Source organism: Hyla sarda, chromosome 4 (genome assembly GCF_029499605.1).
Source record: "Hyla sarda isolate aHylSar1 chromosome 4, aHylSar1.hap1, whole genome shotgun sequence".
Taxonomy (NCBI): Eukaryota; Metazoa; Chordata; class Amphibia; order Anura; family Hylidae; genus Hyla; species Hyla sarda.
In genome coordinates this window covers 64680169-64752257 of record NC_079192.1, presented here as the reverse complement: position 1 = coordinate 64752257, position 72089 = coordinate 64680169, and the positions used below count along the sequence as shown (strand labels likewise).

The 72089-nt window shown below is 46.3% G+C and overlaps 2 protein-coding genes across 3 annotated transcripts in view; both read left to right on the top strand.

Moving 5' to 3' along the window:
* Positions 1-10397, top strand: part of TMED4 (transmembrane p24 trafficking protein 4) — an 11890-nt gene extending 1493 nt beyond the window's left edge. For both annotated transcript variants that reach the window (XM_056571233.1, XM_056571234.1), the window contains exons 2-5: positions 1201-1301; positions 4882-5007; positions 6282-6428; positions 9992-10397. In XM_056571233.1, the coding sequence (XP_056427208.1) occupies positions 1201-1301; positions 4882-5007; positions 6282-6428; positions 9992-10141 (524 nt within the window). In that variant the 3' untranslated portion in view covers positions 10142-10397. The remainder of the gene's footprint in view (positions 1-1200; positions 1302-4881; positions 5008-6281; positions 6429-9991) is intronic.
* Positions 10398-32473: 22076 nt separating this feature from the next.
* DDX56 (DEAD-box helicase 56) lies at positions 32474-70311 on the top strand. The gene is made up of 14 exons (XM_056571232.1): positions 32474-32632; positions 36398-36559; positions 36942-37096; positions 37179-37349; positions 38050-38140; positions 42054-42295; positions 43087-43227; positions 49729-49842; positions 49963-50057; positions 59215-59291; positions 60171-60260; positions 64300-64405; positions 67512-67606; positions 69369-70311. Exons 1-14 carry the CDS (start codon positions 32582-32584, stop codon positions 69450-69452), a joined length of 1674 nt encoding a protein of 557 aa, XP_056427207.1. The 5' UTR covers positions 32474-32581; the 3' UTR covers positions 69453-70311.
* The last annotated feature ends 1778 nt before the right edge of the window (positions 70312-72089 follow it).

The window sequence follows — 72089 nt, the reverse complement described above, 5'->3', positions numbered from 1 at the left end:
GACAGGGCGAACAGTGGAGCTTCCTCAGTGCGGGAGCGGATGGAAGGTCTCCTCTCAAGCAAAAATCGCTGATAACAAAGAGCAATAGAGGGTACATACAGACATGTAGGAAAGTTTGCTATAGAAATGGTAGACAGTGTACAGCCATATGTGACAGGGTAGAAAACTGTTAAATGTTTATTGTATACTGGTAATATTGGTCTAAGTATACAGGATTTGGTCAGTAACAGTATGATGGTAATATGTATGGTGATAATATTTCCTCCTTGTATACTGGTATTATTGGTAATATTAGTCTGTTAAGGGGGTAGTCCAGTGGTGAAAAACTTATCCCCTATCCTAAGGATAGGGGATAAGTTTGAGATCGCGGGGGGGGGGGGGGTCCGACCGCTGGGGCCCCCTGCGATCTCTCTGTACGGGGCCCCGGCTCTCCGCCGAGATAGCGGGTGTCGACCCCCGCACGAGGCGGCGGCCGACACGCCCCCTCAATACATCTCTATGGCAGAGCCGGAGATTGCCGAAGGCAGCGCTTCGGCTCTGCCATAGAGTTGTATTGAGGGGGCGTGTCAGCCGCCGCCTCGTGCGGAGGTCGACACGCCCCCTTCCCGCGGGCTGTCGGGGCTCCGTACAGGAGATCGCAGGGGGCCCCAGCGGTCGGACCCCCCGCGATCTGCAACTTATCCCCTATCCTTAGGATAGGGGATAAGTTGCTCACCACTGAATCACCACTGGACTACTCCTTTAACAGGATCTGGTCAGTATGATAGTAATATGTATGATGATAATATTTCTTAATCTATATTGGTAATATTCATCTCAGTATACAGGATTTGGTCAGTAACAGTATGATGATTATAAACAGCCGTCTTTGGCCAGTTTTTGCAAAGTGTTTGCTTTATCAAAAAGCAGAAAAAATTCATTTGCAGTATTTCAGACCCTAAAAACATCTCCATTTGTTCTTTGGGACCCCCAAGATCTTCAGAACGAGGCCCCAACTCTCCCCTCTGCATGGAAGAGTGGGTTGGCACATGCTTCGTGCATTGAATATGGGAGAGTGCGCCCCGCTCTGGACATAGCACTGGGGCACCCAGCAGTCAGACCAAAAAGCTTTCAAAAAATAAATAACCCATCCAAACTGTGTGAACACTGTCATAGAAGACCAGTTTTATAATTTGTGGATTTTTTTTATAATCATTTCAGGAAACTACAAGACTCAGCTGTGGGACAAACAGGCAGAGACATTTCTGCCATCTACTCCAGGTCTGGGCATGCATGTTGAGGTGAAGGACCCAGATGGCAAGGTAAAGAAAGGGGCTTTTATGCATCATCCGACACGTTCGCGCAATTGGACGTCTGCATACGTCATAACGATCGCCAGCACTGCCGCGGGCAGCGCAGGAGATCGACGACGGGACCCGGCTGTCAATCACAGCCGGAGTCCCGCAGGAGCCGCGATCGCGCCGGTCCTGATCACGGCATCTATGGTGTTGACAGGGGGAGCACTCTCCCCCTGTTCTCCAATGGCGGCGCCGCGATACAATCGCGGGTCGCTGTTGGTTGCTATGGCAGCAGGAGGTCAGATCATGACCTCCTGTATGCCTGCTACGGAAGCCTGTGAGATCCAGCCAGCGGCTGGATTGCACAGGCTGTAGTGTCTGCAGCTCATCAGGTCATACTGTGCTGCAGTACAAATGTATTGCAGCATAGTATAACCTGTAAAAAATAAAAAGTTCTTTAATAAAAGTATGAAGTGTAAAAAAAAAAAAAAAAAAAAATGCCCCTTTCCCAAAAAAAAGCCCTGTATTATCACCAAAAAAGATCAAAAACACAAATCATATACATAATAGGTATTGCTACGTCCGTAATGACGTGAACTATAAAACTAATGTAAATTATCCCGCACGGTGAATGCTGTAAAAAAATAAAATAAAAATAAAACATAAAAAAAAGCACAACATTCGCCAATTTTGGGACAAATAGTGGAATAAAAAAGATCAAAAGGTAGCACGTAGCACAAAAATGATACCAATAAAAAGTACAGCTCATCCCGCAAAAAATAAGCCCTTACTCAATGGCGTCGGACAAAAAATAAAAAGTTACGGCTGTTGGAGAATGAATGGCAGAAAAAGAATTTTGCTCAGAAAAGGAAAAAGAACATAGAAAGCCATATAAAATGGGTATCGCCATAATCGTACTGACCCACAGATTAAATATAACATCACTTTTACCGCACAGAGTACACCATAAAAAAATGCTTCATGTGTCAACAAAAATGCACCAGCTATATAAAGTACAATATGTCACGATAAAACAATCTCAGAATCGCTCTGCTCAGAAAAAGCGTTCTACTAATAAGTTATTACCATTTAAAGAGATACATGTCAAATAAAAAAAAAAAAAAAGAGCCTGGTCATAGAGGTAAAAAATGGGTCGGTCCTTAATGGGTTAAATAAATTCTCACATTTTCTGTGAAATAATAATTTCGGAGCCAGGCATTCTGGGTATTGGAGTTTTGCAACGCCCTGGTTGGGAAACACAATGAATCTGGTCATTGTCATAAAGATCCAGATCTTCCAGACTGATGCTGAGAAAGGGTTTATATGTGAAAAGATATTCACCACTATATAAGTAATGTTACCCTTGGCCCGGCTTTAGTATTTTCGGGAGTATGATCGACTTGAATCATCTATGACTAATGCGTGGTGCCTGCCATTTTGTGTGATGTCTGAACCATATCTCTGTCAGTGTGTCTGTTCTGTTCTTTTTTATTTTTTATTTTTTTTTATTTTTTTTTATATTCAAAGAAAGTTTATTATAGGAAAGAACAGGGTAAAACAAACTTCAATAAGAAAAAAAAAAAAATAATAATAATTCAGTACAGCATAACGTACATGAGAGAGCGCAAGAGCTATAGAACCGGCAACCCTCGCATAACAAACATACATCATCATGTGGGACCTGTGAGGCCAAAGAGCAAGGCAACATTTCTCGATCATGCCGCACTGGAGAACAATCAAGCTGAAACGGGGGTAGGGCGGGGTGAGGGGGGAGGTAGAAAAAGTGTGAGTGGTAAAAAACGAGGAGGAGGGGGTACGGGAGGGAGAGATTGGGAAGAGAAAGGAAAAGGACGGGGGGGGGGGGGGTTCGAAGAAGAGAAGAACATGAAGGGAAACAAAGAAGATCAACACCCGAATCGCCAGACGCCTGTCTCCAGTACCAGAACCGCGGTTGAACATCGTCTCCCTGTTGAACTGTTCAGCGGGTCCAGAGAAGAGGTCAACCATGTAAAGCGGGGTTCAGGGGATCACCCCTCCCTGTAGAGTGAGGTTTCAAGGAAAGCAAGCCAAGGACCCCAGGTCGCCACATAGCCTCATTGTGACCTGAGGAGTCAGCCATAAGCTCCTCCATATGGTAAATGAAGAGGATCTCATTGTACCATTCAGAGACTGTGGGAGGAAGGGAATCTCTCCAATGTCTCGGGATCACAGAACTCGCGGCCATTAGCAAGAATTGGGCTAAGATTTTCGGCGGGGATTTCCTAGCTGCTGGCATAATGGACAATAGGAGGACCTTTGGGAAAGTGTGTATGTTCTTTAATTCATGAGCAGAACAGAGCAACAACAAGTTCTGTCGCTAGGTTCACTTGACGGAAAATTTGCCGAATGTCCGCCTAGAAAACTGGACCTCCTGGGATTGCGTAGACTCCTTAGACAGCAATATATTTTCGAGTGGATTGTGCCAGAAAAATGAATGTGTACATTGCTTTGGTGGACATCCCCCTTGTGCATGGTGCAGCAGAATCTCATTGAAAAACAGAATTTCTGAGCTGAATTTTTCCGCTAAATTGAGCTCGGAAATTTCATTATGTGAACATGGCCTAACAATAGAAAATCTAGACTGACTTCCTCCTGTTCATCGTAGCGGTGGCGATGGGCGGGGCATTATCGGCACGGTAATTGCCGATACCGATAATGTCCAAAATCGCGATTATCGGCCAAACCGATAATGGGTCGATCCCTAGTGCACAGTGCAGCAGAATACCATGGAAATCAATGGGACTCCATTTCTAAGTAGAATATTGGACGTTCCGTTGTGTGAACATAGCCTAAAGATATCGGATCCCAATTATAGCACGGTACAAGATTTATAGAGGGTTTTACCTATCCTATACATCGGGCTTCTTTGAGACACGAAAGACATTAGGGGTTTCCCTGGAATTGGAAACATATTCAGGGGTTCCCCTCTGGTAATAAGGTATGCTAGTGGTCTACACATTTTGGTTTTCTGATTGCTTTTTGCTATACATGATTAAAGGAGAACTACGGAATGTAAAAATTGTCCCCCATACTGCCGGCAGTAAAAAAATAAAGATGTACATACCTTCCTGCGGTCTCCGCCGTGATCCTCTTCCTGGTTGCCGGTGGTCAGAGTGTCTTACTGCGCTCAGCCAATCACCAGCCGCAGTGAAGTCCCGACTTGGCCGGTGATAGGCTGAGCGGCAGTGTGACGTTTTCGGCCCCAGCAGCAGGTGCCGGTGTAGTGAAGAATTTTGTGTCCTGAAGTGTTTTCACACTGCCGCTCAGCCTATCGCTGGCCGAGTCGGACTTCGCTGCGGCTGGTGATTGGCTGAGCGCAGTGTGACTCTCCAACCACCGGCAACCAGGAAGAGGATCGCTGCGGAGAGAGGAGCCGGTTACCGGAGGCCCCGGGGGAGCGAAGCAAGGTATGTACATCTTTATTTTTTACTGCCGGCAGTATGGGCGACAATTTTTATATTCCGGAGTTCTCCTCCTTTTAATGTTTTATAGAATATTTAGATGCATTTATAACATTAACTAACTACAATTTTATAAAAACACGCTGAATTTTCTTTCTCTGCAGGTCATCATGTCCAGGCAGTACGGCTCAGAAGGCAGATTTACCTTTACATCTCACACCCCTGGAGAGCACCAGATATGTCTGCACTCTAACTCTACAAGAATGTCTCTATTTGCTGGAGGAAAGCTGGTTAGACCATATATTTTATATGATTGCGACTTCCAGTTTTGTATAGGTAGGGGGGAGTCTTCAGTAGGAAACCCCCACTAGTAGCTGAACACATAGCTGAACAATATACGATTTATTGGATGATTTTTGTTTAAAGGGGGGAGGAGGAGCAATGACCAGCTGGAATATTTTACACAATAGTACACTGAGATGAATGGTCATCATTTTACAAGGTCGGTACTGACTCTTAGAGACATATTAAAGGGATACTCCACTGTAAAAAAAAAATTCTTAAATCAACCGGGGCCAGAAAGTTACAGATTTTTAAATTACTTCTGTTAAAAAAAAATCTTTATCCTTCCAGTACGTATCAGCTGCCGTATGATCCACAGGAAGTTGTTTTCTTTTTGAATTTCCTTTCTGCCTGACCACAGTGCTCTCTGCTGACACCTCTGTACATTTTAGGAGCGAATCCCCATAGAAAAGCTCTCCTGCTCTGGACAGTTCCTAAAATGGACAAAGGTGTCAGCAGAGAGCACTGTAGTCAGGCAGGAAGTAAATTCAAAAAGAACTTCCTGTGGATCATAATAGCAGCTGATAAATACGGGAAGGATTAAGATTTTTTTAATAAAAGTATTTAACAAATCTGTTTAACTTTCTGGCACCAGTTGATTTATAAAAAAGTTTTTTTTTCCAGTGGAGTACCCCTTTAAAGCATAGCTCTAGTTTTGCGCGGCATGGAGTAGTGTTTCCCAACCTGGGTGCCTCCAGCTGTTGCAAAACTACAACTCCCAGCATGCCCGGACAGCCTCTGGCTGTCTGGGCATGCTTGGAGTTGTAGTTTTACAACAGGTGGAGATGCCCAGGTTGGGAAACACTGACTTGGAGAGATGCAGGGTGGTATGGTTGCCAAAGCAATTATACCACGCCCATGAGTCCTATTCATTAAGTGTATACACACTACCACTTTATTCTTATTCTACTAAAGATAGCCAAGTACAGCACTCTTCACTATCTTCAGTGGTCCTATAATTTATGCAGTTACCTTTATCAGCATCTTCTGTAATATTGGGTATTTTCTGAGAGAGTAGTGGATGCATGGAATAGTCTTCCTGCAGGAGGGTTAGCCGCAAATACAGTGAAGGAGTTTAAGATAAGGCTATCCTTCATATAAAATAGGGCCAAGGACTATTGCTAGGATTCAGATTATTGGGGAAGACTAGATGGGGCAAATGGTTCTTATCTGCCGACACATTCTATGTTTCAATGATATGACGCCTCTCTTTCCCTTTCAGAGAGTTCATTTAGACATACAGATCGGAGAACACACAAACAATTACCCAGAAATCGCAGCAAATGACAAACTTACAGAATTACAGCTCCGGGTCAGACAGCTCTTGGATCAGGTGGAACAAATCCAAAAGGAGCAGAACTACCAGAGGGTAAGATGGGGAGCTCTGGTTGGGGAGCTTGTACAGTATTTTACACACAGTAGTACTTTTTCTTGACTGTCAAAGGCTAAATTTGCCACATTCTCACAGCTTTTAAAGGGAATCTTTAAGCTGCAGATAATGCTCAAAGGTCAAGTCAGAGAGGACGTGTGAGCCCATAGATACATGCCCCTTCCCTGCCTCGGGGGCTAAAAGACAAGTCCTGTACATCAGTCAGTCAAGGCATGAAGGGGTGGGGGAGAGAGAAGGCTTGCATGCTTCTGCACACACAGCCTCTTTGATGCTTGAGCATTAATCATAATCTAGAGCCGATAAATTCCCTTTAACCCCTTAAGGACCAAGCCCATTTTTACCTTAAATGGGCACTGTCAGATACAAAAACTTTTGATATGTTGTAAAGCATGCAAAACCAATATGTTTTGCAATTGCTTTCATTAGAAATTTTTCAGTATTTCATACTGAAAAAGACAGTCAAATAACTGGCCCTTTGCCTGCCTGGACACATACTAGTCCTGCTGTGTCCATGCGTCATCACCTATGTCATGGACACACTTCCTTGATTGACAGCTGTGAGCGCAGGGCTCACAGCTGGAGGAAATATCCTCCCACTGTCAGCTTGTGTCCCGCTACTGTCAGTGAGGACAAGCTGGGAGTTGTAGTTTTGCTAATGCTAGGGGAGATGTGAGCAGACAGCATACTGAGGGAGGGGGCGGAGACCTGCACAGTGAGGCCACGCCCCCTCCCTTTGAGAGGAATTCAGACTAGTGAGCTAAATTAAAAGTGTAATAAAAAAATAAATAAAGGTGCTAGACACATAAAAATGTAGATGTCCATGGTCAGGATTAGGTACGCTTTAAGGACCAGGCCAATTTTATTTTTGCATTTTTGTTTTTTCCTCCACGTCTTCTAAAAATCGTAAATTTTATATTTTCATCCACAGACCAGTATGAGGGCTTGTTTTTTGCGCGACCAGTTGTCCTGCATAATGACATCACTCATTTTACCATAATTGTATGGCACAACCAAAAAAATACTATTTGTGTGGGGAAATTAAAAAGAAAACTGCAATTTTGCTAATTTTGGAAGGGCATAGCACTGATCAGTATTAACTGTCATCTTCTGCTCTGGTCTGCTCGATCTCAGACCAGAGCAGAAGACCCATGGAAGGCAGTGGAGGCAGGTGAGGGGACCTCCGTGTGCCATTCTGGATGATCAGATCACAGCGCTGCGGGCGATCCGATCATCCATATTTCTGATTGCACTCCTGCAGATGCCGTTATCTGTATTGATCACATCATCTGAGGGGTTAATGGCAGACATCCGCATGATTGCGGATGTCGGCCATTACCGGCGGGTCCCTGGCTGCAATTAGCAGCCGGGTCCAGCTGCGCATGATCCAAGCATCGCTCCTGTGCTCGCGGTCATGTACAGGGTGTAAATATACCTCCTGTGCGCTAAATACCGCAGCACCAGGACGACCATTTACTTCCTTGGTCGTTAAAGGGTTATCTCTTATGCATTTTAGACAAATTAGTATAGTGCAGCTCTGTACACAAAAGTAATTTGTCTGAATGGGTTGCATTTAATATTGGACACCTAAATGCTTGAACTGTGCTGTTCTCTCTGCTCCTGCCACACATTGCTCTTCAATTTGAGATGGGACATTTTGCTTAAGCACAAGACCTATTACCATATAATTACATTATGCTGGGTCTGAAGCTGGAGACAACTGCTATGGGGACTGAGCGAGATACTGTCTCATAATGCAGAAGGATATGTGGCAAGAACAGAGAAAATGACATAGTGAGTAGTCAGCTGACTCGATTTCATCAGGACTAGCTGACTTTCTATGATGTCGGGGGGAGAGAAGTGTTGGGAATGTTGGATTTCACCTGCCCGACCCTATTGTTTTGTGGAAGGGGAGGATTGATACCACATTTGCCTTCTGCTGGGCCATCGACTCTATACCATTCACTAGTTCTCATACTAGCCCAGCGGTCTCAAACTGTGGCCCTCCAGATGTTGCAAAACCACAACTCCCAGCATGCCCGGATAGCCAACGGCTGTCCGGGCATGCTGGGAGTTGTAGTTTTGCAACATCTGGAGAGCCACAGTTTGAGACCACTGTACTAGCCATTTCTGATGGATACTGTTTGTTTCTAATATAGTGATCCCTCAACATACGATGGTAATTCGTTCCAAATGAACCATCGTTACTTGAATTGATCGTATCTTGAGGGTTCCGTGCAGTAATAATATACAAAGTTATACTTGCGTGTCCCCGCCGCTCCGGTCCGTCAGTCTGCGCTGCCGGATAGCTGTTTATGCGATGGTCCCGACATACAAAAGCATCGTATGTTAATGCTGCCTCTGAGAGGCCATCGTATGTTTAAATGATCGTATGTTGGGGCCATCGTAGGTCGGGGGATCACTGTACCGTATCACAGTAAAGCAGCTTACAATATTTGCTATACAGTGATCCCTCAACTTACAATGGCCTCAACATACAATAGTTTCAACATACAATGGTCTTTTCTGGACCATCGTAAGTTGAAACCAGACTCAACATACAATGTACAGACAGTCCAGATCTGTGAAACGTGCCAATGGCTGGAAGAACCGACCAATCAAAATGGACATTCACTGGTAAAACCCCTGTATTACTGAACCGTATGCACTGACTGGTGTCTGACACTGCCCCCTACAGTACAGGGAGGTATTACATGTTCTGTCCTTAGGACAGCAAGTGAGGACGACTCCATTATTTTTTTTAGGACACTGTGTACTGTACAGGACCCTGAAGAAGCTCCTGTCCTCTACATAGACAGTGTTTCCCAAGCAGGGTGCCCCCAGATGTTGCAAAACTACAACTCCCAGCATGCCCGGACAGCCTTTGGCTGTCCGGGCATGCTGGGAGTTGTAGTTTTGCAACAGCTGGAGGCTCCCTGCTTGGGAAACACTGACATAGACAGTGATTACAGCTCCCAGGAGATCTTTCTTACTTTTATATGTAAAAACTTTCTTTATCTATATTAGTTATCTACTTTTTTTTAATTTTATTTTTATTCTCACTTTGTCCTATTTTTGGATGACATTTTGGGCCTTTAGAACCAATTACCAGGTTTCCATAGAGTTCTGGTCTCAACATACAATGGTTTCAACATACAATGGTCGTCCTGGAACCAATTAATATTGTAACTTGAGGGACCACTGTACTTTCTTTTGTAGCATATACTGTTAGTTACATTTGGAATGGAAATGTGTTGACACTGCTTATCTGTATCTGACCCCACAACAGCCACTGGGTTCTGTGTTATTCCGGTTACCACCCTGTGACATACATTTTATAGTAGTAAATTAACTGGAAAAGCTCCATGACTAAACATGTAAAATGTTAGCACCTGAGTGGCCAAAAGTAAAGTGTTAGTGTATTCCCTTCCAAAAAAAGAATGGTTAATATTAGAGAACAATAGTTTGTATACACCCTAAATGTACTTGTATAATAGGAAAATAAACATTTTATGCATCTACTGATTCTTTCATTTATGTTGCAGTACCGCGAGGAGCGATTCCGACTAACCAGCGAGAGCACAAATCAACGTGTCCTGTGGTGGTCTATTGCCCAGACTCTTATCCTCATCCTCACTGGCATCTGGCAAATGAGACACCTGAAGAGCTTCTTCGAGGCCAAGAAACTAGTGTGAAACGTCTACCTCCACCACCCAACTTTGCATCCTGTATACCCCACAGATAAGGACACAAACAAATGGTTGTCATGTTTCCCTTATCCCCACCTGCACAACAGCTGTAGCCATCGCCTTTTAGATATCTATACAGAAGTCCTAAACCGAAGGAAGACCAGCGGGGTCATACAATCTCTCAGGTCTTCCCTTCTGTCCTATATGGGTGGTCTTTACCTGCAGGATGCCAATACAAATTGGGAGGATAGGGATTTTTTTTTTTAATAAAACATTATAAAATATATTCTCGCAGTAACAAGTGAATGGAGCTGAAAAATTGTGAGGTTCCGAAATCTGAATTAATTTGTTTCCATGGAGGTGCTTACTTATTTACTCTTCTAGTTCTCTTAAGCCTAAAAAAAAAAAAAATGAAGAAACAATCATTATACCCCTTTACGGGTAAGTATAAGTCCTTAGGGCATCCTCTTATCTCAAGATGTCAAAACACTTAATAGTTATATTTGTTCCTAAGAAAGCAACACCGCTATCCCAGGCGCCTGAACGGCAGATCTGTTTTAGTTTTTTTTTTTTTGTCAGGGAGTGTTTACCCAGGCTAGCTTGATATGAGGAGTCTGGGAAAGCTGGATGAATACCCTTGTGTACTTGAAAACATGGGTGTTTGTTTTTTTTTTTTTTTCTTGCCATAAAAGAATAAAACATGTTCTTGATTTTCTGTGTTGGGCTTGGTTCACACCACCTTTTAGGCAATACGGGACCGCATACAGCTGGGGGGAGCTAAAACCGGGCACTCCCGTATGTAATGTATTTCAATGAGCCAACCGGTGGGAAAACCGCATATGGGGCAAAAATGAGCCGACCGGAGTCAGTGTTTCACTCCGGTCGGCTCATTGAAATACGTTGCATACGGGCCTCATACGGCAGGGATACGGGAGCATCTGGTTTTAGCTCCCTCCAGCTGTAAGCGGTCCTGTATTGCCTAAAATTCATCATAAAAGAGAATGAACGTAGTGGCACTCACCAGATTTGTTGCTTTATAAGTTACTTTTATTCCATAAGAAAGTGCAATGACATGGACGGCATCTGATCCAGCCATACCGGGACGCCAGTGCATTCGCTTGCTGGGTTACAATTGTTTCACGCTTGCGCGCTTCAACAGACCTACATGGGGTCTGTTGAAGCGCACAAGTGTGAAATAATTGTAACCCAGCAAGCGAACGCACTGACGTCCCGGTCCGGCTGGAGCAGATGCCGTCCATGTAATTGCACTTTCTTATGGAATAAAAGTAACTTATAAAGCAACGAATCTGGTGAGTGCCACTACGTTCATTCTCTTTTATGATGAATTTTGGACAGTCTGCTTTTCTAAGTAGTTGAGCACCTCCATATACAGTTCCCCCTACGAAGTGCTTTCCACCCTGACAGAGAGGGATAGAGCAGTGCCGATCAGCTGTTTCTACCTACCAGGACCTCTATTGCCTAAAACGTGGTGTGAACCCAGCCTAAGTGCTCTTTGTGGGTTGAGATTTATCCATACCGAGCACCTTAAAGGGCAACCTGTCATCGCTTTCATGCTGCCCGAACCAAGTCTATAGGGGTGGCTTTTCTCTGCCCAATGAATGTTGATTGATAGATCCCTACCTATACCTGAACAGGGTGAGAGCTATTAATCCAGACCATCGGAGCAGGCAGAAGCCACCAGGGACCACCCCAGTGAATCCCCTTTTTCTTTGCATTTGTTTTGACACCTCACCCTCTCATTGTCGCCACCCAGAAAAGTAGGGATCTACAGCGGGCAGCGTTTCCAGTGCTCACACTAAATACGCACACGGTGTAGTGACATACAGAAGGACATGCAGACTACTAAAACCTAGTTGCGTTTATCTGAATTGTGTTGGTGGCGAGCCCATGGATTCCTGCAGTCCCCATTCTCATAAAGGGGATAGTCACAGAATCGTCTGCAACAACACTGCTGTGTATGACCAGACCCTAAACTTGTAGACAATAGGTGGCTTCTTCTGGAACTGTACATATATTTGTTTTAGCACATCATACTGGTACATGTAGTTAAGCTGCAGTGTTGGTGAATTGTCTGCCCCTCCCCATTTTATCTTCCTCAGTTATATATTATCTAATAGTAATATAGGTCTGCATTTAAAGGGGATTTACATTTTTTTTAACTTGTTACTGGGTGTATTTTTACTAGACCAGTGTTACAACAGCTGAAGGCACGTTGGTTGGGGAAAAACTACAACTCTCAGCATGCCTGGACAGCCGAAGGCTGTCCAGGCATGCTGAGAGTTGTAGTTTTTCACACTGTTTGGGAAACATTGAACTAGACTGTAGCTATAGGGCATGTATTGTTACATGACACCTTAATGTAACTATCGCTTTAAAAAAACTTCACGTCTTGTAGAGAATTGTCAAAAGTTTTCAGACCCTGACAAATTGTTAGAACGAGCAGGGAGAGAAGCCAGGCTGACCAAGACAATCCCATAGACTTTCATTGTAAGTTGTCTCGCTTAGCGTACTCTTCTAGCAATCAGAAGACTCAGACCCTGACCGTGTCTCTACAACATGTCAAAAGTTTCTTTTTAAAGTGACCGTGCCCATTTAAAGGGAACCTGTCATCACTTTCATGCTGTCTGAATCACAAATCATCAGGGGGAGTTTTTCATTCCCCACCAGCCTCGATTGGCAGGACCCCCTGTTGGGTATAGGGAGAGATCTGTCAATCAATGTTTTAGCCAAAACCCACCAGGAACCGCCATGATGACTTGTGGCTCGGGCAGCATGAAAGGTTCCTTTTTAGGCACCTCATGACAAAGTCGACGACTATTGTATAGACTCTCTTACATGTAAGTGGGTGTAATGTCTATGGGGATCCTGGTTGCCCTATGAATGTGATATCAGGAAAAACTATAGTTCTAATATGGTGTTTCTCAACCAGGGTGCCTCCAGCTGTTGGGAAAACTAGAACTCCCAGCATGCTGGAAGTTGTAGTTTTGCAAAAGCTGGAGATTAATGACTGTTAAAAGTGCAATACATTAGCGTTTTTCAAACAGGGTGTCTCCAGCCTTTGTCTGTCCAGGCATGCTGGGCGTTGTAGTCTTGCAACAGCTGGAGGCACCCTGGTTGGAAAACACGGCAGTACATTTTTGTGGCCCTAGAAAGGGTTAATTCGTGGTAGTGGCTGCACCTCATGCAAAGCCCTGCAAACATTGGTCAAGAAATAAGTCAATGTCCCTTGATACTACAAAGAGTTTCCCTGGATATTATTTTATTTTTAACATTACACTGTTGTAAGGATGCTGCCCCCTAGAGGAGGGGTTTTCCAGAATTAAGATTGTTACTACTGTATTGGATAGGAAGGGTGCTTAATTATGTGATAATGCTATTGTGGCTTTCTGAAGGCTGCAAAACTACATCTCCCATCATAACGGCTGTTAGGGCATGCTGGGAGTTGTAGTTTTGCAGTAGGTTGGAGAACATGGCTGTACGGCATGTGCATACTTGCATTTCAAGCTATCTGGGAGAACTGTGGGGTTAACCACTACGTGTATGTATGTTACACGGTGCAGATTTGTCGCGGAAATTGACATAACTATTCCGTGCACCTGAATGTGGCCCCATTTAGGGTTACATAGTGTATTTTTTTTTATCTAGGCTACAAATCTGCCACATGTGAACACAGCCCAATAGCGGAACAGTATCTGAGCCAGTGTTTCCCAACCAGGGTGCCTCCAGCTGTTGCAAAACTTCAACTCCCAGCATGCCCGGACAGCCGAAGGCTGTCCGGGCATGCTGGGAGTTGTAGTTTTGCAACAGCTGGAGGCACCCTGGTTGGGAAACACTGCTCTGAGCACTGATTCACCATAAGCTGACACTAACACTTTGTCCCCACGCTTGTCCTTTGTCTCAGACTCCAAAATAATGTGTCTAATATTTTATTTTATAACTTAGGGATTACAGAAAAAAAAAGGAATGTTTCAGTTTCTTTCTGTGACTATTTTGAATTGTAATAAAAAGATATTTCCATGTCTACGGGGTGTTCATCAATGGTGTGCGGAGGCAACATTTCATTATATAAGTAACATATGAGGCCCATGAAATGTAGAACGGAGATATTCGGTAAGTGTGTGTGATCTTTTGCCTGTGTTCTTGGTTTTTTGCCTTTTGGTCATATAGCGGTTACATGTTCCATAGCGCTGTAAACATCACTATTGTCATCATGTTTAAAAAAGCAACTTTTCCTCTGCACAGGTTTTGATAAATCTCCCCCAATGTCTTATCAAAACCAGTGTAGAGGAAAAGTTGCCCATAGCAACCAATCAGATCGCTTCTTTCATTTTGCAGAGGCCTTGTCGAAAATGGAAGAAGCGATCTGATTGGTTGCTATGGGCAACTGGGAAACTTTTCCTCTACACAGGTTTTGATCAATCTCCCCCTTGTACAAGTACACTCACCAATATTTATATTTTATTTATTGTAATGTGACTGCAGTGGGGGCTTTTTGAAGCTTTAGGGGAAAGTCAAACACAAGGACCTCATTAGGACACTCATAATTAAGATAAGCCCCCAGTAGTTAGGTAGGGAATCATCCTCCCCTATGAGGTAGATAGCCCCAGTAGGTAGATGGGGAATCCCCCGCCATTAGATAGTAGTCCCCAGTGGGAAGGTAGGGAACTCTCCATTAGGTTAAATGGGCACTCTCATTAAAACTAATTTTTGCTATTGTACTCCTTACGGTAAATACATCTTTCTAATGTACTTTGTTTAAAAAAATGTTTTCTATGTTTTATTTGTGTTTTATAAAATCTGCCACTAGGTGTCTCCCTACTTGTCCAGTGCACATTTTCCCCTCATCTTTTGCACAGACTTTGGACTCCTGCTGGCCTGGCAGAAGTCCAAACACAGGAAATGCTGAGGGGAATGTGTGCAGCCTTATCCCAATCATAGCTCATCTCACACTAAACTGCTCTGGGCTGTGTGTAGCAGAGTGAGGGAGAAAGTTCTCCCCTATATGGCTTTAGATGATGTCATGCCTGCTGGGGAACGCCTCTTCCCAGTCTGTGAATCTGACTTAGCAGATAATACAGAACAATATCAAGGTAGAAAACTAAAAATTAATAAAAAAAAAAATTAAAGTCAGGGGGTGGTTTATCATGATGGGGGCAGTGAACTGGGAGGATTATAACATTTAACAAGATCATGAGAGGTACTCTTTAAAGCCCTGACAGATAGGTAGGGAATCCATTTCTTTCATGTGGAAGCCCCAAGAAGATATGAAAGTTGGGAAGGGCCCCCTGTAGGTATGTAGGGAATCCCTCCCATTAAGTAAAAGACCACAGCAGGTAAGCAATGAATCCTCCCCTTTTGGGAAGAAGCCTTCAGGAGATAGGCAAGTAGGGAATCCCCATATTAGGTTGAAGCCCTCATTAGGTAAGGAACCCCTTTTAGGTAAAAGCCCCTGGTAGTCAGGTAGGCAAACACTGTTAAAACACAAGTGGTGGTAGGGACTAGAGATGAGCAAACTTACAGTAAATTCGATTCATCACGAACTTCTCAACTCGGCAGTTGATGACTTATCCTGCATAAATTAGTTCAGCTTTCAGGTGCTCCCGTGGGATGGAAAAGGTGGATACAGTCCTAGGAGACTCTTTCCTAGGACTGTATCCACCTTTTCCAGCCCACCGGAGCACCGGAAAGCTGAACTAATTTATGCAGGATAAGTCATCAACTGCCGAGCCGAGAAGTTCGTGACAAATCGAATTTACTGTAAGTTCGCTCATCTCTAGTAGGGACCTTCAATTCAATATAAAAAAAAAAATCATTTATTAAATCCCATAAAAAAATCTATTTACTTACACTATTATACAGACGGCAACCAGTTTACTATTAGACATAAAAATTCCAAAGTCTGTCATTAAAGTTGAGCGAACTTACAGTACATTGGCTCGTAGCGAACCTCACAGCTCGGCTGTTGATTACTTTAGTCTGTATAAATTAGTTCAGCTTTCCAAGGGCTCCAGTTGCCTGGAAAAGGTACAGACCTAGGAGACCCAAGACTGTCATCCCGGACTTTTCCAGACAACCAGAACCCTTGGAAAGCTGAACTAATTTATACAGACTAAAGTAATCAACAGCCGAGCTGCGAGGTTTGCAACGATCCAATTTACTGTAAGTTTGCGCAACTCTGTCATAATAAAGTCCATTTAGGCTATGCTCACATGCACGGAAAACGTCTGTGTGGATATTCTACAGACAGCGGAGTGCTGGCAGAACATGGCGCTAGGACAGCTCAAAAATGCACCGTCTCATAGAAAGCAATGCATTTCTGAGCGGAATCCGCAAAAATATTGAACAGTGTCAATGTTTTTGCAGACACCGGAATCAGGATGTCTGCTGCAGATGTTGGTGCCGTGAAAATTCTGCTGTGTGAACTATGAAAATCAATGGGACTCTGCTGCTGCAGAATGTCTATGCAGAATTCCGCACAGACATTCTGCTGTGCGAACATAGCCTTAGTGTACCCATTGACTTCCATAGGTAGGAAAATACGCAGCAAAATATGGCATGTGTGACCCCACCCTTTAAGGGCATGTTCAGATGACGGAATTTCTGTGCAGAAGGATTTGTATTGCCCATAGACGTTAATGGGATTACCCTGTCCCATTCATACAGCGGCAATTCTGCAAAATTTAAAGGCCAGTCTTAAATTTAGCAGAATTCTACTGAAGTCAATGGGGCAGCTTCGAATTTGACTGGAATTATGTGTTTTGAGAACACAGAATTCCGCTGAAATTTCGCTAAAATTCTGTACGGCAACCTTTTGTGGACCGAAAATTGTCTGGAATTGGCGTAAGTTCCACCGTCTGAACATGGCCTTATAGTGCAAACACCATGCAAAAAACACAATAGTTACTAACAGGAGGAACAGTCCAGGTTAACTTTCTATTGTAGATGTTTGTCCACCAAATCCCCCCCCCCCCTTATTATTGCTTTAGACCAGTGTTTCCCAACCAGTGTGCCTCCAGCTGTTGCAAAACTACAATCCCCAGCATGCCCAGACAGCCAAATTGTTATGTCAGCTTATGATAAATCAGTGCTCAGAGCAGTGTTTCCCAACCAGGGTGCCTCCAGCTGTTGCAAAACTACAACCACCAGCATGCCCGGACAGCCAAAGGCTGTCCGGGCATGCTGGGAGTTGTAGTTTTGTAACAACTGGAGGCTCACTGGTTGGGAAACACTGCTCTAGACTGAGTTCTCTCTTGGTTCTCTCTTGTTATAGAACATTAAAGTGCTTCATGCATCAATGTAACGTATTCAGGAAAAAAAATCTTCATCTCTGTCACTATTCACATGTAAGGGTACATTCCCACACGGCGTATTTGCTGCTGCGTATTTTATTTTCTCTGTTGAAGTCAATGGGTAGGAAAATACGCAGCACCAAATACGCAGCAAAATACGCCGTGTGGGAACGTACCCTTAATCCGTATTATTATTCTGGGATTCTTATTTCTATATCAGGCTACATTCATTATTGTAGGCTGTCTGGGCATGCTGGGGTTGTAGTCTTGCAACAGCTGGAGACACCCTGGTTGGGAAACACTGCTAACCTGCACCTCGGCTGGTGGGAGGACCAATTGGTCCGGCGAAGAGTTGTCACAATGGACTATCCATATAAATCTGTGACTCACATTCATAGACAGCGTCCGGCTAATCTGGAAGGTTAACCTTGGCCATACCTCCTATTGGTAACTTGTTTTTTTTTTTTTTGCTATTTTACTATAAGAGGTTATGGATTTTATGAGAAGTTATGGATTTTATTATGAGAGACTTTGAAATATATAAACAAATGATACACTACGTAAGTTAATAGATATTTTTACTGAATTTAATAAAAGTTATATTTTATATCCTATCGAAGGTCCCTACTATTACTTGTGCTTAATCAGTGTTTCCCTATCTACCTGACTACCGAGGGGCTTCTACCTAAAAGGGCAGGGTTCCCTACCTACTGGGGGCTTCTACCTAAAAGGGCAGGGTTCCCTACCTACTGGGGGCTTCTACCTAAAAGGGGAGGGTTCCCTACCTACTGGGGCTTCTACCTAAAAGGGGAGGGTTCCCTACCTACTGGGGGCTTCTACCTAAAAGGGGAGGGTTTCCTACCTACTGGGGCTTCTACCTAAAAGGGGAGGGCTCCCTACCTACTGGGGGCTTCTACCTAAAAGGGGGAGGGTTCCCTACCTACTTCTACCTAAAAGGGCAGGGCTACCTACTGGGGCTTCTACCTACAAGGGGGTTCCCTACTTACCCATCTTCTGAAGGCTTCCACCTAAAAGGAGATTTCCTACCTACCTGCTGGGGGCTTCTACCTAAAACGGTAGGGTTCCTTACATACTGGGGGCTTCTACCTTAAAGGGCAGGGTTCCCTACCTACTGGGTGCTTCTACGTAAAAGGGGAGGGCTCCCTACCTACTGGGGGCTTCTACCTAAAAGGGGACATTACTAGTTTTAAGCACGTGCAAGAAAATCTCTGGGAAACCTATGCAAACAAGGGGGAACATAAAAACTCCATGCACATATTGTGGGGGAATTTACTATAACTGTCTCGTTTTTAGACATTCTGACTTTAAATGCGCCGGATTTCTCACAGTGGCTCTGGTTGAATGATTGATGGACTGTCCAGTCTAAGTTTGCACTGTTGAGTTTTAGTTTACACTAAATGTTAGTTGGCCTACTTTAGGAAAAGGTAATGTATCAGACAAAAGTTAAAGGGGTACTATGGTCGAAAACTATTTTTTTTTCAAATCATCTGTTTGCAGAAAGTGAAACAGATTTGTAAATTACTTCTGTTAAATAAATCTTAATTCTTCCAGTACTTATCAGCTGCTGTATGCTCCAGAGAAAGTTGTGTAGTTCTTTCTGGTCTGACCACAGTGCTCTCTGCTGACACCTCTGTCCATGTCAGGAACTGTCCAGAGCAGGAGAGATTCGCTATGGGTATTTAATTCTACTCTGGACAGTTCCCAACATGAACAGAGGTGTCAGCAGAGAGCACTGTGGTCTGATCGGAAATAACTACACAACTTCCTCTGTAGTATGCAGCAGCTGATAAGTACTTGAAGGATTGAGATTTTTCAATGGAAGTAATTTACAAGTCATTTTCCACCGGAGTACCCCTTTAAAGATCTTGCCACGTGTCATTTTAGACCACACCCATTTCTGATCTTGTCACACCTCTTGACCATTAAGCCACACCCCTTGTCGACCAAGATGTGTTTTTCTGTTCCTGATGATGTGCACTATTGTAAACCCGACCTGTTGGATTTGCGCCTAAAAACCTGCCCAACTCTCCATGGCTGCCCAAAAAGGGGTGTGTTCCTGACATTTTCAAAAATCCCAACATATTTATGAAAGGGGTACTCCGGTGGGAATGTTTTTATTTTAAATTTTTTTTTTAAATCGACTGGTGCAAGAAAGTTAAACAGATTTGAAAATTACTTCTTAAAAAATCTTGATCCTTCCAGTACTTATAAGCTGAGAAATTATTTTCTTTTTGGAACTCAGAGCTCTCTGCTGACATCTCTGTCCATTTTAACCCCCGTCTCTGACGGCCCCGAACAGCCATAGCCATCAGGGGTGAGGTGGCACTGGTGCCACCTCACGATCGCCCTGATTCGTCAGCCGGTTTAACGGCCGACCAATCAGGGCACCTGCTGCGTGTGTCACTCCTGCAACCCGCTCCGCCCCTCTTCCGGAGGGCGTGAGCGGGTGCGGGAAGTTGACCCCGGCAGCTGGGGATCCCGATCCCCGGCGTCCCTGTTGGGATCGGGGCCCCAGGAGCGGCGGCGACGAGGGACTGACCTGTGTGTCGGAGCAGCAGTTGGAGCTGAGTGACAGCCTCCTGCTGTTGCTTAGCAACAGCTCCCAGGATGCAAAAAGGGCATGCTGGGAGCTGTAGTTATGCAGCAGCAGGAGGCAGATCACCCCAACTCCCAGCATTCCCTTATGGGCATGCTGGGACTTATAGTTTTGCAACAGCTGGAGGCACATTTTTTCTATGGAAAAGTGTACCTCCAGCTGTTGTATAACTACAACTCCCAGCTTGCACAATCAGCTAAAGTGCATGCCGGGAGTTGTAGTGGTGCATCTGCTGGTTGCATAACTACAACTCCCAGCATGCCCGTTGACTGTCGGTGACTGCTGAGAGTTGTAGTTTTGCAACAGCTGAAGGCACACTGGTTGTGAAACACTGAGTTAAGTAGCAAACCAGTGTGTCTCCAGCTGTTGCATAACTACAATCCCCAGCATCCCCAGCTAAAGTAGTATGCCTCCAGCTGTTGCATAACTACAACTCCCAGCATGTACGGTCTATCAGTGCATTCTGGGAGTGAAGTTTTGCAACCGCTGAAGGCACACTGGTTTCAAAACACTGTTTGTTACCAAACTCTGTGTTTCACAACCAGTGTGCCTCCAGCTGTTGCAAAACTACAACTCCCAGCATGCACTGATAGACCGTACATGCTGGGAGTTGTAGTTTTGCAACCGCTGGATGTTTCTCCCCCCCCAATGTGAATGTACAGGGTACACTCACATGGGCGTAGGTTTACAGTAAGTATCCGGCTGCAAGTTTGAGCTGCGGCAAATTTTCTGCCGCAGCTCAAACTGCCAGCGAGAAACTACTGTGAACCCCCGCCTGTGCGACTGTACCCTAAAAACACTACACTAACACACAATAAAATAAAAAGTCAAAAACACTACATATACACATACCCCTACACAGCCCCCCTCCTCTCCCCAATAAAAATGAAAAACGTCTGGTATGCCACTGTTTCCAAAACAGAGCCTCCAGCTGTTGCAAAACAACTACTCCCAGTATTACCAGACAGCCACTGACTGTCCAGGCATGCTGGGAGTTATACAACAGCTGGAGGCACCCTGTTTGGGAATCACTGGCGTAGAATACCCCTATGTCCACCCCTATGCAAGTCCCTAATTTAGGCCTCAAATGCGCATGGCGCTCTTTCGCTTTGGAGCCCTGTCTTATTTCAAGGCAACAGTTAAGGGTCACATATGGGGTATTGCCGTACTCTAGAGAAATTGTGTTACAAATTTTGGGGGGTATTTTCTGCTATTACCCTTTTTAAAAATGTAAAATTTTTGGGAAACCAAGCATTTTAGGTAAAAAAAAAAATTTCTTTTTTTTACATATGCAAAAGTCGTGAAACACCTGTGGGGTATTAAGGTTCACTTTACCCCTTGTTAAGTTCCCTGAGGGGTCTAGTTTCCAAAATGGTATGCCATGTGTTTTTTTTTTTTTGCTGTCCTGGCACCATAGTGGCTTCCTAAAGGTGACATGCCCCCCAAAAACCATTTGTCGCTCCTTCCCTTCTGAGCCCTCTACTGCGCCTGCCGAACAATTAACAGACATATGAGGTATGTGCTTACTCGAGAGAAATTGGGTTTCAAATACATGTAAAAATTTTCTCCTTTTTACCCCTTGCAAAAATTCAAAAATTGGGTCTACAAGAACATGCGAGTGTAAAAAAAATGAAGATTTCAAATTTTCTCCTTCAGTTTGCTGCTATTCCTGTGAAACACCTAGAGGGTTAAAACACTTACTGAATGTCATTTTGAATACTTTGGGGGTGCAGTTTTTATAATGGGGTCATTTGTGGGGTATTTCTAATATGAAGACCCTTCAAATCCACTTCAAAACTGAACTGGTCCTTGAAAAATAGGGAGTTTGAAATTTTTTGAAAATTGCTGCTGAACTTTGAAGCCCTCTGGTGTCTTCCAAAAGTGAAAACTCATAAATTTTATGATGCAAACATAAAGTAGACATATTGTATATGTGAACCCAAATTTTTTTATTTTTCATATCCATTTTCCTTACAAGCAGAGAGCTTCAAAGTTAGAAAAATGCAAAATTTTCTTCATCAAATTTTGGGATTTTTCACCAAGAAAGGATGCAATTTCCCACAAAAATTTACCATTATGTTAAAGTAGAATATGTCACGAAAAAACAGTCACGGAATCAGAATGATAAGTAAAAGCATTCCAGAGTTATTAATGTTTAAAGTGACAGTGGTCAGAATTGCAAAAAAACGGCCGAGTCCTTAAGGTGAAAAAGGGCTAAGTCCTTAAGGGGTTAAGAACTGTCCAGAGTAGGAGAAAATCCCCATAGCAAACATATGCTGCTCTGGACAGTTCCTATAATGGACAGAGATGTCAGCAGAGAGCACTGTGTTCCAAAAAGAAAATAATTTCCTCTGTATTATTCAGCAGCTAATAAGTCCTGGAAGGATTAAGTTTTTTTTATAGATGTAATTTACAAAGGGAAAACGTAGGGAAAAGTGCAAAATGTAAAGAAACATTAGTAAATACAGCAGAGAAATACCTGTCGGGAATAAAATCCCACAAAGAAAGCTATGGCCTGGAACTTCTGAGACAGTCCTACTAAAAAAAACTCTCTGAACCAGTGTTTTCCAAACAGTGTGTCCTCAACTGTTGCAAAACTACAACTCCCAGCATGCCCGGACAAAAAAGGGAGTCACACTGTCGAAAGGAAAGAGTGACTGAGAGACAAGTCCGAACAGCCCTCACCACAACCAAGTGGCGGAGCAAACGCTCCTTGGGATGAGAAGGGGCTGGACAAAAGAACGGTAGGACGATGTCCTCATTGAGATGAAAAAAATCAAAACCATCTCAGGTAAGAAGGACGGACCTGGACGGAAAACAACTTGTCCTGGTATACAGCCAGGAAGGGAGAACGGCAGGAGAGAGCTACCAGCTCTGACACCCTCCTAACAGAGGTAAGGGCAATAAGGAACGCCACCTTCCGGGGAAGGAGGCGAAGAGAAATGTCCCTGAGAGGCTCAAAATGGGGGCCTTGCAGGACATCTAAGACCAAGTGCATGTCCCAAGGGAAAAAAGGGGACTGAAAAAGAGGGGCAGCACTCCCTGAACTAGAAACGGCCGAACCTTGACCCCTAAGGGAGCTGAAAGCCAACCACGACCGGAGAAAAAGGCTGAGTTTCACACCAACAGAAATAAGACCGCCAGGTATGGTGGTAAATCTTTGCAGAGGAAGGCTTGTGAGCCCTCCACCTGGTGCGAACCACTTGGGAAGAGAAACCGCAGGTCCTCAGAACCACTGTCTCAACCGCCACACCATCAAAGGCAGGGACGGTAATAGGGGTGGCACAGGAGACCTGATATAGGAGGTCTGGACTATAGGGAAGGCGCAGCGGTAAGTCGTTCAGGAGCCTGACCACGACGACGTACCATGCCCGCCGGGGCCAGTCTGGGCCACGAGAATGGCGGGAACGCCCTCTGCTATGAGTTTCCTCAGGACCCCGAAAAGAGAGGAAGGGGAGGATACAGATAAGGTAGTGCAAAGCCCGACCAGTAAACAGATAAGGCAGGGCCAAGCCTGACCAAGAGAGCGGAACGCTTTGGTTGTGGCGGGACGTGCAGAGGTCCACGCCTGGAGCGCCCCAGAGGTTCCAGATCACTGCAAACACCTCCGGATGTAGGGACCACTCGCCTTGGACGGCTGAGGACTGGCTGAGAAAGACCACATCCCAGAGACGCCCAGAATGAAGATCGCCGAGATGGCCGGAAGCCTGAGTTCCGCCCAGAAGGGAATTTCCCAAGAAGCAAGCAAAGAAAGAATTGCTCTATGCCCCAACATGTTGAAGGGGAAAAGGGCTTCTCCGGGGACCAAGGCCCCAGACCGACTGGTCCTTGAAAACACCTCCCCAGCCCGACAGACTGGCAGGGAGGGGCAGGAAGGAACACCCCCGAAAAAGCAGGGGGGGGGGGGGAACGAAGCCACCATAAAAGGGACCGACAAGACTGTCGAGAGAGAACAATCTTGTGGTCGAGAGACAATGGAGACCTGTCCCACCAGAAGAGAATCACCAGTTGAAGAGGTCGGTGATGAAACTGGGCAAATGGCACGGCCTCCACGGCCGCCGCTAACCAGCCCAGGACATCCATGCAAAAGCGAATGGAAACTGGAGCAGGGTGCTGAAGTCATCGGACTCTTGATAAGAGAGTCAGCCGATTGGTCGGCGGAGTCGAAAGCGGGAAGAGGCCGCGTTGAACTGGAGCCCCAGGAGAGCTGTTGGACTTGTCCTGAATGACCATCCAACCGAAGAGAGACAAGGTCTGGAGGTTGAGACTAAGACTCTTCAGGATCTGGGCCCTGGCTGGAGCCCTGATCAGGAGGTCGTCCAAGTAAGGAATCACGGAAACAACGGTTGTCCGTAAAAGGGCTATCACAGGCGCCAAGACTTTGGTAAAGGTCTGTGGAGAAGTGGTCAGACTGAAATGGAGAGCCACAATAGAAAATGACCATCCGGAACTGCAAAGCGGAGGTACCGTTGATGACCGGGAAAGATGAGATGTGGAGGCAGGCATCCTTGATGTCCATCGATGAACGAAAATTCCCCATGAACCAGGGACGCCAGCACCGAACAGAGAGACTCCATTCGGGATGGGAAAGCAGAAGATGCTGGCTGAGATACTCGAGAACCAAGATTGGGCGAACAGAAACACCTTTCTTGGGGACCAAAAAGAGGTTGGAATAAGCCTCGAAAACATTCCCCTGAAGGAACCGGGACAAATACTCCCTGGATAAAAAAGGAGCTGGATCCTTAATGTGCGTGGTCCAGGCATCCCAGAAGTAAGAGGCGACCAACCACCCGAGAAAGGTCGGCAGGTGGGGGCGACCCTTCAGACCAAGGAAGGCCTATGGGTGCCTGATGGGGCCACAAAATGGCCGGAACGAATAGCCGACCTCCGGGAGGGACAGGTCCGGAAGGAGGGAGCCCTCTTTCCGTGAAGGCGCCTGGCTGGACCCTTTGTTGGTACCAAAGGTCCACAGAACCCGAAGGAGGACTTACGACGGAAAGCGGTCCTGTGAGCCTTATCCAGAGGTAATAAAGAACTCTTTTCCACCCGTCTCCTCACTTCCTGAAGGCGGCGTCCACATTCCAGGCTTTAAGCCACATGGAGGGACCGTGGCTACCAGGTAGCTTGTGGCAAAGGCAGCACAGTGGCTGCACATGGAAGCAGAACACAGGAAATCTCCAGCTGCGGAGCATCGGAGAGATAGATTAAATAAATCCTCCAGAAGGATCTTGAAGACTACCCTGGCGGAGATGGGAGACCATACTGAAAGGGCCCTTGACACCCAGGCCAAAGCAAAAACAGGAAGATCCTGCTGTCTCAAAGGCAAAGTTTGCCAAAGTCTCCGCCTTCATGTCCGCTGGATCCTTGAAGGCAGCCGCATCAGCCAACAGCCAGGTAGGCACCTTAGAGAGGTGGGAGACCGGCAGATCCACAGTTGGAGAGGAGGTCCATCGAGCAATGAGGTCCTTGGCGAAGGGATACCGCGCTTGAACCATCCTTGTTTCCTGAAACGTCTTGTCAGGGTGCCTCCAGGCGGATACCAGCAGGGCGTAAAATTCAGCGTGAGAGCTGAAGGTCTTGGGTGCCGGTCGGGCACGAAAAAAGGGGACTTCTGGAGCCACGTCCAAAGTTCCTGGGTCCTTTAGATGGAAGGTGTCTCTTATGGCCGAAACCAATGTGTACACCACATCAGGCATCCATGCGTTCCTTTGATTCGGAGGCCGAATCAGAAACCTCATCCACAAGTTCTCCAGGTGAATATGAACGAGGTGAGGCAGCCCTGGAAGAGGTCGGGCACGATGAGAGGAAACTTCTGGACCACGTCCGAAGTTCCTGGGTCTTTTAGCTGGAAGGTGTCTCTTATGGCCAAAACCAATGAGTACACCACATCAGGCATATCTGTGCGGTCCTCTGAGTTTGAGGCCGAATCAGAAACCTCATCCACAAGTTCTCTGGGTGAATGAGAATGAGGTGAGGCAGCCCTGGAGGTTGGGCACGATGAAAGGAAACTTCTGGAGCCACGTCCGAAGTTCCTGGGTCCTCTAGATGGAAGGTGTCTCTTATGGCCGAGACCAATGAGTGCACCATGTCCGACATATCCGTGCGGTCCTCTGAAACAGAGGCCGAATCGGAAACTTCCTCCACAAGTTCTCCAGGTGAATGGGAACGTGTGAGATGGCCCTGGAAGAGGGGAAGACTAACCAGGTACGCGGGTCTGGTGAGTGTCCTCTAGGGGAGCGACGCTTGCTACAGGGCGGAGTAACGGGGCGATGCCTGTGAGGGGAGGGCCTGTGCCTGCCAGAAGACTCAGAGGATGAGTCAGATGAAAAACACCCCTATGACGCTGCAAGAGCGTCAGTATCGGGGGAGAGCGGGACCCTCCGGAGGGCCGGGAGGGCCTCTCCAATGCAGTCACCACATAATGGGAGACCTGAGCCAAGTCGGATATAGACTGGGGGAAGGAGAGAATCCAGGCTGGAGGGGTGGCCGAACCCACTGGGTCTGGAAGACAACCGGGGTAGAATAGCAGGGGGGGGTCTGGGGGAGCAGTGGAGCAGGCAGAACAAGTGGTTCAGTAGAACCAGACATTTTGAGTTACAACTTTTACAGATGTAATGAGTGGCTAACACTCCAGTTAACTGTTTAGAGGGAGGAACAGTTCTGGGTACGGACATAGTAAAAAATAACTCTCTCACCCAAGTCTGTGTCCCCAGGGCAGCTTCTGTGAGGAAAACTCGGCTCTAGGTCAGTCAGAGAGGAGAGAATGCCGGCCAAAGGCAAGAGAGGGGTGTGCTAGGAGCAGGGGCACCTGACTGATTGGCCCCTGCCACCCATATCTGTGCACACAGTGCTGATTGGTGGCCAGTTGGCGCCATGCAGAAGCTCCGGCGGCCCTGGTGGGCGGAGCTAAAGCGCACCGGGCCGCCGAAGAACAAAGAGTAATATTAATGGCGCCTGCTCCCTGCTCCAAGCGCACATGCGAATGCATATGCGCTCGCAGGGAACGGAACGGGCGAAGACGTCGCCGGCTGTCGAAAGTGAAATTAAGACGGGCGCAACGTGCCCCGACAGAGAATAAAAAGTTACGGTGTGGCTGCCGAAGGGAGCCGCATTAATAACAGTGTCCCACACACAAGTGAGATAAACTGTGCCCCACACCTTTCACTGCTCACCCCAGTAATAAAGAATAACCCCTGTCCAGCCAACCCCTCAGTGAAAGTGGGCCAAAAACTGAGGGTCTCCAGAGGTTGCAAATCCGCACCTGAGGAAAAAAGGGGGAAAAATACTCACCTCAGTCAGAAGAACTTACCTCATGAAGTCTTCCTATGAAGTCTTCAGTCAGCTTTTGTCACCTGCATCATGCCGGGATACCATGTGCGAGCGAGGCGAGCAGGGAGGTAGGGGGACCCGGACCCATGAGGTACAACCCCAGGTGCTGACCGCTGGCGAGAGGGGGTTAACAGTACATATCGCAATGTCTGTGCCCCCTCAAATCACAATGGGGAAACAGTGAGCCGCAGTTCCTGAGTCCCCACCTGAAAACTGGAAAGAAAACGGAATAAAAAACTAACACGTCCCTAAATCTAGGAAAACAATAAAACATAAGACCTGGTCTGGAGAGAAGTCCAGACCATGTCCACCTCCTTAAGACACTAAGCTAAAACTGATTACCTCAGGTGCCTGTGGGTGGGTATATCCTGCTGGGAGGAGCCAACTTTTCTTGTTGCCATAGTGTCAAGTCTCCTAGAGACAGCAGCATACACCACCCATGGTCTGTGTCCCCCAATGGAGCCGATAGAGAAATATCAATTATTTTCAAATGAATTGATATACATTGATAAGAGAGCCTGCACATACATTCTTCTACCACACATTGGCGCTGCAGTACAATAATGAAAGAGCATGCACCTACCCCCATCTACCACAAGTTGGCGCTGCAGTACAATAATGAAAGAGCATGTACCTCCCCTATCTACCACAAGTTGGCAGTGCAGTACAATAATGAAAAAGCATGTACCTACCCCCATCTAGCACAAGTTGGCGCTGCAGTACAATAATGAAAGAGCATGTACCTCCCCTATCTACCACAAGTTGGCAGTGCAGTACAATAATGAAAGAGCATGTACCTACCCCCATCTAGCACAAGTTGGCGCTGCAGTACAATAATGAAAGAGCATGTACCTCCCCTATCTACCACAAGTTGGCAGTGCAGTACAATAATGAAAGAGCATGTCTCTACCCCCATCTACCACTAGTTGGCAGTGCAGTACAATAATGAAAGAGCATGTACCTACCCCCATCTACCACAAGTCAGCAGTGCAGTACAATAATGAAAGAGCATGTACCTACCCCCATCTAGCACAAGTTGGCGCTGCAGTACAATAATGAAAGAGCATGTACCTCCCCTATCTACCACAAGTTGGCAGTGCAGTACAATAATGAAAGAGCATGTACCTACCCCCATCTACCACAAGTTGGCGCTGCAGTACAATAATGAAAGAGCATGTACCTCCCCTATCTACCACAAGTTGGCAGTGCAGTACAATAATGAAAGAGCATGTCTCTACCCCCATCGACCACAAGTTGGCAGTGCAGTACAATAATGAAAGAGCATGTACCTACCCCCATCTACCACAAGTCAGCAGTGCAGTACAATAATGAAAGAGCATGTACCTACCCCCCATCTACCACTAGTTGTCAGTGCAGTACAATAATGAAAGAGCATGTACCTACCCCCATCTACCACAAGATGACAGTGCAGTACAATAATGAAAGAACATGTACCTACCCCCATCTACCACAAGTCAGCAGTGCAGTACAATAATGAAAGAGCATGTAACTACCCCCATCTACCTCAAGTTGGCAGTGCAGTACAATAATGAAAGTGCATGTACCTACCCTCATCTACCATAAGTTGGCAGTGGAGTACAATAATGATAGAGCATGTACATTCGCACATATCTACCACAGGTTGGCGCTTCTGTACAGTAATGAGAGGGCATGTACCTATGCCCATCTACCATAAGTTGGTGCTGCAGTACAGTAATAAGAGAGCCTTATATACATCTACTACACATTGGAGCTGCAGTACAGTAATGAGAGCCTGTATAGTCACACATCTACCACATGTTGGCGCTACAGTAAAGTAATGTGAGAACCTGTACATATACCCATGTGGTGTCCCGGTACCGTATAGATACCGTATCTTGTATGGTGGTCCCCAAAGTCAGAGTTCCTACGTTCAGGTAGGGTTGCCCACGTGGGACAGCCCCTAGTCGCCTCCTCCTTCTCTAATTTCATAATGCTATTATGTATATATTTAATAATGTGTATATTAGTCTACTTACCTTGTTAGCGTCGCAGGACCTTCGGTCATGTGACTGTGTTAATTCCTCTATGGTATGTTGGAGGACCTTTGGAGGTCCTTGGGTCACATGATTACCCATAACTCTCTGTACAGAAGATTGACAGTTGTATGGACCAGTGAGCTTAAGTCCAGCCCCTGCCCATATAAGGGAGCTGTAGCCAATTATCTCTCTCTTGGGTTGCTGCTCTCGTGGATGCCGGACTAGCAGGATGGATCTGCGCAACTTTCAAAGACAAGCTAGGCCAGAAAACCTGCCGGCCTCAGCCTAAACCGTGAGTTAAAATCTCAACCCCTGCTAAAGCTAGCGTGATTACTGGACCAAATCTAAACCCAAATCCAGTGGATTACCGCAACAATTATCTTCCTAAGCTCAATAGACTCACAGCTACACCCCCATATACCCTACTCCCCCAGGCTTTCACACCTATATACCACATGTTGGCGCTGCAGTACGTTGTTGAGAGAGCCTATATATACACACACACATCTACTACACATGGACGCTGTAGTACAATAATAAGAAAGAAGTATATACACACATCTACCACAGGTGGCACTGCAGTACAGTAATGAGAGAAGCTGCCCATACAAGCATCTACGGCTTCTTTCACACTGGCGCTAGGACACGGCAGTGTGGCGGCTGTCGGGGGAGCAGGGGAGAATAGCGGGAGAAAAAAAAAAATCTGCTTGCGCCGTCTTAATCTCCCACTATTCCCACTACAAAATAACGGGCCCGATTATAGTAGATGGGATCCATCGGGAACTGTTATTGCACGTTGTGCCCCGTCCCGATAACGGCCGTTAAAGGCTGAAAAAAAAAGGAACCTAACGGTCGTTTAAGTACGTGGCACAATGGCAGTGTAAAAGTAGCTGTACAGGTAGAAGTACACTAATAAAAGAGCCTGTATATACACATATCTACCACATGTTGGCACTGCAGTACAGTAATAAGAGCCTGTATATACACATATCTACCACATGTTGGCGCTGCAGTACAGTAATAAGAGCCTGTATATACACATATCTACCACATGTTGGCGCTGCAGTACAGTAATAAGAGCCTGTAACATATCTACCACATGTTGGCGCTGCAGTACAGTAATAAGAGCCTGTATATACACATATCTACCACATGTTGGCGCTGCAGTACAGTAATAAGAGCCTGTATATACACATATCTACCACATGTTGGCGCTGCAGTACAATAATAAGAGCCTGTATATACACATATCTACCACATGTTGGCGCTGCAGTACAGTAATAAGAGCCTGTAACATATCTACCACATGTTGGCGCTGCAGTACAGTAATAAGAGCCTGTATATACACATATCTACCACATGTTGGCGCTACAGTACAGTAATAAGAGCCTGTATATACACATATCTACCACATGTTGGCGCTGCAGTACAGTAATAAGAGCCTGTATATACACATATCTACCACATGTTGGCGCTGCAATACAGTAATAAGAGCCTGTATATACACATATCTACCACATGTTGGCGCTACAGTACAGTAATAAGAGCCTGTATATACACATATCTACCACATGTTGGCGCTGCAGTACAGTAATAAGAGCCTGTAACATATCTACCACATTTTGGCGCTGCAGTACAGTAATAAGAGCCTGTATATACACATATCTACCACATGTTGGCGCTGCAGTACAGTAATAAGAGCCTGTATATACACATATCTACCACATGTTGGCGCTGCAGTACAGTAATAAGAGCCTGTATATACACATATCTACCACATGTTGGCGCTGCAGTACAGTAATGAGAGCCTGTAACATATCTACCACATGTTGGCGCTACAGTACAGTAATAAGAGCCTGTATATACACATATCTACCACATGTTGGCGCTGCAGTACAGTAATGAGAGCCTGTAACATATCTACCACATTTTGGCGCTGCAGTACAGTAATAAGAGCCTGTATATACACATATCTACCACATGTTGGCGCTGCAGTACAGTAATAAGAGCCTGTATATACACATATCTACCACATGTTGGCGCTGCAGTACAGTAATAAGAGCCTGTATATACACATATCTACCACATGTTGGCGCTGCAGTACAGTAATGAGAGCCTGTATATACACATATCTACCACATGTTGGCGCTGCAGTACAGTAATAAGAGCCTGTATATACACATATCTACCACATGTTGGCGCTGCAGTACAGTAATGAGAGCCTGTATATACACATATCTACCACATGTTGGCGCTGCAGTACAGTAATAAGAGCCTGTATATACACATATCTACCACATGTTGGCGCTGCAGTACAGTATGTGAGTTGTACCTACACAAATCTACCACATGTACCTCCCCCATCTACCACAGGTTGGCGCTGCAGTACAATATTGAGAGAACCTGTACATACACAGATATACCACTTGTTGGCGCTGCAGTACGTTGTTGAGAGAGCCTGTACATACACACATCGGCACTGCAGTGCAGGAATAAGAAAGAAGTATATACAAGCATCTACCACACGGTGGCGCTGCAGTACAGTAATGAGAGCCTGTATATACACATATCTACCACATGTTGGCGCTGCAGTACAGTAATGTGAGTTGTACCTACACAAATCTACCACATGTACCTCCCCCATCTACCTCAGGTTGGCGCTGCAGTACAATATTGAGAGAACCTGTACATACACAGATATACCACTTGTTGGCGCTGCAGTACGTTGTTGAGAGAGCCTGTACATACACACATCGGCACTGCAGTGCAGGAATAAGAAAGAAGTATATACAAGCATCTACCACACGGTGGCGCTGCAGTACAGTAATGAGAGAGCCTGTATATACACCCCTTTACCACATGTTGGCGCTGCAGTACAGTAATGAGAGATTTGTACGTACCCTCATCTACCACATTTGTATACAGTAATGTCAGAACCTACCACCCATCTACCACACGTTGGCGCTGACAACCAGTAATGAGAGAGCATGTATATATATCCATCTACCACATGTCGGCGCTGCAGTACAGTAAGGCTCATCCACCATTGTTTCATTTTCCGGTGAAACTCTATGGTTCAGTGCGGAAATTGCTGTTTCTATGGTGTGAGGCGGCGCTCTAGCTGGCTGGTGCAGCTCGGTGGTGTCAGTCCTCCCCGGGTCCACACGTGGGTATGGCTACGCTGCACTTCCATGAGCTGGGGCTGGATGACCGGCTATTAAAGGTGAGTAGGAGCCTTATGTCTGTATGATGGAGGATAGGTGATAGAAGTGCCCATAAAACACGTGACAGCAATTGTGGGACTACTAATCCCAGGATACCCGAAAAGATGCAGTTCAGTTGCACCGTGGACTATAATTCCCAGCATGCCATCCTATGACAAGGCATGCTGGGATTTGTAGTTAGCATTTGTTTTACTGGCTATAAAGGTATGATACACATTAACAACATTGCTCTGTCTATTGAACTAATAGTGTTAACCTCTTAAATGCTGTGTTTCCCTATCCCCTGCGCTCTCCAGCTGTTGCAAAACTACAACACCCAGCATGCCCTGACAGCCGAAGGCTGTCAGGGCATGCTGGGCGTTGTAGTTTAGCAACAGCTGAAGAGCGCAGGGTTGGGGACATTTGTCTGCGATTAGAGATAATTAGCGATTTGTCATTAGTCTACGATTAGATTAGCGATAAAATTAATGTGGAAGCTAAGGGGTTAATTAACATGTTATCTTGATACTTTAGGTTGGCGCGATTACAACAATGCCCAATTTTTATTGGTACCTTTTCATGTTTTTACTAATCAAAAACTATATAAAATAAATAAAATTGCAATTACCATTTTCTGACTCCTGTAACTTAAAATAAATAAATAAATTAAAAAAAGTATACAGTGCTGTAAAAGGGCATGTTTTTTTGTTTTTGGTCGTGGTATTGGTCGGACTTTTTGATGTCATTTAAAAAAAAAATCAGGGATATGATGTGATTTTTAAAAAAAAAAAAGCATTATTATTATTATTATTTATTTATTTTTTTTTTTGCTTTATGCCATTGATAAATGTTATATTTTAAAGGAGTACTCTGGAGGAAAACATTTATTTATTTATTTATTTTTTTTATTTTTAAATTAACTGGTGCCAGAAAGTTAAACAGATTTGTAAATTACTTCTTCTATTAAAAAAATCTTAATCCTTTCAGTACTTATGAGCGGCTGTCTGCTACAGAGGAAATTCTTTACTTTTTGAATTTCTTTTTTGTCTTGTCCACAGTGCTCTCTGCTGACACCTCTGTCCGTGTCAGGAACTGTCCAGAGCAGGATAGGTTTGCTATGGTGATTTTCTCCTGTTCTGGACAGTTCCTGATACCGGGCATCAGGTGTCAGCAGAGAGCACTGTGGACAAGACAAAAAAAGACATTGAAAAAAATAAAGATTTTCCTCTGTAGCATACAGCTGCTAAAAAGTACTGAAAGGATTAAGATTTTTTAATAGAAGTAATTTACAAATCTGCTTAACTTTCTGGCACCAGTTCATTAAAAAAAAAAAAATAGTTTTCCACCGGAGTACCCCTTTAAGAGCCACAGCCAGCACAGGGGGAGAGGTAAGCCCTTGTGGCTACCTCAACAGTGGATCAATACCTCAAATACCCACGATCGCGCTATGGGTAGGCAATCGGCCCCACTATATTACTAACTTCTGTTTAACCCCTTAAGGACCGGGCCATTTTTCATTTTTGCACTTTAGTTTTTTCCTCCTCACCTTCTAAAACTCATAACGCTTTCAGTTTTCCACTTACAGACCTATATGAGGGCTTGCTTTTTGTGCCACCAATTTACCAATTTAACTTTGTAGTGACATCAATTATTTCATCAAAATATCTACGACGAAACCAGAAGAAAAATATTTGTGGGGCAAAATTTCATAAAATGCCATTTTGTAACTTGGGGGCTTCCAATTCTACGCAGTGCACTTTACGGTAAAAATGACACCTTATCATTATTCTGTAGGTCCATACGGGTAGGAAGATACCTAACTTATATAGATTTTATTTTACTACCTAAAAAAAATTATAACTACATGCACCAAAATGAGTATGTTTAAATTGTCCTTTTCTGACCCTTATAACTTTTTTATTTTTCTGTATACGTGGACGTATGAGGGCTCATTTTTTGCGCCGTAATCTGAAGTTTTTATCGGTACTATTTTTGTTTTGATTAGACTCTATCACTTTTTATACAAAAATATGCAATTCTGGAATTTGGTATTTTTTTTATGTTTAATTAATGTTATATTTTTATAGTTTGGACATTTTATGCACACGCTGATACCACATATGTTTATTTTTATGTTTACATATTTTTTATATGGAATTTGGGAAAAGGGGGTTATTCAAACTTTTGCTATGGAAGGGGTTAATGAGTGTTTTTTATTTTTTTACTTTTATTAAACTTTTATTTTTTTACACTTTTAGTCCCCTTACGGGACTTTTAGGAGGAATCATTAGATTCCTCATACAGATCAATGTAGTTCCATAGAACGACATTGATCTTTGTGCTCTGCGCTCGCTGGTTCAGCCAGGCTTTATCAATTTTACAGCTGGGGCCAGCCCTCCGGCTACCTCAGAAATGGATTGCTCCCCCACGATTGCGCTGCGGTAGGGTGATCCACCCCACTGGACCACCAGGGACTGGTTAAAGGTCCCTTTAGATGCCGCGGTCAGCTTTGACCGCGGCAATCTAAAGGGTTAATAGCCTGCCGTGGCAATCGCCATGTGTCGGCTATTAACAGCAGCCCCCAGCTACAGGAATCAGCTGAGGGCCGGCTGGTATGGCCAGCACCATACACCACTTGCCATCTCAGGATGAGCCGGTTCGTCCTGAGATGGCAACTGGTTAATGGACTCTTTAGACATCGCTATCAGCGGCAATCTAAAGAATTTAATAGCCGGCCAGGGCGTTCATCACATGCTGGCTATTAGCGGCGACCCTCAGCTACTGTAATCAGCTGAAGGCTGCCCGGTATGGTGTGGGCTTGAGTCAGGACCCTGCACCATGACGTGTATATATGGGTTGTTAGGGGTTAAATAGCAGAGATCAGAGTTGTCTCTGATCCTGGCCGCAGACATTCACTGATGTTGGTGCAGACTCGGATACCTGCATGTACTGCGGATGTCCATAAGTGGCTCAGAAGAAATCACCATAAAGCCATAGATTCCTCCATTACTGGTAGCCTCACATATAGAAAACTATAGAGAACATGAGCCCGTAGTGTTTTGCTCTTGTATATAGTGTCATAGGGCTGTACAGCAGTCCTGACGATAATATATTTATAGACAGGAGTATTCGGACTAAAACAAAAAAACCCATATGCAAGAGTGCGGGGTCCCCTTTTAAACAGACAGAAGTATTACAGAACAGTGAATTATTTTCGGCATTCGTCCGGCTTGTTATATGGACTGAGGAGGTATTTGGTTAATAGTGTGGAAGATTTTCCCAGCATAAACGCCTAACTTGGTGTGAACACAAATTAAAGGGGTTCTCTGGTAAAAACAATCTTATCCCCTATCCACAAGGAATCTTCAGAACAGGACTCCGACTTTTAGAGATATCGTGTGCTGCAAAGGGTAAACCTTTCGATCTGCCCGCTCTCCTGATACATTGATTTCTGTCAACACTTTCCTCACCATGAAAGAGCAGTCCTGAAGGTCCATTTCTTACAATCTGCTTTTTCAGTGGACTTAGACGTTCCAACATTATTATTAATCATTGAATGCAATCATTTCCCCCAACTTGTGGCTCGCCAACAGTTGCAAAACTACAATGTTCAGCATGCCCCGGCTGTCAGGACATTCTGGAATTATAGAGCCATGGGTTTGGGGATCCCTGGAAGTATTCATTACAGCTTACATGGGGAGGGCTGACAATTCCTCTTTAAAGTTACTGGCTGTAGGTTACCTTGCTCCTGATCGATCTTACTCACTTGTGTATTATTTCTATAGGCCGTTGCAGATTTAGGATGGGCAAAGCCAACATTAATTCAAGAGAAGTCCATTCCACTGGGCATGGAAGGCAAAGACCTACTGGCACGAGCAAGGACTGGGTCGGGTAAAACTGCAGCCTATGCCATACCTATAATACAGAACCTTCTACAGTCCAAAATAGTATGTAAACAACAGTATCCTGCTAGATTTAATCTGTTCCTTAAAGGGGTACTCTGCCCCTAGACATCTTATCCCCTATCCAAAGGAGGGGACCTCCGCAATCTCCCTGCTGCACCCGGTGTTCGTTTAGAGCTTTGTGACATCATGATCACGCCCCCTCAATGCAAGTCTATAGGAGGGGGCGTGGCTGTGACATCAGGAACCTCCGCTCCGTGCACTGGATGTCTGGGGTGCCGCAGCCGAGATCGTGGGGGTCCCCCGCAATCAGATCTTTTATCCCTTTTCCTTTGGATAGGGGATAATATGTCTAGGGGCGGAGTACCCCTTTAAGTTTGGTATTGCATAATGTGTGTTGGGCACTTACCTTATCTTCTTTATTCAGACTGTCTCTGAACAGGCCGTAAGAGTTCTCATCCTCGTACCTACCAGGGAACTTGGCCACCAGGTTCAACAAATGGCCCGACAGCTGACAACTTACTGTGCCCGAGATATTAAAATTGCCGACATTTCCGGTCAGGCAGATATTTCTGCACAGAGGTGAGAATTAGTCATTGAATTACTATATGTCATTACAAAGCCGTGCGTCCATTTTTGCTAACACGAGATCTGTCTCATTCAGACCAATCCTGATGGAGAAGCCGGACATTGTGGTCGGTACGCCATCTCGAGTATTGATTCACATGAACCAGAAGACCCTGTGCTTACGGGAGAGCCTCCAGGCATTGGTGATCGATGAAGCCGACCTGATCTTCTCATTTGGCTTTGAAGAAGATTTAAAAAGTTTATTATGGTGAGTGGAATAGTTCTGGACCATGTGTGGTTATGTAAGGGGTAGTTCTCACCTCTGCTGCCCACACTCTGTCCAGTCTGTCAGTATGCGCAGTCACCAGGGTGGCAAATCAGAAGGGAGTTAATGGAGGGATGTGGCCCCATGTAGGCGGGATCATGTATGAGCGTCCTGTTGCTTCTTCGGCCGCACCAATTTGTATACACTAAAGTGCCCTCTCACAGCCGCAACACAGTTGCTGTACCACTCCCACTGAGCCTGACTGAGGGCCCCTCTAGCTGTGCTTTAGTCTCTGGGGAGCTGACATATTGGGAGACTGGAGTTGTACTAGTCGGGTCAGCTGCACTATAGACTGAGAGGTGCTCTGCAGCTGGTGCAGAACTACAACTCACAGCATTCCCTGCCAGGTTATGCTCAGAGTTATAGCTCTACACTAGTGCCACAGGTTGTAGATTAATGCTATATGTATTCCCATTGCTCAGTATGGGACACGTGGTGCTGCGGGCATCCGTGCACAAGCCATGCCCCCAACTGTAGGCTATGCCAACCCTCATTTTCGGTGCATATTTTCTGATTGCATCATTTTCTGCCGATAATTTTCTGTTGCCAAAATGTAGGTGCATCCTTAGTAATGTGTATAATACATGCCTACGTGTTATCTGTATCATTAGTTTATTTATTTTTGTTTTTTCTATCTTTTCAGCCAACTTCCTAATATCTACCAGTCATATCTCATGTCTGCCACATTCAATGAGGATGTCCAGGCCTTGAAGGAGCTTGTGCTGCACAATCCGGTAAGACCTAAAAGAGAAAACCTTGCACTCCTAACCCCTTACTCCAGTACTGAGGTACTCCAGTGAAAACCTTTTTTTCTTTTAAATCAACTGGTGCCAGAAAGTTAAACATATTTGTAAATTACTTCTATTAAAAAATCTTCCAGTACTTATTAGCTGCTGAATGCTACAGAGGAAATTCCTTTCTTTTTGGAACACTGATGACATCACGAGCACAGTGCTCTCTGCTGACATCTCTGTCCATTTTAGCAACCGTGCATAGCAGATGTATGCTAAGGGCAGCATGGTGGCTCAGTGGTTAGCACTGCTGCCTTGCAGTGCTGGGGACTTGGGTTCACATCCCACTAAGGACAACAATAAATAAATAAAGACTTATTATTATAATAATAACGTCAGCAGAGAGCACTGTGCTCGTGATGTCATCAGAGAGCATTCCAAAAAGAAAAGAATTTCCTCTGTAGTATTCAGCAGCTAATAAGTACAGGAAGGATTAAGATTTTTTAATAGAAGCAATTTACAAATCTGTTTAACTTTCCGGAGCCAGTTGATTTAAAAGAAAAAAGGTTTTCACCGGAGTACCCCTTTAAGGACGAAGAGTGTACAGGTATGCCCTTACGTCCTGGTACTTAAGGACCAAGGGCGTACCTGTACACCCTGATCCCGTTACCGGGGTTTGAAGTGAGCTCATGAGCTGGCAGCACCTGGCTGCAAGCGTTTAACCCCTTAACGACATAGGATGTAAATGTACCTCATGGTGTGGTGGTACTTAACGCACCATGACGTACATTTACGTTATGAACATGACCGCGAGCAGCGGACCGGTGCTCGCATCATGCACAGCAGGTCTCGGCTGCTGTCAGCAGCCAGGGACCCTGTCGGTAATGGCGGACATCAGCGATTGCACTGATGTAGCCATTAACCCCTCAGATGCTGTGATCAATAGAGATCATGGCATCTGCAGCAGTTAAAATGGATCTGGACATCTGTAATGGTGGACGGAGGTCCCCTCCCCTTCCTCTGTCCGTCTCCAGGGGTCATCTGCTCTGGTCTGAGATCGAGGAGACCAGAGCAGAAGATAGCCGATAACACTGATCAGTGGTATGCCCTATGCATAGCACTGAACAGTATTGGCAATCAGAATAAGAAGGAACAGGTAGCTCAACAGATATGAATACAGATTCTAACGAGTACAGGTAAAAGGTTATGTACCCTATACAACCTCAATATAATGACAGGATAAAGGAGAAAGTTACCGTTCAAGTGATTGCAATAGTCTCCTATGGGGACAAAAGTGTAAAAACTAATAAACATATTTGGTATCACCGCATGCGTAAATGTTTGAACTATCAAAATATAATGTAAATTATCCCGTATGGTAAACAGCATGAACGTGTAAAAAAAATTAAAATTAAATTAAAAAAAAAGTCCAAAATTGCTTTTTTGTCACATTATATTCCCAATTTTTTGTAATTAACTTATTAAACGTTTTATATACGCAAATGTAGTATCAATAAAAAGTACAGATCACGGTGAAAAAAAAATGAGCCCTCATACTGCCGCTTATACTGAAAAATTAAAAAGTTATAGGTCTTCAAAATAGAGGGATTTTAAACGTACTAATTTGGTTGATAGAACACTTCCTTCCTTCCTCCTTTGATAGAACACGCTCCTCCTTCCTTCCTCCTTTTGATAGAACACGCTCCTCCTTCCTTCCTTCCTCCTTTTGATAGAACACGCTCCTCCTTCCTTCCTCCTTTGATAGAACACGCTGCTCCTCCTTCCTTCCTCCTTTTGATAGAACACGCTCCTCCTTCCTTCCTCCTCCTTTGATAGAACACGCTGCTCCTCCTTCCTTCCTCCTTTTGATAGAACACGCTCCTCCTTCCTTCCTCCTTTTGATAGAACACGCTCCTCCTTCCTTCCTTCCTTCCTCCTTTGATAGAACACGCTCCTCCTTCCTTCCTCCTTTTGATAGAACACGCTCCTCCTTCCTTCCTTCCTCCTTTTGATAGAACACGCTCCTCCTTCCTTCCTCCTTTGATAGAACACGCTGCTCCTCCTTCCTTCCTCCTTTTGATAGAACACGCTCCTCCTTCCTTCCTCCTCCTTTGATAGAACACGCTGCTCCTCCTTCCTTCCTCCTTTTGATAGAACACGCTCCTCCTTCCTTCCTCCTTTGATAGAACACGCTCGTCCTTCCTTCCTCCTTTGATAGAACACGCTCCTCCTTCCTTCCTCCTTTTGATAGAACACGCTCGTCCTTCCTTCCTTCCTCCTTTTGATAGAACACGCTCCTCCTTCCTTCCTCCTTTGATAGAACACGCTCCTCCTTCCTTCCTTCCTCCTTTTGATAGAACACGCTCCTCCTTCCTTCCTCCTTTTGATAGAACACGCTCCTCCTTCCTTCCTCCTTTGATAGAACACGCTGCTTCTCCTTCCTTCCTCCTTTTGATAGAACACGCTCCTCCTTCCTTCCTCCTTTGATAGAACACGCTCGTCCTTCCTTCCTCCTTTGATAGAACACGCTCGTCCTTCCTTCCTCCTTTGATAGAACACGCTCCTCCTTCCTTCCTCCTTTTGATAGAACACGCTCGTCCTTCCTTCCTCCTTTTGATAGAACACGCTCCTCCTTCCTTCCTCCTTTGATAGAACACGCTCCTCCTTCCTTCCTTCCTCCTTTTGATAGAACACGCTCCTCCTTCCTTCCTCCTTTGATAGAACACGCTCGTCCTTCCTTCCTCCTTTTGATAGAACACGCTCCTCCTTCCTTCCTCCTTTGATAGAACACGCTCGTCCTTCCTTCCTCCTTTGATAGAACACACTCGTCCTTCCTTCCTCCTTTTGATAGAACACGCTCCTCCTTCCTTCCTTCCTTCCTCCTTTTGATAGAACACGCTCCTCCTTCCTTCCTCCTTTGATAGAACACGCTCCTCCTTCCTTCCTCCTTTTGATAGAACACGCTCCTCCTTCCTTCCTTCCTCCTTTTGATAGAACACGCTCCTCCTTCCTTCCTTCCTTCCTCCTTTTGATAGAACACGCTCCTCCTTCCTTCCTTCCTTCCTCCTTTTGATAGAACACGCTCCTCCTTCCTTCCTTCCTCCTTTTGATAGAACACGCTCCTCCCTCCTCCCTCCTTTTGATAGAACACGCTCCTCCTTCCTTCCTCCTTTTGATAGAACACGCTCCTTCCTCCTTTTGATAGAACACGCTCCTCCTTCCTTCCTCCTTCCTTCCTCCTTTTGATAGAACACGCTCCTCCCTCCTCCCTCCTTTTGATAGAACACGCGCCTCCTTCCTTCCTCCTTTTGATAGAACACGCTCCTCCTTCCTTCCTCCTTTTGATAGAACACGCTCCTCCTTCCTTCCTCCTTTTGATAGAACACGCTCCTCCTTCCTTCCTCCTTTTGATAGAACACGCTCCTCCTTCCTTCCTCCTTTTGATAGAACACGCGCCTCCTTCCTTCCTCCTTCCTTCCTCCTTTGATAGAACACGCTCCTCCTTCCTTCCTCCTTTTGATAGAACACGCGCCTCCTTCCTTCCTCCTTCCTTCCTCCTTTTGATAGAACACGCTCCTCCTTCCTTCCTCCTTCCTTCCTCCTTTTGATAGAACACGCTCCTCCCTCCTCCCTCCTTTTGATAGAACACGCGCCTCCTTCCTTCCTCCTTTTGATAGAACACGCTCCTCCTTCCTTCCTCCTTTTGATAGAACACGCTCCTCCTTCCTTCCTCCTTTTGATAGAACATGCTCCTCCTTCCTTCCTCCTTTTGATAGAACACGCGCCTCCTTCCTTCCTCCTTCCTTCCTCCTTTGATAGAACACGCTCCTCCTTCCTTCCTCCTTTTGATAGAACACGCGCCTCCTTCCTTCCTCCTTCCTTCCTCCTTTGATAGAACACGTTCCTTCTTCCTTAGGTTACCCTGAAGCTGGAGGAGTCCCAGTTACCAGACAGCTCTCAACTCACACAGTATCATATCCAGTGCGAAGAGGAGGACAAGTTTCTTTTGCTTTATACCCTTCTGAAACTCTGCCTCATCCGCGGGAAGACCATTATCTTTGTGAATGAGGTGGAAAGAAGTTATCGGCTCAAACTCTTCCTCGAGCAGTTCAGTATCCCGTCCTGTGTGCTCAACTCGGAGCTGCCAGTGCACTCACGGTAAGCCCCAGGATTGGCTGCTGTTGTCCATTGGTAGTGTTTGTTATTGCAACTTCACTCTGAGCTGAAAGATCAGACATTGGGTGGGAAGGCGGTGGGGACTCAGTAATGATTGGACATGTTGGATTTTAGCATGCTCCATCGTTTGTTCTCAAGGGATTTATCCAGTGTTTCCCAGCCAGTGTGCCTCCAGCTGTTGCAAAACTACAACTCCCAGCATGCCCGGACAGCCAGAGGCTGTCCGGGCATGCTGGGAGTTGTAGTTTTGCAACAGCTGGAGGCCCACTGGCTGGGAAATACTATATATCAAGTTAATATGCTGGTGGCAGAGGAGTCTGGCAGTAGCTTATTCCCTTCTACACATAAACACATGCATTTCCCCAACAGTTATCGAAGGTGTATGAGCACCTCTAGTGGCCATTATTAGAGATGAGCGAACTTACAGTAAATTTGATTCGTCAAGAACTTCTCGGCTCGGCAGTTGATGACTTTTCCTGCATAAATTAGTTCAGCCTTCAGGTGCTCCGGTGGGCTGGAAAAGGTGGATACAGTCCTAGGAGACTCTTTCCTAGGACTGTATCCACCTTTTCCAGCCCACCGGAGCACCTGAAGGCTGAACTAATTTACGCAGGATAAGTCATCAACTGCCGAGCCGAGAAATTTGTGACGAATCGAATTTACTGTAAGTTCGCTCATCTCTAGCCACTGTTACGTGCATTAATCTTAATGATGCGATGGTTCATAAACATGAATTCCATAAAATGATACCTTGTATTCTGTTTATTTTGCAGGTGTCATATCATTGGACAGTTTAACCAGGGATTCTACGATTATATTATTGCATCAGATGAACGTGCCTTATCTCAAGGGGGCGAGAAACAAAAGAAACAGGCTGGAAAGAAAAAGGGTGCAAAAAAGGCAAAAACAGAGAAGTAAGAGAGCACCTATGCTATTTCCTTTGTATATTTACGCATGCTACTCATTCTGGTGACTGTGGCCATGTTATTATGATTTTATCTGCTCCTTCCTATGTGTGAAGCATCTTACTCTATACCCGCTGTGGGTGCAGTCAGAGGACAAGACCACCTCCTTTCCTCGCCTTAAAGGACAAGTATCATGGTAAAAAAACGTATCCCCTATCTGAGGGATAGGGGATAAGCTTTAGATTGCGGGGGTCCGAGCGCTGGGGCCCGCCTGCGATATCATGTTTAGAGCCCCTGCTCTCCTTCACAGTGGCACGTCACGACCCCCCGCCCGAAGCGGGGCCCGCCACGCCCCCTCCATATAGCTATGGGAGAGCTGTTGGGCAATCTTCGGCTCTCCCATAGAACTATATGGAGGGGGCATGGTGGCCCCCGCTTTTGGCAGGGGTCATTACGCGCCACTGTGAAGGAGAGCAGGACCACAGGGCTCGGACCCCCCGTGATCTAAAACCTATCCCCTATCCTTCGAATAGGGGATACGTTTTTTTTACCATTTTACATGTCTTTTAAACTCACTCAGTCTCTGTATAGTATTTTAACCACTTAAGGACCAAGCCCATTTTCACCTTAACCCCTTAAGGACGGGTTTTTTTTTCCGTTTTTGCATTTTCGTTTTTTGCTCCTTGCCTTTAAAAAATCATAACTCTTTCAATTTTGCACCTAAAAATCCATATGATGGCTTTTTTTTGCGCCACCAATTCTACTTTTTAATGACGTCAGTCATTTTGCCCAAAAATCTACGGTGAAACGGGAAAAAAAAATCATTGTGCGACAAAATTGAAAAAAAAACAAAAAACGCAGTTTTGTAACTTTTGGGGGCTTCCGTTTCTACGTAGTAAATTTTTCGGTAAAAATGACACCTTATCTTTATTCTGTAGGTCCATACGATTAAAATGATACCCTACTTATATAGGTTGGATATTGTCGTACTTCTGGAAAAAATCATAACTACATGCAGGAAAATTAATATGTTTAAAATTGTCATCTTCTGACCCCTATAACTTTTTTATTTTTCTGTATATGGGGCGGTATGAGGGCTCATTTTTTGCGCCGTGATCTGAAGTTTTTAACGGTAAAATTTTTGCATTGATAGGACTTATTGATCGCTTTTTATTCATTTTTAAATGATATAAAAAGTGACCAAAAATGCACTATTTTGTACTTTGGAATTTTTTTGCGCGCACGCCATTGACCGAGCGGTTTAATTAATGATATATTTTTATAATTCGGACATTTTCGCACGCGGTGATACCATATATGTTTGTTTTTATTTACACTGTTTTTTTTTTTTTTATTGGAAAAGGGGGGTGATTCAAACGTTTAATAGGGGAGGAGTTAAATGATCTTTATTCACTTTTTTTTTTCACTTTTTTTTTTGCAATGTTCTAGCTCCCATAGGGACCTATAACACTGCACACACTGATCTCTTGTGCTCCCATAGGGACCTATAACACTGCACACACTGATCTCTTATACTGATCATTGTTATCCCATAGGGACCTATAACACTGCACACACTGATCTTCTATGTTGATCACTGGTTTCTCATAGGAAACCAGTGAACAACGATTCTGCCGCATGACTGCTCATGCCTGGATCTCAGGCACTGAGCAGTCATTCGGCGATCGGACAGCGAGGAGGCAGGTAGGGGCCCTCCCGCTGTCCTGTCAGCTGTTCGGGATGCCGCGATTATCCGCGGCTATCCTGACTGAGCTAGCCGGGAACTTTCGGTTTCGCTTTTAGCCGCTAAAGGGTTAATAGCGCGCGGCGCCGCGATCGGCGCTGCACGCTATTAGAGGCGGGTCCCGGCTTCACTATGACGCCGGGCCCGCCGTGATATGACGCGTGGTTACTGTGTACCCCGCGTTATATCAGGAGAGCAGGACCAAGGACGTACCGGTACTTCCTTGGTCCTTAAGGGGTTAAGGACCAGGCCAATTTTATTTTTGCGTTTTTAGTTTTTTCCTCCTCCGCCTTCTAAAATCCATAACTCTTTTATATTTCCATCTACAGACTCATATAAGGGCTTATTTTTTTGCATGACCAATTGTACTTTGTAATGAAACCTCTCATTTTACCATAAAATGTACGGCGAACCCCAAAAAAAATTTTTTTTAGGGAGGAAATGTAAATGAATGTGTTTCCCCGAAAATAAACCCTACCCCGAAAGTAAGTAGTATTATCAGGGTGGGCTGCAATATAAGCCCTACCCCGAAAATAAGACCCAGGCCAGGGGTAATCAACTGGCAGACCGCGGTCCAGATCCGGACCGTGGCTGCCAGTAATGCCCACAGAACCGACCAAACACCCCGCCCCCGGTCACCCCCCGCCCTCCTTTGGCTGGTCCCATATCTATCTATCTATCTTACACCTTCATACCGTACGGAAGCTGCAGCGGGACCTCCTTTTGTTGCTTAGCAGCTGGGGCAGCGACGCTGTCACTTTAAAACGTCGGCGCGTTTGCACGGCCGACGTCACGGACGTGTCCCTGCCCCCGACTGCTAAGCAACAGAAGGAGGTCCCACCACCGCTGAGAGCTGCAGCTTCCGTACGGTATGAAGGTGTAAGGTACGGTAGTTTATTATGGCAGAGGGGTGGGGGGCACTGTAGGAGTGTGGAGGACGACGGGCGAAGGGGAGGATATGGGGGCTGTAGCAGTGTGGAGGATGGGGGGGGCTGTAGCAGTGTGGAGGATGGGGGGGGGGGGCTGTAGCAGTGTGGAGGATGGGGGGGGGGGCTGTAGCAGTGTGGAGGATGGGGGGTGGGGGGCTGTAGCAGTGTGGAGGATGGGGGGGGGGCTGTAGCAGTGTGGAGGATGATGGGGGGGGGCTGTAGCAGTGTGGAGGATGATGGGGGGGGCTGTAGCAGTGTGGAGGATGATGGGGGGGGGGGCTGTAGCAGTGTGGAGGATGGGGGGGGGGGCGGCTGTAGCAGTGTGGAGGATGGGGGGGGGCTGTAGCAGTGTGGAGGATGGGGGGGGGGGCTGTAGCAGTGTGGAGGATGGGGTGGGGGGCTGTAGCAGTGTGGAGGATGGGGGGGGGGCTGTAGCAGTGTGGAGGATGGGGGGGGGGGCTGTAGCAGTGTGGAGGATGGGGGGGGGCTGTAGCAGTGTGGAGGATGGGGGGGGCTGTAGCAGTGTGGAGGATGGGGGGGGCTGTAGCAGTGTGGAGGATGGGGGGGGGGCTGTAGCAGTGTGGAGGATGGGGGGGGGGGGGGCTGTAGCAGTGTGGAGGATGGGGGGGGGGGCTGTAGCAGTGTGGAGGATGGGGGGGGGGGGCTGTAGCAGTGTGGAGGATGGGGGGGGGGGGGCTGTAGCAGTGTGGAGGATGGGGGGGGGCTGTAGCAGTGTGGAGGATGGGGGGGGGCTGTAGCAGTGTGGAGGATGGGGGGGGGCTGTAGCAGTGTGGAGGATGGGGGGGGGCTGTAGCAGTGTGGAGGATGGGGGGGGGCTGTAGCAGTGTGGAGGATGGGGGGGGGCTGTAGCAGTGTGGAGGATGGGGGGGGGGGCTGTAGCAGTGTGGAGGATGGGGGGGGGGGCTGTAGCAGTGTGGAGGATGGGGGGGGCTGTAGCAGTGTGGAGGATGGGGGGGGCTGTAGCAGTGTGGAGGATGGGGGGGGGGCTGTAGCAGTGTGGAGGATGGGGGGGGGGCTGTAGCAGTGTGGAGGATGGGGGGGGGGGGCTGTAGCAGTGTGGAGGATGGGGGGGGGGGGGCTGTAGCAGTGTGGAGGATGGGGGGGGGGGGCTGTAGCAGTGTGGAGGATGGGGGGGGGGGCTGTAGCAGTGTGGAGGATGGGGGGGGGGGGCTGTAGCAGTGTGGAGGATGGGGGGGGGGGGGCTGTAGCAGTGTGGAGGATGGGGGGGGGCTGTAGCAGTGTGGAGGATGGGGGGGGGCTGTAGCAGTGTGGAGGATGGGGGGGGGCTGTAGCAGTGTGGAGGATGGGGGGGGGCTGTAGCAGTGTGGAGGATGGGGGGGGGGCTGTAGCAGTGTGGAGGATGGGGGGGGGGCTGTAGCAGTGTGGAGGATGGGGGGGGGCTGTAGCAGTGTGGAGGATGGGGGGGGGGCTGTAGCAGTGTGGAGGATGGGGGGGGGCTGTAGCAGTGTGGAGGATGGGGGGGGGCTGTAGCAGTGTGGAGGATGGGGGGGGGGGGCTGTAGCAGTGTGGAGGATGGGGGGGGGGGGCTGTAGCAGTGTGGAGGATGGGGGGGGGGGGCTGTAGCAGTGTGGAGGATGGGGGGGGGGGGCTGTAGCAGTGTGGAGGATGGGGGGGGGGGGCTGTAGCAGTGTGGAGGATGGGGGGGGGGCTGTAGCAGTGTGGAGGATGGGGGGGGGGCTGTAGCAGTGTGGAGGATGGGGGGGGGGGGGCTGTAGCAGTGTGGAGGATGGGGGGGGGGGGGCTGTAGCAGTGTGGAGGATGGGGGGGGGGGCTGTAGCAGTGTGGAGGATGGGGGGGGGGGCTGTAGCAGTGTGGAGGATGGGGGGGGGGGCTGTAGCAGTGTGGAGGATGGGGGGGGGCTGTAGCAGTGTGGAGGATGGGGGGGGGGCTGTAGCAGTGTGGAGGATGGGGGGGGCTGTAGCAGTGTGGAGGATGGGGGGGGGGTGCGGCATCCTCCACACTTCTGCAGTCCCCCTCATTAATAAATAAGCCCTAGTGTGTTTTTTTGGGACTAAAATTAATATAAGACCCGGGCTTATTTTCGGAGAAACACGGTAGATAGTTTTATATTATTGTACTGCTTAAAAAAAAATCTAAAACTTTTTGTACAAAATCAGTAATCTAAAATCTCCCTATTTTGACCACCTATAACTTTTTCATTTTTCCGTATATAGGGCGGTATCAGGGCTAATTTTTTGCTCCATCATCTGTACTTTTTATTGATACCACATTTGCATATATAAAACTTTTAGATAATTTTTTTATTCATTTTTTTTTTTAATAAAATGTGACAAAAAAGCAGCATTTTTGGACTTTTTATTTTTTACGTTTACGCCGTTCACCGTACAGGATCATTAACATTATATTTTGATAGTTCGGACATTTACACATGCGGTGATACCAAATATGTTTATAAAAAAAAAAAAATTACGCTTATTGGGGGTAAAATGGGAAAAATTGACAATTTTCATTTTTATTGGGAGGGAATTTTTCACCTTTTTATTTACACTTTTTATGTCCCCGTAGGGGACTATCTATAGCAATCATTTGTTCAGTGCTATGCATAGGACATAAAACTGATTAGTATTATCGGCTATATCCTGCTCTGGTCTGCTCTATCTCGGCGGAGGCAGGTGAGGGGACCTCCACCCGCCATTACAGATGATCGGATCGTCGCGGCAGCGCTGCGGGTGATCCGATCATCTATTTTAACATACACATTGCCGCAATCTGTACTGATCACTGCATCTGAGGGTTAATGGCGGACAGCCGTGCGATCGCGGATGTCGGCCATTACTGGCGGGTCCCAGGCTGCTACTGCTAGCAGCCGGAACCTGCAGTGTATGACGCGAGCACCGCTCGGATGCTCGTGGTCATACACAGGACGTATATGTACGTCCTGGTGTGCAAAGTAACGCCAAACCAGGACGTACATTTACGTCCGTGGTAGTTAAGGGGTAAATGTGATCCATTTGTCACTCTTTATACTCCCCTTTCCTTTTTCTTCAGCCTTGATCCATTTATGGACCTTTTATGATTTGCTGTACACATTTAAAAGGTCTTTCTGACAGTAGAAAAAGAGGGTGTGCTGCCCCCTCCCCTAATACAATTCCACTCTTCTCCATGGACTAGGTCTGGTATTGGAGCTTATCCCCATTTACTTAAATGAGCCTGTGCTTCAGTGCCGGAAACAGCCTACTTGCTAAAAATGGCACTGTTTCTGGAAAGAAAAATAGGCAGCCTATTGTTTCTAATCTCTAACAGCACCTTGACATAAAGGGATCTGCCATATGGCACTTTGCTGGCCTGGATTTAGGAGCTGAGCTTGCATCATAATTCCAATTCTGGACATTTTACACCTTAAGATGCCACAGTCAAATGCTAATGTGGCATCTGTGTAGGTAGGGAGAGGGGGGCACCTTCTTACACTCTATTGGGCCCTCTCCTGTATAGAGAAAACAAATATTTCAGCATTCTTAACCGGTTGCCCTCTAAGGATGAGCCGTCACACGCAGGTAGCAGGTACAGACACTATATTATGAACTACACTAACTTTACAGCCCCTGTAGCAAAGTCAAATAAAAAAAATTCCTGGAATACCCCTTTAATGGTGTCTATAGGTGAAAATAGGCTGCATACTTTTTTTGAAATAATAATGACCCCTTATTTTTTATGACTGTTCTTTTCAGACCATGAATCCTTTTTTACTGGTGATTATATACATACTAGTTCTCTTTTGGATATATATTAGGTTTGTCATTGCGTCTTTTCAGCTGTTGCATTTTGTCTTTTTAGAGGCCACGACAGCGAGTATGGAGTATCTCGGGGAATAGACTTTCAGAATGTTTCCACGGTCTTAAATTTTGACTTTCCCTTGTCCGTAGACTCTTATATCCACCGTGCTGGAAGGTACGTATAAGGGAGTCCTGTTTGCTGATTCTAGTTCTCCATATTCCCTCTTGTGCTTTTTTTTTTTTTTTTTCTTCTTCTTCTCATTTTATGACTCTCTTATCACCATTGTCATTCCAGGACAGCGCGTGCCAATAACCCAGGTGTGGCCCTTACATTCGTGGCACATACAGAACTTTCCCTTCTTAAAGATATTGAAGAGGCTCTAGGTGGAGGTATTTAGATTACTGTTACAGTTCATAGTATGTGTAACACTGTAAGATGTCACTAATTTGTCTGCATAGGTGGCGAGTTCTGCTGATATCGGCATTGTTCATAGCTTACCTGTGAGTTAAAAATTTTTTGACATGTACCTAGAACAGTGTTTCCCAACCAGTGTGCCTCCAGATGCTGCAAAACTACAACTCCCAGCATGCCCGGACAGCCTTCGGCCACAACCCTGAAAGGAGTAATCTTCCCCTTACAGCGATAGGCTTCTGAAATGGCGGACTGAATCCACCGAGAAATGGTGGCCTTGGAAGCAGGTTGTCCCTTGTGACGACCTTCCGTAAGGACGAAATAGGAATCACACTGACGAAACAAAGAAGTGATGGAGAGATAAGACTGAACAGCCCGAACTACATCCAGCTTGTGTAGTAAGCGCTCCTTAGGATGAGAAGGAGCAGGACGGGAGGACAATGTCCTCATTGAGATGAAAGGCCGAGACCACCTTAGGCAAAAAGGAAGGATCTGGCTGGAAAACAACCTTGTCCTGGTGGATCACCAGAAACGGAGAACGGCAGGAAAGAGCTGTCAATTCAGACACCCTCCGGATGGAGGTGATAGCAACAAGAACTCAACTGGGAAGCGGACTTCCTCAGTCGGTCCTCACCCGACCCCGGCGAGTGGTCTCTACATCCAGATGTCTTCGCGCAACTCTGCGACCTCTGGGGAATTCCGTACGTGGACCTCTTTGTGTCCCGGCACAATCGGAAGATCCTTCCTTTTGTGTCCAGGTCCCGGGACCCTCAGGCTCTGGCCGTGGATGCCCTAGTGATTCCTTGGGCGGGGTTTGCCCTACCCTATCTGTTCCCTCCTCTTCCGCTCCTTCCCAGGGTGCTGAGGAAGCTCAAGGCAGAGGACGTCCCCGCCATTCTGGTAGCTCCCAGATTGGCCCCGAAGGTCGTGGTACGCCGACGTAGTCAGGCTCCTGGACGACACTCCACTGCGCCTTCCGCTCTGTCCGGACCTGCTCTCTCAGGGTCCTCTTTGCCACCCCAATTTACAGTCGCTGCATTTGACGGCGTGGCAGTTGAGAAGTTGAGACCACGGTTTTGAGGGCCCGCAGGTTCTCTTCCCAAGTCATTCACACCATGTTCAAGACTCGTAAGCCCTCCTCCGCAAGAATTTACCACTGTACTTGGCGGTCTTATTTTCGTTGGTGGGAAGTTCAGGACTTCTCGGTTCCCCGTCTTCTGAGGTTGGAGCCTTGATGAGAAGGTCGTCCAGATAGGGTATCACCGAGATTCCCCTCGACCGTAACAGGCCCATCACTGGCGCAAGGATCTTCGTAAAGACCCGAGGAGCCGTGGCTAGACCAAAGGGGAGGGCTACGAATTGAAGGTGCCCCTCCGGCACTGCAAAGAGGAGGTGCCGATGATGGCATGGAAATATTGGCACATGAAGGTAGGCATCCTTGATGTCCACCGATGAAAGAAACTTCCCTTGTTCCACCACCGAACGGAGAGATTCCATTTGGAAGGGCGGATAAAAAGGTGACTGTTGAGACGCTTGAGGTCTAGGATTGGTCGCGCAGAACCGTCCTTCTTGGGGACCACAAAAAGATTGGAATAGAAACCCTGAAACCGTTCCCCTGGAGGAACGGGAACGACAACCCCCTGGAGAAGCAGAGACTGGAGAGCCGCTGTAATTGCTTCGCCAGAGGAGGAGACCGGGGGGCCCGGGATCTAAAAAAGCGATCCCTCGGAAGGGAGGCAAATTCGATTCGGTAACCGTTGGACGTGGTGTGAAGTGAGGCCCCCACCCGCGGTTTCTTCTCGGGTAGGAAGTAGTCTCTTGCTTTTTCGAGACATCTGGACCTCACACATTCATGACTCTTGGGTCATGGACGTGGTGTCCATGACCCAAGAGTCATGAATGTGTGAGGTCCAGATGTCTCGAAAAAGCAAGAGACTACTTCCTACCCGAGAAGAAACCGCGGGTAGGGGCTCACTTCATGCAGAAGTGGGTTTGCGGTTGCCTGATTTGGGCGCAAAACGGCCGGACCGGTTGGAGTCCAACTTCCAAGATGGGCGTGCACGGAACGAGGGAGGCTTCTTGTCCCGCGGGGGCGCCTGCCCGGACCCTTTGCTGGAGCCAGAGGTCTGAAAGGAAAAGGACTTCCTTTGGGAAGTAGGGTTAGCCTTATTTTGAGGTAACAAGGAACTCTTACCTCCCGTTGCCTCAGAGATAATCTCATCAAGGCGTTTGCCAAAAAGACGGGCACCCATAAAGGGAAGCTTTTGGGACCTGAGAGACCTTTTGGAAGCGGCATCCGCATACCAAGCTTTAAGCCACATAGAGCGGCGGAGAGCTAGGTGACCCACAGCAAAGGCAGAACAACGGGCTGACTGCATGGAAGCTGTGCACTGGAAGTCCCCAGCTTTAGAGCATTGGAGAGCCAGAGCAGATAGATCCTCTGGGGGGGATCCTGCTAAGAGATCCTGATGGAGCTTTTGGCACCACTCCGACAGAGCCTTGGACACCCATGTCGAGGCGAAGATGGGAAGAAGAGAAGAGCCAGCTGCTTCAGAGGCAAACTTCGCTAAGGATTCTACCTTCTTGTCAGTGGGATCCTTGAAGGCAGCAGCATCTGCCAGAGGCAGTGTAGCCGCCTTAGAGGTCTGGGAGATTGGTGGATCCACTGAGGGAGGGGAAACCACCTTAGTGACAAAGTCCTTGTCAAATGGATAACATTCTTTAATCGTCTTGATTCCCGGGAACCTCTTGTCTGGATGTTTCCATGCAGATTCCAGAATGTCGTCAGTCAGCGTGAGCGCTGAACCTTTGAGGTGCTGGCTTAGCATGATGAAAGGATTCTCCTGAATTGACATCCGAAGATCCTGGGTCCTCCTAAGTGAAAGGTGTCTCCAATGAGTTCACCGTTGCAATTGAGTCCGAGCGGTCCTCTGAGTCAGATGCCGGTTCGGAAGCCTCGTCCACCAGTTCACCAGGAGAATGTGAATGAGTAGAGGCAGTCCAGGAGGGGGGCAACCGTGACTGGGTACGCGGCTGTGGCGTGGCAGAGCGGCGACTCCGAGAACGTCCTCTGGAGGAGCGACGTTTGTGCCCAGATGATGGGGGGGTGGTGAACGCTCACGTCTACCTGAAGACTCAATGGAATAGTCAGACGAGGCACCCTTAATACGCTTGTGAGAGCGTGAAGTATGTGGAGATGAGGAGCGGGCCCTCTCAGAGGCCCTGCGCAGGGAAGACCCCTTCAAGGCGGACCACTTCCTGGGAGGCCTCAGCCACCGAACGGGAGACTTGGGTCAAGTCAGCCATATACTGGGTCAGGGAAGAAACCCAGGCTGGTGGAGCGGCTGAACCCACCAGAACCGAAAGGGCATCAGGGGGTACCAGAGGGTCTGGGGGAGCAGTGGAGCAGGCAAGGCAAGTGGGCTCGGTAGAGCCAGACATCTTGGTATTACAGTGCTTACAGACAAAATAAGTCACTGATGTTCCAGGTTTCTGTTTAGAGGGGGGAACAGCTCTGGGTACGGACATTATGAGAAAAAAGGACAGGAACTTTCTAACCCTAGTCTGTGTCCCCTGGCAGCTGCAGTGAGAACTGCTCCGTGCAGCTAGTGTGAGAGAACAGGCCAGCCAATAGCAGAGGGGGGGCGTGCCTGAAGCAGAGGCACTAATTAATTGACCCCCTTCTGACAAAAAATCGCGCCCACAGCGCTGATTGGAGGCTATTTGGCACCTCAGAAGAGCTCCGACAGCCCTGCGGGTGGAGCTAAGGAAGGCCGAGAAGAAACAGTAATGGCGCCCGCTCCTTGTCCCGAACGCACATGTCAGCCGCATATGCGCTCGGGGGGAACAGACCGGGCGGCCGATACGCCGGTAGAGACTGCCGGCGAAAGTAAGCCGCCGCAGGGAGCGCCCGGCCTGAACCAGCGCTGCAGCTGTCAGCCACATAAAAGGTGCTGGCGGAGAAAACTAAAGCAAGCCGGCGCGGAGAGCGCCCGGCCCGTACCAGTGCCGCGGCTGTCAGCCGCATATAAGGTGCTGCAGTTAAAACACCGTACCCCACACACACACACACACACACACACACACACACACACACACACACACACACACACACACACACACTAGTGAAAAACATATGCCCCCTCAGATGCCACTGCTCCCCCAGAATAAGGACCAGAATAAAAGCCCATCCCCAGTAAGCCAGCCTCATAACCTTAAAAGGTGGGCCAAAACAGGGGGTCTCCAGAAGTTGCAAGTCCGCACCTGAGGAGAAAACGGGGGGGAAAGTACTTGCCTCAGTCAGAAGAACTTACCTAATGAAGTCTTCAGTGAAGTCTTCATTCAACTTAGTTACCTGCATCACGCCGGGCTGCTATGCGCGAGCGAGGCGAGCAGGGAAATGGGGGGACTCGGACCCATGAGGTACCAACCCAAGCACTGACCGTTGGCGAGGGGGGGGGGGGGGGGGGGTGAACAGCGCATATATGCAATGTCTGTGCCCCCTTACTCACAATGGGGAAACAAGGAACCGGAGTCCCTGATTCCCCACCTGAAAAGAAAAAGGAATAAAAAAACTAACATGTCCCTATACTAGGAAAATAAAAAATCAGAACACCTGGTCTGGAGAAATCCAGACCATGTCCACCTCCTTCAGACACTAAGCTTAAACTGATTAGCTCAGAGCCTGAAGGCGGGTATATCCTGCTGGGAGGAGCTGACTTTTTTTATTACCATAGTGTCACACCTCCTAGAGACAGCAGCATACACACACGGTCTGTGTCCCCCAATGGAGCCGATAGAGAAACATTTTTTATTAAATCAACTGGTGCCAGAAAATTTAATAGATTTGTAAATTACTTCTATAAAAAAAAAATCTTGATTCTTCCAGTATTTATCAGCTGCTGTTATGATTCACAGGAAGTTCTTTTCTTTTTGAATTTCCTTTCTGCCTGACCACAGTGCTCTCTGTTGACACATCTGTCCATTTTAGGAACTGTCCAGAGCAGGGTAGGTTTTCTACGGGGATTTGCTCCTACTCTGGACAGTTCCTAAAATGGACAGAGGTGTCAGCAGAGAGCACTGTGGTCAGGCAGAAAGGAAATTCAAAAAGAAAAGAACTTCCTATGGATCATAACAGCAGTTAAGTACTGGAAGATTTTTTAATAGAAGTACTTTATAAATCTGTTTAACTTTCTGGCACCCGTTGATTTAACCCCTTAAGGACGCAGGATGTACTCAAACGGCCCCTTTTCCGAGTCCTTAAGGACTCAGGACGTTTGAGTACGTCCAGTCAAATCCCTGCCTCCCGCCGCTAGCTGGAGGGGAGCCGGTGCCCGATGCCTGCTGAAGTCGTTCAGCAGGCATCACGGCATATTGCCCAGGGGGGTCATTATGCAATTCAGTCCAGCGATCTGCGGCAGATTCCGGGTCAATCGGGTCTCCAGTGACCCGGTGACCCGGAATTACAGGCCGTCTCTGACGGCCCCGAACAGCCAGAGCCTGCAATGGGGTGAGGTGGCACTGGTGCCACCTCACGATCGCCCTGATTCGTCGGCAGGTTTCCCGGCCGACCAATCAGGGCGCCTGCTGCGGGTGTCACTCCCGCAACCCGCTCCACCCCTCTTCCAGAGGACGTCAGCGGGTGCGGGACGTGCACCCCGGGTGCTGGGGACCCCGATCCCCGGCGTTAATGTTGGGATCGGGGCCCCAGGAGCAGCGGCGACGACGACGAGGGACTGATGTGATGCGGCTGGATCGTTGGAGGTGAGTGACAGCCTCCTGCTGTTGCTTAGCAACAGCTCCCAGCATGCAAAAAGGGCATGCTGGGAGCTGTAGTTATGCAACAACAGGAGGCAGACCACCACAACTTATAACCTTATGGGCATGCTGGGACTTGTAGTTTGGCAACAGCTGGAGGCACATTTTTTCTATGGAAAAGTGTACCTTCAGCTGTTGTGTAACTACAACTCCCAGCTTGCACAAACAGCTAAAGTGCATGCTGGGAGTTGTAGTAGTGCATCTGCTGGTTGCATAACTACAACTCCCAGCATGGCTGTCGGTGACTGCTGGGAGTTGTAGTTTTGCAACAGCTGAAGGCACACTGAGTTATGTAGCAAACCAGTGTGTCTCCAGCTGTTGCATAACTACAGTCCCCAGCATCCCCAGCTAAAGTAGTATGCCTCCAGCTGTTGCATAACTACAAGACACAGCATTTCCTTCCGCTGTCCGTACATGCTGGGGGTTGTAGCTTTTGCAACAGCTGAAGGCACACTGAGTTTGTTACCAAACTCGGTGTTTCACAACCAGTGTGCCTCCAGCTGTTTCAAAACTACAACTCCCAGCATGCACTGATAGACCGTACATGCTGGGAGTTGTAGTTTTGCAACAGCTGGATGTCCCCCCCCCCCCCCCCCAATGTGAACGTACAGGGTACACTCACATGGGCGGAGGATTACAGTAAGTATCCGGCTGCAAGTTTGAGTTGCGGCAAATTTTCTGCCGCAGCTCAAACTGCCAGCGAGAAACTACTGTGAACCCCCCGCCCATGCGACTGTACCCTAAAAACACTACACTACACTAGCACAAAATAAAATAAAAAGTAAAAAACACTACATATACACATACCCCTATACAGCCCCCCTCCCCAATAAAAATGAAAAACGTCTGGTACGCCACTGTTTCCAAAATGGAGCCTCCAGCTGTTGCAAAACTACTCCCAGTATTGCCAGATAGCCACTGACTGTCCAGGCATGCTGGGAGTTTTACAACAGCTGGAGGCACCCTGTTTGGGAATCACTGGCGTAGAATACCCCTATGTCCACCCCTATGCAAGTCCCTAATTTAGGCCTCAAATGCGCATGGCGCTCTCACTTTGGAGCCCTGTCGTATTTCAAGGCAACAGTTAAGGGTCACATATGGGGTATCACCGTACTCGGGAGAAATTGTGTTACAAATTTTGGGGGGTATTTTCTGCTTTTACCCTTTTTAAAAATGTAAAATTTTTGGGAAAAGAAGCATTTTAGGTAAAAAAAAAATGTTTTTTTTTTTTTTTTTTACATATGCAAAAGTCGTGAATCACCTATGGGGTATTAAGGTTCACTTAACCCCTTGTTACGTTCCCCGAGGGGTCTAGTTTCCAAAATAGTATGCCATGTGGTTTTTTTTTGCTGTCCTGGCACCATAGGGGCTTCCTAAATGCGGCATGCCCCCAGAGCAAAATTTCCTTCAAAAAAGCCAAATGTGACTCCTTCTTTTCTGAGACCTGTAGTGCGCCAGCAGAGCACTTTTCACCCCCATATGGGGTGTTTTCTGAATCGGGAGAAATTGGGCTTCAAATTTTGTGGGGTATTTTCTGCTTTTACCCTTTTTAAAAATGTAAAACTTTTGGGAAACCAAGCATTTTAGGGAATTTTTATTTTTACATATGCAAAAGTCGTGAATCACCTGTGGGGTATTAAGGTTCACTTTACCCCTTGTTATGTTCCCCGAGGGGTCTAGTTTCCAAAATGGTATGCCATGTGTTTTTTTTTTGCTGTTCTGGCACCATAGGGGCTTCCTAAATGTGACATGCCCCCCAAAAACCATTTGTCGCTCCCTCCCTTCTGAGCCCTCTACTGCGCCCGCCGAACAATTAACATAGACAAATGAGGTATGTGCTTACTCGAGAGAAATTGGGTTTCAAATACAAGTAAAAATTTTCTCCTTTTTACCCCTTGCAAAAATCGGGTCTACAAGAACATGCGAGTGTAAAAAATGAAGATTGTGAATTTTCTCCTTCACTTTGCTGCTATTCCTGTGAAACACCTAAAGGGTTAAAACGCTGACTGAATGTCATTTTGAATACTTTGGGGGGTGCAGTTTTTATAATGGGGTCTTTTATGGGGTATTTCTAATATGAAGACCCTTCAAATTTACTTCAAACCTGAACTGGTCCCTGAAAAAAAGCGGGTTTCAAAATTTTGTGAAAAATTGGAAAATTGCTGCTGAACTTTGAAGCCCTCTGGTGTCTTCCAAAAGTAAAAACACATCAATTTTATGATGCAAACATAAAGTAGACATATTGTATATGTGAATAATATTTTTTTTTATTTGTAATATCCATTTTCCTTACAAGCAGAGAGCTTCAAAGTTAGAAAAATGCAAAATTTTCAAATTTTTCATAAAATTTTGGGATTTTTCACCAAGAAAGGATGCAATTTACCACAAAATTATACCACTATGTTAAAGTAGAATATGTCACGAAAAAACATTCTCGGAATCAGATTGATAACTAAAAGCATTTCAGAGTTATTAATGTTTAAAGTGACAGTGGTCAGAATTGCAAAAAATGGCTGAGTCCTTAAGGGGAAAAAGGGCTCAGTCCTTAAGGGGTTAAAAAAATTTTTTTTTTTTCCCAGTGGAGTACCCCTGTCTGGATCTTAATTATGTGGCTGACATTGATTTCTGCATTAGAAATAATGAAATGCCACTGGCAACACAGATCTCGGGAAGCGTTTGGATCCAGACGGTTAAAACTGAATATAATCTTTTTCCTCAATAGCGGTTGCCATAGACATAAGAGAATGTCGCCATCTTTACATCCAGGCTATGGGTTGGGTCACACAGAACGGATGGTAAAATATGCTGCGGATTCACCGATGACTGACCCTGGAATGAGCCCCTGTCTGTTCCTGTGTGTCCGCTTGTAGCAGGATCTGCACTACTGTAGTAAACTGCGAGCGCATGTGCAGTTTACCTACAGACATCAAGGCCGCTCCTTTGCTCCCTGAGCTAGGCAGAGAGAGGCAGCGATGTCTAAGTGTCAACTGCGCATGCACGCAGTTTACTACAGTCGCGCAGATCCCTTTGTCTTCTACGAGCGGACACCCGGGCACAGGCAAGGGCTCATTCCAGGGTTGGTCATCGGTGGATCCACAGCGTTAAATACTCTGCGGATCCATTACGTGTGACCCTACCCTGTCATTTTGAGGTGTAGTAGGAACTTTTCATACAACGTCTGACAGAATTCTCTTGTAGCCATATTGTGAGTTTTCCCAAAAATACACTACAGGGTAGGCTAGCAGTAGTTGCCGATATAGGTCATACAATGTTCTCGGTCCTGCTTGAGTAATATTCTGCCCCTTGTGTCTCTTCCAGGAAGCTCTGAGGAGTGTGTGCTGCGCCCCTACAGGTTCAGAATGGAAGAGGTGGAAGGGTTTCGCTATCGCTGTAGAGTAAGTTTGGTATTGTTAAGAATAAAGTATTTTTGGATGTTTGACTTGAAGAAGTGATCACCTGTGTTGGGTCCCTTGGATATGAGTCATTGCATCAGGGGATCTGTTCTCACTGCAATTCAAATAACAATTTAGTATTTCTCTCAGGGGAGTATGTACAAGGTTAAAAGGGTACTCTGCCCCTAGACGATGTCTAATCGTGGGGGTCCCGCCATTGGGGACCCCCGCGATCTCTGCTGTGGCACTCCAGACATCCGGTGCACGGAGTGGACTTTGCTCCGTGCCGGATGACTGGTGATGCAGGGCGGAGGCTCGTGATGTCACGGCCACGCCCCCTCAATAAGTCTATGGGAGGGGGCGTGAACCCCCTTTGGATAGAGGATAAGATGTCCAGGGGCAGAGTACCCCTTTAAAGGAAATCTGTCCTCAGTGTCACCTGCACTAAGCTGCCGGTGCAGACAGGTAGTTCAGTTGACACTGATGACAACCATACTTACATGGTTCCCGTTTCGTGCTCTGGTTTCCCCGCTGCTGTTTTCTGCTGGGTCCTGCCGCTAGCAAACAGCAGTGATGACATCACTAAGCTCCGCCCATGCTCTGTCAGCCGCGGAGCAGCACATATGGCGGAATATTGCAGGAGAACCACAGTACGGAACGGGACCAGGTAAGTACTGTTGTCATCAGTGTCACCTGCACTACCGGTCTGTACTGACAGGTTAGTGCAGGTGACACTGATGACAGATTTAGTTTGTTTATAGGATTGTGTCTTTTCCTGTTCATTTTCTTTGGTTGCAGTGTTACGTTTGGTGTTGTATGATGAATTCAGTAGGCTTGGAGTTTTTTGTGTTTGCTTTTCTTATGTGTGACATTATCCTGCAGGATGCGATGAGATCTGTAACTAAACAAGCCATTAAAGAAGCCCGTCTGAAGGAGATAAAGGAAGAACTGCTCAACTCTGAAAAACTAAAGGTGAAAACAAACCATATTTTTCACCCTATAGGACGCACCGATATATAAGACGCACCATATTTTAAAGGTCCAAAATCTAGAAAAAAAAAGATTCTGAACCCACCAGTGATCTTCAACCTGCGGACCTCCAGATGTTGCAAAACTACAACTCCCAGCATGTCCGGACAGCCGTTGACTGTCCGAGCAGGCTGGGAGTTGTAGTTTTGCAACATCTGGAGGTCCGCAGGTTGAAGACCACTGGTAAAGGAGGTCGTACTCGCGTGTCCCTGCCGCTCCGGACCAGTCACCGCTGCCCTGGATGTTGCTCCATCGCTGGCGCCGCGTCCCTGTGGTGTCCCCGACGCTCCGGACGTCTTCTTTCCCGGGATCCACACTCTCCGTTGCCGTCATCACGTCGCTACGCACGCCGCTCCTAATGGATCACGGGATGGCGTGCGCGACGACGTGATGACGACGACAAAGGAGAGCACCGGCCATGCAGGGGATCCCGGCACGGAGCAGACACCGAGGAGGCAGGTAAGATCCCTCCCGGTGTCCTGTAAGCTGTTCGGGACGCGGCGATTTCACCGCGGCGGTCCCGAACAGCCCGACTGAACAGCCAGGTTAGTGTTATTTTCGCTTCAGATTCGTCTGAAGAGTTAATACAGGGCATCATCGCGATTGGTGATGTCCTGTATTAGCCGCGGGTCCCGGCCGTTGATGGCCGCAGGGACCGCCGCGATAGGTATGTGTATTCGCCGTATAAGACGCACCAACTTTCCCCCTGCCCCCCTGTTTTGGGGAAGAAAAGTGCGTCTTATACGGCGCAAAATACATATTATTGATGAATGTGAATCCTATACTGCTTCTGTATATGGTATATATTCACAACGTGAGCTGTGCTGTAAATCCACAACAAGAGTGGAGGACAATGCAGGTGGATGGGATTTTATGGAACCCTATCCACATGCACAGTAAAAAAAAAAAATAAAACATAAAACTGCAGATTTAAGGGAAGCTGGAGAAATTGCCCTTTGAATGAAATCTGTAGTGTTGCCCTATGAATTGCAGATTTAACACAGTAATGGCAGATTTAACCTCTTTAAAAAATAAAGCTTTTGACATGTCCTAGGTTTTTATCAGACCCCGACCAAGAACGAGCCGGGAAAGATGTGCGTGGTCATGCAATCTTCTCCCCGCTCTCCCCCACCTGGACTGCCTTACAGACCACCATTATAAGTCAGTCCAAGTCACATGACGCATAGCTGGAAGAGAAGGCAATAAGTATGATGATTCCGTCACGGTTGAATCCCAAGTATTTTGCCTGTACTATAATACAATACACTTTTTTTGCATGGCAGCATAGAGCAGGTAAACTAAATATTGTCCACGCCACCCTCACTCAATACTGTTTCTTTCAGACAACATTACCTGCTAATTCCAGGTCTTTTTGAAGTGTCCTTGGCTCTTGGAGAATTCTTCTGAATATTCCTCTCCCGTCTCTGTCAGAAATCTTGCGTGGCAAATTTATGGTGAAATGATTGTTCTTCTACATCCATATTATGACGCCAATAGTGCTCACTGAAACATTCAGAAGCTTAGAAATGCGCCTGTGACCAATACCATCCTTATGATTTGCAACAATTAGGTTATGATAGGTCTTGAGACAGCTGTTTGCTTTTACCCATCACAAGACGTGTCTTGTGTCACAACGACACCTTTTGTAGCCATCAGTTGGGACTGAACCAGCTGAAATGAATTTGCACTGACAAGGGACTGAATTGCTTTTAAATTACGGATAGATTTCAGTGGTTGTCTTGGCTTTTCATGCCTTTCTGCACTTCCCTTTTTGCACATGTTCCTTTTTTTCATTTCACATAATTACACACAACCTAATTCCTGGGCTTTTTGTTTTGCTTTCTTGTGTATATATGAATTACTTGGTTTGTTACCAACATCTGGTAAAAATTCCATATCGATGGCTCCTTTGGAAATATATCTTAGTGAGAAAAATGGTGACATGTTCAATACTTGTTTCACCTGCTGTACAATACTATATGATTATGGGGGCATACTGCTGGATTTTCAGGGTACTCAGCTGTTATTATAGGGAACCCAGGGCACTTTGGTCATCCATATTGGGGTAGGATAAAATTATACAGGTTTGTGTGTTTATACAGGGCTGTGGAGTCGGTAGATAAATGTTCCGACTACGCAGTTTTTTGTACCCCTGACTCTGACTCTTCTGTATTAATTTGCGAATATATTTTATACTTTCCTTGAAGGAAAGAAAGGCAACATACCTGTCATTACCACAGGACTACTGGCTGGGAAGCCAACAGTCTACTGTATTGAACAGTTTGTGTGCTGATCTGCTGCTGAAGATAGGGCAGTGGGAGGATTCAGGAAGGGGCATTTATTATTAAACATGATGGGGGAGGTTTATCAAAATCTGTCCAGGGGAAAAGTTGCTGAGTTGCCCATAGCAACCAATCAGATCGCTTCTTTCATTTTTAACAAGGCCTCTGCAAACTGAAAGAAGCGATCTGATTCGTTGCTATGGGCAGCTGGGCAACTTTTCCTTTGCACAGGTTTTGATAAATTTCCCCCGATTTCCCTAGTAGAATCCCATAGTCATGTTTAAAGTTTAAGCTAACAATCAAGTTTACAAGTTTTTATAGCCTTAGCTGAATGACAGCAGTTTTTCCAATGGTTTAAAGCTTCAGTCTTGTATAAGTGAAGGAATGGAGGGTCAATAGTTCAAGTGTCTCTAGTTCTGCAAAAAACATATTTACTTAATCCCTTATCATTGAGAGGCTAGGTTACCCATGGGTTCCCTGTAACAGCAGAACACAACACTATGGAAAGTATAAGTATTACCGCTCCTAATTGTGCGTTGTGTGCCATATAGTGAAGCACATGAAAAGCTTCTTCACGGTCACTTAACGTGTTTGTTTTGCGGTTACGTGAGGCCCTGCATGCATTGGTCTTTATTCTTAAAGTAGAGAAGTCATTAATTATAACTTTTTGTGAATTGGGACATTCAAATTAGCTTTTTTTTTTTTTATTTTTTTTTTTTTTTTTTATTCCAATCTAAATTTAGTAGGAGTTGGAGTCTGAGTCGGTGCATTGTTTGCCCACTCCAGGTACCCAAAATTTAATCCGACTCCACAGCACTGTATGTATATTTTCCTCTGGTTTCTATCTGTAAGGATTTCTCTGAAGAGTAGACAATTCCAGCTTTCATTTATTTCTGCATGTCATTTCCCTGGAGAATTATCTCTGCCCTGTACTCAGGGTGCTGCTGAGGACACATGGTGAGTCAGAGCCGTGTGTCCCGCCTGAGTCACTCCATGACCTTAAAGTACAGCACATCAGGTCACGACCTCAGTTGACCTGCCTCCTATAATGTTCTGCAGCAGCTGGCACCGCACTTGGCTCTTATCTGCAGGGTACAGCTCTCAGGTGTCTAGCCTGGACAAGGGTCTGATACATTAACCTTTTGATTGGAAATATTGGGTTCACCTCTTGCGCTATGTCTTGTGAATCTATAAAAATTTTTGATCCTGAATTTATGTAATTTATTTTAATTTTTCTTTAATTTTTGCCGTATTTAAACTCCTTATTACCCCCATAAAATGAAAGTAAATATACAAAAATCCCTCTAGGTTTGTCTAGGACAGTGGTCTCCAAACTCTGGCCCTCCAGCTGTTGCAAAACTACAACTCCCAGCATGCCCAGTGAGCCGTTGGCTGTCCGGGCATGCTGGGAGATGTAGTTTTGCAACAGCTGGAGGCACACTGCTTTGGAAACACTGCTCTGAAATATATAAAAATGAATCGGACTGTCTCTTGGGTTCTACACAAGAAACCTAAAAACTGAAATCGGAGGTACTGGTGTGGGGAACCCCCCTCCACTTTTTGCCTGCTAGAGTGTTCATACGTGACGTCTATAACCATTTTAATTCTGTGACTTGTATCCTTGTCTGTCATATTGTGGCTGTACGGTGAGAGTAATATTTTGCCTTCCTAATCTCTTTCCTTTCCTCCCTCTTTTTTAGACTTATTTTGAAGATAACCCACGGGATTTCAATCTCCTCCGCCACGACAGACCCCTGCACCCTGCAATAGTGAAACCTCATCTGAAAAATGTTCCTGAATATCTAAGTATGTGTGGGCCAGATGTCTGACTATGGAACAGAGTTAGGCAGTGTTTCCCAACCAGTGAGCCTTCAGCTGTTGCAAAACTACAACTCCTAGCATGCCCGGACAGCCAGAGGCTGTCCAGGCATGCTAGAAGTTGTAGTTTTGCAACAGCTGGAGTCACGCTGGTTGGGAAACACAGGACTAAGGTTTGTTCGTGGGTATCTTGGCTTTCCCTCCTGCAGCCGTCCTGCTTTTACCCTCTCCTCCCTGTACAGGGGCCGGGAGGAGGCAGGTGTCACCCCTAAATGCTGTGTGAGAGGATCACAGGGTGACTTAGGGTTAGTGTGTAAAGAGGTCGGGGGGGGGTTCTGCATTTCACAACCTGGAGTTATGTCACTGAAGCTTTGCAATATATAATATACCGTATTTATCAGGGTATACCACGCACCGACCTATAACACGCACCCTCATTTTACCAAGGATATTTGGGGTAAAAAAGTGTTTTACCCAAATATCCTTGGTAAAATTAGGGTGCGTTTGTGTGCATGCATATACCCTGTTTATTTAATTCCCTATAGATTCCCTTTTGGGAATCCAAAAATAACCCTTATTTCCCATATACTACTTATCTTGTTAAAATTCAATACTTTATTTGTTTCTACACACTATTTAAAAACAAAATACATGCATATACCCTGATACACTGTTTCTGACCCCGCAGAAGCCCCCAGGAAAGGCAGGGGGAGAGAGGCCGTCGCTGCCCGCTTCTCTCTCCTGCCTTTCCTGGGGTCTAGAGCCCTGCTGCCGCTGCTTCTCTCCCGCTGGCTATCTGCGCCGCTGCCCATTCTCTCCCCCTGACTATCGGTGCCGGCGCCCCATTGCCGTCGCCGATAGCCAGGGGGAGAGAAGCGGCGCCGGCAATGGGGCAGCCGGCGCTGCTGCCCAGTTGCCTCCCCCATCCCCCGGTTGTATAATTACCTGTTGCTGGGGTCGGGTCCGCGCTGCTTCAGGCCTCCGGTGTGCGTCCCCTGCGTCGTTGCTATGCACGGCGCGGCGCAATGACGAGTGACGTCATTGCGTCTCGCAGCGCATGGCAACGACGCAGGGGACGCATACCGGAGGCCTGAAGCAGCGCGGACATGACCCCGGCAACAGGTAATTATACAACCGGGGATGGGGGAGGCAGCGGCGCCGCTGCCCCTTCTCTCCCCCTGTCTGCCGGCGCCGCTTCTCTCCCCCTGGCTATCGGCGCCGACAATGGGCAGCGGCACCGATAGCCAGGGGGAGAGAACGGGCAGCGGCACCGATAGCCAGGGGGAGAGAAGGGCCGGCAGCAGCGCTCTAGACCCCAGGACAGGCAGGGGCAGTGAAGCCGGAAGCGCTGGCGGTCTCTGCACCTGCAAAGCTGCTGCAGTTCATTGATTTTAAAGCGCCCGCTTTAAATCATTGAACTCCAGTGGCTTATCGGCGTATAACATGCAGAAAGACTTTAGGCTTAAAATTTTAGCCTAAAAAGTGCGTGTTATACGCGGATAAATACGGTAATATATGCTTAATGGAGGGCTATGACTGATGCAGAGGGACATAGGAAGATTGGACATTGCTTTATGGTGGCTACACATGGGCATGATATGGCATCTCATGATATGGCATCCCATGCATGGGTCCGATGACCTGAATTTACAGCAGACTTTTAGTTGTTAAAGGGATGCAAAAATGTAGCCGTATTATGTCTATATATTATGTCTATATGAAACTGGAGTTAATGGCAAGAAAGATGCCAAAGGATGCACAGGGTTCCTTTTATAAAAAACATTTTTTAATGTGTTTATTTTGAGCATACTGAGGATACAGCATATTGAGAAGACAATTGCTGTGTTTTTTTTTTACTAACCTGGGGAAACAGGCATATGGCAATTGTTGCATGGCAGCAGCCGCAGAGGTAACCACAGTCAGTCTATTTTTTTGGTTTTGTGGTTACAATGAGATCTGTTTCAGTTCAGTATGTGTGCCATTTATTTGAGGTTTTTTCTTTCTTTTTTTTTTTTTTTTGCTTTGTTTTTATTAAAGGGGATATATCCATGAATAGAAAAAACAGCTAATTTCTTTCAAAGACCGCTCCGCGTCTGTCTCCAGGTTGGATGTGGTTTTGCAGCTCAGTTCCATTGAAGTGAATGGAGCAAAGTTGTAAAACCACACCCAACCTGGAGAAAGACAAGGAGCTGTTTTTGAAAGAAATTAGCTCTGTTTTTCCATTCCTGGATAACCCCTTTTAGAAGTGTACTCCGCTGCTCAGCATGTGGAACAAACTGTTCCGAACGCTGTAGCCTGCGCCGTGAGCTCATGATGTCATAGCCCTGTCACGCCCCCTCCCATAGACTTGCATTGAGGGGGCGGGGTGTGATGTCTTGAGGGGGCAGAGCTATGACGTGATGTGCTCCCGGTGCCAATTCTAGCGTTCGGAACAGTATGTTCCAAACACTGAGCAATGGAGTAATTCTTTAAGCTTCCATTGATTTTATTAAGAGCTTTCATGTGGAACCACACCAGTGACATGTTACTACTTTTTTTTAAAGCCACACTTTTTTTTTTTTTTTTTTTTTAACATTCACCATTGAAATCTCTAGTAGATGGAAACGGCACAGTTTTTGATGTGGTTTTTTTGCTCCTGTGAACATGCCATCCCTTATCCTATGTTAAAAATTCCATAGAAATCTTATTATTTGTTGCTGGGGGGCAACCGGTATAACCACCAGAATAACTCCATCAATCCGATCTGCCCATATATGTGACGATGCAGTAACTTCAGACAAATGCATGATAGGGCCCAGTATCTAGAAAAGCTGGGTAACCAACCAATGTAGTTACGTTCTTCCATTGATGATCTCAGCTGAATATTAGGGCGCTCTCACACATGGCCGGACTGGATGCGCTTCATGCGTCCCCGGTACTGCTGTGTGTAAGAGCACCCTAATGCCTCTAGTCTAGAGTCTGCATTGTTAAGCCGCTAATGCCATTTTATGAGATGCGAGAACTTCCTGTTGTTCCTCTTACGTTTTTGCTCCCATGGTGACGTTTACTTTTTAGCTTCTCTTTATTCACCATTTGCTCTTTTCCGCCATCGCAGTTCCTCCTTCCCTCCGCTCCGTTGCCAATCCTTTGCTAATGAAAAAGAAGAGAAAAAGAGTGCAGTTGGGCCAGTCCAAAGGACCTTCCAAAAAGGTGAGAGCTCAAACACCAGATACATGAAACATATATAGTTGCTATGGTTAACATTTACTGCTCCACATAGCTGTTCTTTACAGGTGTTGTGTCATCTTAATAAAAAATAAATCAATGAATTAATAATAAAAAAATAAAAATAAAAATCCCCTATTCACAGGATAGGGCAGTGTTTCCCAACCAGGGTACCTCCAGCTGTTGGGAAACTACAACTCCCAGCATGCCCGGACAGCCTTCGGCTGTCCGGGCATTCTGGGGGTTGTAGTTTCGCAACAGCTGGAGGCACCCTGGTTGGGAAACACTGGGATAGGGGATAAGGATGGCTTCACAGTGTCCTGTTATATAAAGTGGCATGCATGTGCGCCACTGCTCGCTTCTTTCTCTATGCCAGTATTTTCCAAACAGTGTGTCTCCAGCTGATGCAAAACGACAACTCCCAGCATGCCCAGACAGCCAAAGGCTGTCTGGGCATGCTGGGATTTGTAGTTTTGCAACATCTGGAGACACACTGTTTGGAAATCACTGCTCTAGAGGAGCTGCCGGAAACAGCCAAACTCTGTGCTCCCATAGAGAATAAATGGAAACTCGTTGTATTTTTGTTGTTCCACCACTAGGTGGCACTGCAAGCCTTTATATTATTTGGCAAATGTATAACTCCAGTCTACAGCAGTGCTTCCCCATCTTGTATCTCTCCGGTTGTTGCAACACTTCAACTCCTATCAGGCCAAGATGAGAATTATAGTTTTGAAACCGTTAAAGGGGTACTCTGGTGGAAAACTTTTATTTATTTATTTATTTTTTAAATCAACTTGGGCCAGAAAGTTAAGCAGATTTGTAAATGACTTCTATAAAAAAAAAAAAATCATAATCCTTCTAGTATTTATCAGCGGCTGTATGCTCCAGAGGAAGTTCTTTTCTTTTAGAACTTCTTTTCTGTCTGACCACAGTGCTCTCTGCTGACACCTCTGTTCATTTTAGGAACTGTCCAGAGTAAGAGCAAATCCCCATAGCAAACCTATGCTGCTCCAGACAGTTCCTAAAATGGACAGAGGTGTCAACAGAGAGGACTGTGGTCAGACTGAAAAGGAAATTCAAAAAAGAAAAGAACTTCCTGTGGAGCAAATAGAAGCTGATAAGTACTGGAAGGATTGGGATTTTTAAATATAAGTCATTTACAAATCTGTTTAACTTTCTGGCACCAGTTGATGTAAAAAAAAAAAAAAGTTTTTCCAGGGAAGCACCCCTTTTAAAAGCCACAGGTTGGGGGGAGAACACTGGTCTCAGGGTAACTAATACTCACTCCAGAGCTGACTGTTAATATACAGGTGAGTAGAATATGACAAAATTGTACCTTTATGAACCCACCTATGCGTCCATAACCCCCAAACAAACATTTACCATTCTTGCCTAGGAAGTTGGGCTGCATATGGCGCTATAGCAGGCAGGAGAGGGAGTAGTAACACCTCGGAGTTTACCTCTGAGTTTACCTGTAGGAAACCTAATTCAAAGAAACACTTCAGACAGCAATGATACATTGTGCTGTTCCTAGTATAAGTTATTGGGGGCGCTGCTGAGCCGAGGGATTTTTATCGAACCCCTGAGACACCAGGCATCACATAATGTATGACACTTTTCTGAATTGTTCCCTAAAAGGGGGGGGGTATATTTAAAAAATTATTTTACTTGAAGGTTCTAGCCCAAATTCCATGACTTTTTATGTTTTCTAGAAACTAAAGTATATAGTTCTCTCCCTTTATTACAGATGAGGAAGACACAGAACCCGCTACGTACATTCAAATACACAAAAGGAAAAAGAACTGTCAAAAAGCAGGCAGCGGAATCTTGAGCGACGTCGCGGTCATCAGTCGGTCACATGCTGCGTGTGCTCCATAGGACTTGTTGAAAAAAATTCCGATAATGGAAACATGGGCTTTTCCATTTTTGGGGTTTATAATGGACTTGGTGAATTCCCTGGATGGAGAAGATTTTAGTCATCATTGCAAAAGCCATTTATGCTAAATTTATGTAAATAAATTTATATATTTCTTTGGGATGTCATGCATGAGCCAAACCTTTTTTTATTTTTTTTTGCATTGATTAGGATGATGGGGGGAGATTTATCAAAACCTGTCTAGTGGAAGAGTGGTGCAGTTGCCCACAGCAACCAATCAGATTGCGGGGGAGATTTATCAAAACCTGTCCAGGAGAAAAGTTGCCTATAGCAACCAATCAGATCGTTTCTTTCATTTTTAACAAGGCCTCTGCAAAATGAAAGTAGTGATCTGATTGGTTGCTATGGACAACTGGGTAAATTTTCCTTTGCACAGGTTTTGATAAATCTCCCCCTGCGTCTTTCATTTTTTCCCAGGCCTCTTTAACCCCTTAAGGACCAGGCCATTTTACACCTTAGGACCAGAGCGTTTTTTGCACATCTGACCACTGTCACTTTAAACATTAATAACTCTGGAATGCTTTTAGTTATTCTGATTCCGAGATTGTTTGTTCGTGACATATTCTACTTTAACATAGTGGTAACATTTTGTGGTAACTTGCATCCTTTCTTGGTGGAAAAATCCCAAAATTTGATGAAAAATTTGAAAAAAACATTTTTTATTCACATATACAATCTGTCTACTTTATGTTTGCATCATTAAATTTATGAGTTTTTACTTTTGGAAGACACCAGAGGGCTTCAAAGTTCAGCAGCAATTTTCCAATTTTTCACAACATTTTCAAACTCGCTATTTTTCAGGGACCAGTTCAGGTTTGAAGTGGATTTGAAGGGTCTTCATCTTAGAAATTCCCCATAAATGACCCCATTATAAAAACTGCACCCCCCAGAGTATTCAAAATGACATTCAGTCAGCGTTTTAACACTTTAGGTGTTTCACAGAAATAGCAGCAAATTGAAGGAGAAAATTCACAAACTTCATTTTTTACACTCGCATGTTCTTGTAGACCCAATTTTTGAATTTTTACAAGGGGTAAAAGGAGAAAATGTATACTTATATTTGTAGCCCAAAACCACAACTCCCAGCATGCCCAGACAGCCGAAGGGCATATTGGGAGGAGTAGTTACGCAACAGCTGGAGAACAGTTTGGGGACCACTGTGTAGTGGTGTCCAAGCTGTAGCCCTCCAGATGTTGCAAAACTACAACTCCAAGCATTCTCAGGCATGCTGGAAGTAGTAGTTCGGCAACCTCTTTAGAGCCAGATGTTGCCAAACTACAACTCCCAGCATGCTTGGAGTTGTAGTTTTGCAACATCTGGAGGACCACAGTTTGCAGACCACTAATACAGTGGTTCCCAATCTGTGCCCTTTCAGATATTGCAAAACTACAACTCCCAGTATGCCAAAACTGTCCAGGCATGCGGGGAGTTGTAGTTCTGCAACATCTGAAGGGCCAGATGTTACAGAACTACAACTCCCAGCATGCCTGGACAGTAAGGGCATGCTGAGGATGTGTGGTTTTGCAACATCTGGAATGGCACAGTGGTCTCCAAACTGTGGACCTCCAGATGTTGCAAAACTGCAACTCCCAGCATGCCCAGACGCCAAGGGCTGTCTGGGCATGCCGGGAGTTGTAGTGTAAGGGGACCAGATGGAGCAGTCCAGATCGCTTCTCTGGACTGGACTGCTGCAAAGGTCACGCAACGCCGGCGAAAATCCACTCGCCTGTCGCCACCGCCGCCGTCTCCGCCGCCGAGATCCTGGTCTTCAGGACGAGGTAAGTACCGGGGTCGGGCCCCAGCACTCCCCCGTCCCCCGGTCTTCCTCCCGTTCTCTCCGGACTTCCAGGGGCCGGGCAGGACGGGAGGAAGTAACCGCCCCCCCCGCGATTGGTTGGTTAGTTCTAACCGACGAATCGCAGGGGATAGGAGGAGGTGGCAGGCTTCCCACCTCGCTCCTATACTTTAGCATGGTCCTGGCTGTCTGTGACAACCGGGATCATGCAAAATTACCGGGCGGTCGGGTCCCAGAGACCCGATCAGCCCGGTAACTCCGCAGATCGATTTCCCTCGCGATTTGCGACGATCGCTGACATGGCCCCCCTTGGCGTTTGCCCTGGATGCTTGCTGAAGCATTTCAGCAGGCATCCGCTTCCGATCTCTGCCCAGCACGCGGGGACGTCCTTGGTCCTTAGAGCACAGGGTGCCAGGCAGTCCCCGGACGTCCTTGGTCCTTAACCCCTTAAGGACCCAGCCATTTTACACCTCAGGACCCGGCCTTTTTTTGCACATCTGACCACTGTCACTTTAAACATTAATAACTCTGGGATGCTTTTAGTTATCATTCTGATTCCGAGATTGTTTTTTCGTGACATATTCTACTTTAACATAGTGGTAAAATTTTGTGGTAACTTGCATCCTTTCTTGGTGAAAAATCCCCAAATTTTATGAAAAATTTGAAAATTTTGCATTTTTCTAACTTTGAAGCTCTCTGCTTGTAAGAAAAATGGATATTCCAAATAATTTTTTATT

Bases quoted from the DNA above. Each gene is read 5' to 3' on its own strand.
- DDX56 (XM_056571232.1), top strand. From the start codon at position 32,582: ATGGCTACGCTGCACTTCCATGAGCTGGGGCTGGATGACCGGCTATTA. The intron at 43,228-49,728 runs GTAAGAGAGCAC...TTGTCTTTTTAG, and splicing joins AAAAAGGCAAAAACAGAGAA to AGGCCACGACAGCGAGTATG. The intron at 64,406-67,511 runs GTATGTGTGGGC...CCGCCATCGCAG, and splicing joins AAATGTTCCTGAATATCTAA to TTCCTCCTTCCCTCCGCTCC.